The sequence below is a fragment of the Podarcis muralis genome, chromosome 16 (assembly GCF_964188315.1).
Source record: "Podarcis muralis chromosome 16, rPodMur119.hap1.1, whole genome shotgun sequence".
NCBI classification, from domain to species: domain Eukaryota; kingdom Metazoa; phylum Chordata; class Lepidosauria; order Squamata; family Lacertidae; genus Podarcis; species Podarcis muralis.
This window is the reverse complement of record NC_135670.1, coordinates 24,319,127-24,384,266: the sequence shown is the minus strand read 5'-3', so window position 1 is coordinate 24,384,266 and position 65,140 is coordinate 24,319,127. Positions and strand designations below refer to the sequence as shown.

General features: G+C 42.9%; 1 protein-coding gene and 1 long non-coding RNA gene across 5 annotated transcripts; one reads left to right on the top strand and one right to left on the bottom strand.

Annotated features, from left to right (window-relative positions):
• Nucleotides 1–16,807: 16,807 nt before the first annotated feature.
• Nucleotides 16,808–19,557, bottom strand: LOC114586725 (uncharacterized). The gene is made up of 2 exons (XR_003704172.2): nt 19,185–19,557; nt 16,808–19,016 (listed from the first exon to the last, which is right to left on the bottom strand). It is a non-coding gene; the product is annotated as an uncharacterized LOC114586725 (long non-coding RNA).
• A 2-nt stretch (nt 19,558–19,559) lies between these two features.
• Nucleotides 19,560–64,698, top strand: MORC2 (MORC family CW-type zinc finger 2). Of its 4 annotated transcripts, XM_028710468.2 has the most exons (26): nt 19,560–19,850; nt 26,855–26,908; nt 28,558–28,592; nt 30,341–30,409; nt 38,961–39,051; nt 45,810–45,918; nt 46,592–46,751; nt 46,921–47,032; nt 48,130–48,255; nt 49,198–49,277; nt 49,785–49,867; nt 51,921–52,006; nt 52,774–52,914; nt 54,129–54,283; nt 54,443–54,571; nt 55,707–55,812; nt 56,592–56,721; nt 57,317–57,391; nt 57,485–57,874; nt 58,315–58,458; nt 59,801–59,855; nt 60,224–60,365; nt 60,695–60,889; nt 61,342–61,435; nt 62,946–63,134; nt 63,536–64,698. In XM_028710468.2, exons 1-26 carry the CDS (start codon nt 19,783–19,785, stop codon nt 63,602–63,604), a joined length of 3,087 nt encoding a protein of 1,028 aa, XP_028566301.2. In that variant the 5' UTR covers nt 19,560–19,782; the 3' UTR covers nt 63,605–64,698. The 4 variants fall into 4 exon arrangements, with proteins under 4 accessions (XP_028566301.2, XP_028566302.2, XP_077776454.1 ...); XM_028710469.2 differs by lacking the exon at nt 48,130–48,255; XM_077920328.1 differs by lacking the exons at nt 19,560–19,850; nt 26,855–26,908; nt 38,961–39,051 and having other exon boundaries at nt 28,552–28,592.
• The last annotated feature ends 442 nt before the right edge of the window (nt 64,699–65,140 follow it).

Below are 65,140 nucleotides of genomic sequence, written 5' to 3'. Positions count from 1 at the left end.
GGGTGGGATTCCATCACATGATATTGTGTGTTTTTTAAAAATGTATTCTTATTAAAGAATTTATTGATTTACAAAGGTATGTGCAATGTCTCTCTATCGTATTCCCCCCCCCCTGTAACCTTTATTTTTTTAACAAATCGGTTTCATTTGTTGAGACATTAGGAAGAATGTGGGGAGAGGGGTGGAAGGGGGGAAAGGTGAGTGGGGTTGGGTGGTGATGTTTCTATTTTAAAATATGTGGGGTTTTGTGTCAGTGTTGCTTGTGCAGGTTCTCTGCTGTCCAGTTGTGTTCCTTTGGTGGTGAGAGAGGGTGGGGTTGGCCTAGGGTGTGGTTGTTCATTTGTGGTTTGCTGTGGTGATCTTTGTTTTCATGCGTGAGTGGGGTGGGTGGGTGTTTTGGATCAGGTTAGCCGTATGCTGTTGGTGGATTTTTGTCATTGTCTTGTTGGGCTGTGTTTGTGATAAAGGGGAGCCATACCGGGGTGAAGGCGTCTTCTACTATTTGTCTCTGTATCACATGACATTGTTATAGGAATTCTAAGGTCTCAAATATAGAATAAATGTTGATGATTGCACAAGGTAAACACACATACATAAGCCACATGTCTAAAATAGTACAGGAGAGCAATCCAAAAGCCATCTTGGCTCTCCTAAAGACTAAATATTCCCTCTGCCTCCTTAATCCCCCTTGCCTGAGAACAGGTAGGCAGATAGCAATCAGGGGAAGTTCCTGAAGGGATTCCTTTCCTATATCTATGAACCTCCTTTGTATTGTCATTGTTTGCCCAGATGCTCTGCACTGAGGGATGTCTGACAGGCATTCTGATGGTCTTATCAAATGCTAACGTTTTGTGTAAACTGTGTCTGGAACTGTGTCTGGAACCAAAACTTGCTAAATCCTCAGGAATAGCACACCTTGGCCTGCCTGAGCCACAGCAACCCCACCATATGAGCGTAGTAATTTCTAACTGTTTGTAGAGGGGACGTCCTTCTTCTCCATGCCAAAACGCAAACCCTTAAAAGAGCTGTTTCTTCTGGGCTCTGGGTCTCTCTTGCCTCCTTGCTAGGAGGAGAGGGAGCTCTGTTGCAACAGAAAAATAAAGATCTGCCTTGCTTTCACTGCCTCCTGCCTCCATCCATTCATCTCTGACGGATCATGGACTTAGGGGGCTCAGTCCCTTGGGGAGCTGGGCAGCAAAAGCCAACCACCCCTATTTTTTCTATATCACTGGCAATTTCAGTTTGTGCAATTATAGTGAGTTGGGAGGTATTGCACAACAAACCCACTACCCTAAAGGATCAGACTATCACAGAAGGTGACAGGAAATTGCACTGGATAACACAAGAAGATAAGAGTCCAGGTGGATCAGGCAGTTGCCCATCTAGTCTAGCATCCTGTTCTCACAGTGGCCAACCAGATGCCATCGAGTGTGTTCTCCTCTTCCATGTATTTGTCCAAAACTCTGTTAAAGCCATCCAAGTTGGTGGCCATCACTGCCTCCTGTGGCAGCGAGTTCCACAGGTTAACTACGCACTGCATAAAGAAGTACTTCCTTTTATCTGTCCTGAATCTTCCAACATTCATTAAATAGTTTAATATCCAGAGAAGTGCTGTTCGCTGTCCCTCCACATCTCAGAGACCCCAGTGGCTTCAACTAGAAGTAGAGAAACATCATGGGAGGGGTATTTCCAGCTATCTCACCCTTTGCTCTTCGAAGCCTTCCAAGGAGCTGCTGCAGGAAAGGGACTGTGAGCAGCATCCTAGGAGGGGTGTTCCTAGGACTAAGGTGAAACTGTGAAGCTCCCTTGCTATTTTTGCTATTGGAGGCTGCTTGCTGTTTAAGTAATATTGTTACTGTACATCTATATTACTGAAATGTGGGGTGTTTTGTTTTGGTATGTTGCTATATTTTTTGTTCTGCTATGCTATTATGAAATGGTTGCTATGCCATTGTTTTATTGTTATTACGAAATCATTTTTGTAGCGTTTGAAATGTACCCCAGTTTGTTTGTTGTAAGCTGCTTGGAGCAGTATACAGATAAAATGAAAATAAATGGATGAATGAGCATTTAGTGTCAATGGTCCCAACACTGTGGAATACTCTCCCAGCAGAGTTAGCAGAGACCTCCTAGCTGCTAATCGTCAAGCTCATCTCTTGGGTGTGTGTGTGGGTGTGGGTGTGTGTGTGTGTGTGAGAGAGAGAGAGAGAGAGAGAGAGAGAGAGAGAGAGAGAGAGAGAGACAGAATTTTAACATTACATCTCTTGTTGACTTTTTACACTGGGTATTTAATTTCCTTTATAGATTTTGTGATATGGATAGTATATAGATAATTTTATAAGTACGTAATGATGAGGAACCTTAAGTGGCCCAAAAATGGGGCATAACAGAGCAGGGTCGGCTCATGCGCACTCCACCAATATGTTGCGGGGGGGCGGGACCCAGGAGCACAACCCCCGCACTAACAGGGATTTGTCTGTAAATAAACAATAGCCAGCATCATCTATCCTCCCTGCATGCAATTCAGAGTGAATGTTCAATGAACAGGGTGATAAGGAAAATTCTGGGGTGAGAGACTACTCAACAGCCCAGCTCATCAGGGTTCAAGTCCCCCGGGGGTCCATGCAGTCAGTAAAAGAAGGAAATTCCAGCCAAGTACCGGTAATTTGGAGCAAAACAGGGATCAGTAGACCATACTCTTTATTGTTGCACAACAGGTCCCAACAGGAGTAAGGAACCCCGAGCATGGCGTGACATTGGCTTTTAAAATTTCCCACAATATCCCAGAATACAGTTCATAAAGCATCATTGTTGCATCATCTTTACATCACTAACATGTCACAAAAGGGGAGGGGTACACAGGGGTTACACTACAGTGGTGCCCCGCAAGACGAATGCCTCGCAAGACAAAAAACTCGCTAGACGAAAGGGTTTTTTGTTTTTTGAGCTGCTTCGCAAGACGATTTTCCCTATGGGCTTGCTTCGCAAGACGGAAACGTCTTGCAAGTTTGTTTCCTTTTTCTTAACACCATTAATACAGTTGCGACTTGACTTCGAGGAGCAACTCATAGAACGCGGTGTGGTAGCCTTTTTTGAGGTTTTTAAAGACTTTGGTGATTTTTGAAGCTTTTCCAAAACTTTCCCGACACCGTGCTTCGCAAGACAAAAAAAATCGCAAGGCGACAAAACTCGCGGAACGAATTAATTTCGTCTTGCGAGGCACCACTGTACTTCAACCTTGGCAAACATGTCCAGACAAGTCCTTGGTACAAGGTTAGCATAGGCAAAACATGTCCAGGCACCTCTCAAGTAAAAGGTGAAGGTACCCCTGACCATTAGGTCCAGTCGTGGACGACTCTGGGGTTGCGCGCTCATCTCGCTTTATAGGCTGAGGGAATTGGCATTTGTCCGCAGAGAGCTTCTGGGTCATGTGGCCAGCATGACTAAGCCGCTTCTGGTGAACCAGAGCAGCGCACGGAAACGCCATTTACCTTCCCGCCAGAGTGGTACCTATTTATCTACTTGCACTTGACGTGCTTTCAAACTGCTAGGTGGGCAGGAGCTGGGACCAAACAACAGGAGCTCACCCCGTTGCTCTCAAGTACCCACCATCAAAGGACAATAGAGCTCCCTTTGCAAACCCATAACCTGGGGCAAGTCTGGCTTTTGGAAACTAACTGCTCAGCCATTGTCACCCCTGGGCACTTCCCTGGGTGGGGTGTGTATACATGTCCTCACGTGTGAGGGATTATGGTGGGAGGTGGCAGGGTAAAGATTCCTTTCTCCAAGGGCAAAATGGCGTTGGAATGGAGGAAATTGGCAAAGGGGTTGATTTTATATGATTGATTTATAAAGCTACCTATATTTCCTGAGCTGTCAAGTCGAAAGGATACGTTCAGGCACAATATCTGTAACATTTAACAACTTTAAAGATGTGCCCCACCCTGTAATTTCCGTAACAAGGGCGACTGGAAGCACTCTATGAACATAAGAAGAGCCCTGCTGGATCAGGCCAAAGGAGGCTCCTCTAGTCCAGCATCCTGTTCTCATCGTGGCCAATGAGATGCCTCTTCTGGGAAGCCTGAAAGCAGAACACTGTGCATCAGCGGTTCTCTCCCTACTTTCAGTTTCCAGCAACTAGTGTTACTGCCTCTGACCACGGAGGCAGAGCATTGCCTCCATTGTGGCTAGTAGCAAGAAGGCAGAGATTGGGTATTGCATACGTTGTTGGTCTCCAACTCCCATCGTTCCCAGGCAGCAAGGTCAGGGATGATGGGAGCTGGAAGCTGAGCAAGATCTGGAGAGCCACAGACATTCCCCAACCTTAGTCTAAAGGCTTAACTGCTTCTGACTTGGTATGAGACAGCCTCCTTTGATTGGGGACAGGCCATATCTAAGTGGGAGAGTATCTGCCTTGCATGGAGAAGGGCCCAGGTTTAATCCCCAAGACATAGCCAGGTAGGGCTGGAAATGCCCCCTTCCTGAGGGCATCCTGGAGAGCTGTTGCCCGTCACTGACAACACTGTTAGGATATAGTTCCGTTCCACCTTTAGAACAGGTATGTGGAGTTGTTGTATGTCACATGCCTGTTTACTTCCAGCACAGCCTGCTGGGAACTTCCGTTGTATATAGCTTTTGTTTATGCTGTTTGCTTGAACATGAAGGGAAGCAGACATGTTTTTCCTTTGTCCTGACGCTGAATAAAATGCTTGTAAATATGCTTACATATGCCTCTGTCCGCCCTTCCGTTGCAAAGAGTTCTTATATCTGCTGGCGTGCTTAGCCTTTTCTGCCTGTCTTGCAACTGAGCATTGTCCTCCTTTTCAGGTTCCCTGTTCCCTCCGTTGCCTCTTCCCTCATAAATTTGCAGGCTGGAGACGCAGCTGTGCCCAAGAAAGGAAGGGCAGCTTGGTGGTTCAAGAGGGCCAGAGGATGAAAGTGGTCCAAGTTCGGCCCCCCTTCCTGCATCCTGAGACAACACAGGCCCAGCTGTCCAGACATCTTCCTGGCTCTGCTATGAAAGTTTGACAACCCCAAGCCAGCACCCCCTGCCCAGGGCAGACATCACCCCGTGGACAACTGAGTTACGCTGCCAGGGCTGGCTATGAGAACCTGACAAGGAGACAGTAGATAAGCTCCTTTCAGCAGAACGTGAAGTATGCAATAAACATCTATCTATCTGCATCGGGGAAAGGAGGAAATTGCTTTTCTGAGAGGCAGCGGGAAGGTAAACATACAGGAGTCGTTTGCAGTTTATGAGGACAACCAATTATCTGGTCACCGCAACGCGAAAAGGTTATTGCAGAGTTGGAAAATGTTCAGAACAGGGCAATGCAAATGATCAAGGGGAAAGAGAGACTCCCCTACAAGGAAAAGTTGCAATGTTTGGGACTTTTGGTGGAGGGGTGACATGATAGAAGTTTATAAGATGATGCGTGGTGTGGATAAAATGGATAGAGGAAAGTTTTTATCCTTGGACTCAGCTAGATTGGTAAAGAAAAAGCATTTTATGATATCCCAAAGGATCAGAAAAGACTTTTTCATGTACGTGACAACAGCCACACATATGTTACTAGCCCAGAGATGGAAAGAAGAAAGAGTCCCTACCAGAGAAGAATGGCAAACTAAGCTGTTGGCCTATGCCAAAATGGCAAAACTGACCGGAAGGTTCAGGAACCAAGAAGACAAAAACTTTAAGAAAGAATGGGGGAAATTTATACAGTAATTTGTTTAGGCAGCCACTGTAAGCAGATGAAAACATTAGCAGGTTTCTAATAACACTTGCAATGTAACAAACACTATGGACAATATGGACAGATACAAAATATAAATTATGAAATAATATGCAGTTGAAAATGTTGACAATAGGACCCATGGAGGGGATGGTGGGAAGTCCTGATGTTCAGAGAAATCTCTATATGTATTTGGTATTGTTACAACTTTACATTTGTAAAATCAAATAAAAATGATTTCAAAAAAGAAAAAGCATTTTATATGAGTTGTATATGCGATATAGTACTGTGACACCAGATGGTGTTGTGGAGTCCCATCTTTCCCTACTGGAGGTCCCTGTATGAGATTACGACGTGTTTAATTGAATTGCTTCTTTGGCATGTCTCGATCCAGCCCCTCTCTCACGACACCAGAATTCATGGGCACCCAGTGACGCTGAATGTCGGAAAATTCAGGACAAATAAAAGTGACTTGTTCACACAGCACATAGTTAATGGAACTCGTTCCCATATTCTTCCCTCCTGCAGATTCCAGCAGCTAGTATTCAGAAGCATTAGTGCCCTTGACTGTGGATGTAGAACATAGTCATTGATAGCTTTCTTCTCCATAAATTCATCCAGTTCTCTTTAAAAGCCATCCACGTTGATGGCCACCACTGCCTGCTGTTGGAGGGAGTTCTGTCCATCAAGTATGGACTTCTTCTCCTTAGAGAACACATATGACATGTTGACATATCTGCATATTGCAAAGGGTTCTGGGTATTGTGAAGGCACACACTCAGTTGGCATGACCTATAGGCCATAAACTAGAGCACACCCAGTGCTCCTCTACTCTTGTGAATGCAAGCCAACTTTCAGGTGTGTCCTCCCCACCACCACGACGGCTGTCCTCCATGAGAACCCCATCAGCACCTAGTAAAACTGGGACTCCTCCAAGCACAGTTTGAAAGCCCCTGGAATGAATGAACATGCCCCTGAGCATGTGCAGAGTGCACTGTCCTCGCCGCAGAGGAGCCCCAAATATCACAAGTTAAAATGCCTTTCAGATTCTGTTTCTAGACCAACGAGTCCATGTGTCTCTTTCCCCCCACTTAGGAATGAAGCCCTGGTTTCCTGGGATTAAGAACCTTCTTCAAAAAGTGCAGCTGTACACAGCCCTCCTTTCTTTTTGGGTGGTGGTGGAAATATTTAAAAATTTGGAACTCTCTAAAAAGAAATGGACATTCTCCAATAACCCAATGATTATATATATTCCACTGAAGCAAATGTATGCTTATGTTTCGGAGGCTGGAGTAACTCGTTTTGAAGTCATGACATCATCTGCCAAATCCTCCAGGATCTCATCCAAAAAACACCATGAAGTCCCGATCTATGTTTCTCCAGTGTGGTTTGATGTCATCTTTTTTGGGGGGGGGGTGAGATGTGCTCTGCTCCTGAGGTTTCCTTCTAAGGAGAGATAATTTTGAAGTTCCAGTGTTTGTCCAAAAAAGAAAGAGATGTCAGCATGCTTCGTTCTGTTCTTCTGACAGAGTACCATCTTTCATGTCAACCAGTCCAGTGTGCAATATGATAGCTTAAGTGAGCCAATTCAAGTCTGCAGCTTTTTAAGAATCCCCTGTAATTTCCCCTTTAACAGCCGTTCTGGGTCTGCAGCAATCAACAGGGGATTCTGCTAGTCACTTTTCAATTAGCAGCTTCACCTGCTGATTTCTGCGGCTCAGAACTCGGCTCAAGGCAAAGCAGAGCAATCTGGTTTGATTTGGCAGAAGAGGAACATAGGGAGCTGTCTTATGCTGGGTGTTCATCCAGCTAGTGTATTATCTACACTGACTGGCAGCAAGTCTCCAGGTATTCAGGCAGGTGTGGTGTCTCTCCCAGCCCTTCCTGGAGGCGCCAGGGAGTGAACCTGGCCCTGAGATGAATTAAATGGCTCATTTACTTGTGCCATTTGGATTTGTTCAATTTTTGAAGGCATTTTTTGATACAAACTTTGAAAGACTGCGCCAGAAAAAAACCTAATAATAATAATAATAATAATAATAATAATAATAATAATTTATTATTTGTACCCCGCCCATCTGGCTGGGCTTCCCCAGCCACTCTGGGCGGCTTCCAACAAAGATTAAAAATACATCAAAATTATGGTGTTCCAGAGCAAAGAAAAAACCTTGTAATGTAAACCACAGCAAGAGACCACCACTGTTAAATCCCACATTAGAACTTAAAGGAAAGCTGCAATTATACTACTCACGGAATGAGACTTCCTCTTGAGTAAATTGGTAAGCATGGAAGCAGGCCTACACCACTGATGAGCAACCAGCAACGTTTAACCAGCATCTTTATGCGCCCCCTCGCCCAGCTTGTCCGGAGTTTTGGGCTGGGTTGCCATCAGTATGCCGATGACACCCAACTCTATCTGTTGATGGACGGCCATCCTGACTCGGCCCCAGACACACTGACCAGATGTCTGGAAGCTGTGGCTGGATGGTTACGTGGGAGCCAGTTGAAGTTAAACCCTTCGAAGACAGAGGTCCTCTGGCTGGGACGGAGCGATATGGGATTGAGGGGGCAATTCCCATCTCTTGCGGGGGTGCAATTAGTGCCAGCATCGTCCGTTAAGAGTTTGGGTGTAATCTTCGATACCTCCCTCTCTATGGAGGCGCAGAGTACAGCTATAACAAAGGCGGCATTTTTTCATCTCCGCCAAGCTAAGCAGTTGGCTCCTTATCTCTCTCGCTCTGATCTAGCCACTGTGATCCACGCGACGGTCACCTCCAGACTGGATTATTGTAACTCGCTCTACGTGGGGCTGCCCTTGAGACTGACCCAGAAACTCCAGCGGGTGCAGAATGCCGCGGCGAGACTCCTTATGGGGTCTTCGCTGCGAGATCATATCCATCCGGTGCTATACCAGCTGCACTGGCTCCCGGTGGAGTACAGGATCAGGTTTAAGGTGCTGGTTTTAACCTTTAAAGCCCTATACGGCCTAGGACCCTCGTACCTATGGGACCGCCTCTCTTGGTATGTCCCACCGAGAAATTTACGGTCTGCAAATAAAAACATCTTGAAGATCCCAGGCCATAGAGAGGTTAGGCTGGCCTCAACTAGAGCCAGGGCCTTCTCGGCCGCGGCTCCAATCTGGTGGAACGCTTTGTCACAAGAGACTAGGGCCCTGCAAGACCTGACATCCTTCCGCAGGGCCTGCAAGACAGAGCTGTTCCACCAGGCCTTTGGTCAGGGCGCAGCCTGACCCCCTCCTCTGGCAATCGGCATTCTGCACAGAATTTTGCTTGATGGTTGCCATTAATTTGATTTTAATTTGATTTAATTAATTTTATAATGAATGTTTTTAGAATGTCGGACTATTTTGATTGTTGTTAGCCGCCCTGAGCCCAGCTTTGGCTGGGGAGGGCGGGATATAAATAAAATTTATTATTATTATTATTATTATTATTATTATTATTATTATTATTATTAACTCTTCTCCTTTAAACTTTTCCCATTCCAGCTGGTCATTATAAGAAAGTGTGACTAAGAATATCTGCCTCACTTTGATTTAGTTTTCCCCTCCTCCCTTTTCCTTCTGTGTTGTCACTTTCCTTCTTAAATATAGTAAGACTGAAGATAGACACTTTTTATTTTTGATCTCCATTAGGTCGTTATCAGATGCCCTTTTAAGGGATCATGGACAAGGTAGAAACACCTTAATACTGTAGGTATTTAGGAACAGAGCATTAATGTGAAAAATGTGAAATATGCCACTGCTTTTGTTTAGGAAAGTTTAAATATATGAGAAAAATGCCCCACTAGAATTTATCCTGGCTTTTCCCCTTCCCCAGCCCTATTCTCTTGTTTATGCTGCTGCATTCATCATTATATCAAGGATGCTTTAGTAGAGATTGGTAAGTAAATGGACCAGGAGAACTTCCAAACCAAGGGCAAACGGAGCTGTAGAAATCTGGCTTCCCCAATCTATAAAGCACAATTCTATACCTTTCCATTGAACTGACTCTCAGGTATCTGCTCAGGCTTACAAGCCTATGTGCAAATATAATTTTGAAGAAGAAATGAAATATATATAAGATGAATTAGGAATGGCACTTGGGATATGCTTTGGTACCATTGTCTCTTTGTGTTTTCTCTCTGTGTATAGATGAAAAAGAAAGTTTTTATTTTTTTTATGTGGCCTACATTGCCACATAACCTGAATTCCTGGCTGGCCCTAACTGGCTTTTTCACATGTTTCATCTTATTATAAATATAAAAAGGGGTAAATCAAACATTTGAAGTACAGATATAAATCTTGAACTATTTTCTTCTGCAGGCTGCACACTTTTCTTTTTATAACAGAGGACATAAATATATTTTTTCTCAGTTTTTCAATAAACGATTTAACTACGGTATGTCACTTTTCTTCCTAAGAAATGGAAAATGGATCACAAGGAAGTTCCTTAAAATGGAAGCCTTAAAATGGCACTGGAAGCCTTTTTTTACACATTTTTAGAAGGGGACTACGTAAGTTACAAGATATGGTCATAGATCATGGCTACAATTCATGATTTGTCTGAAGCAAGACAACTCATAAGCCTGGGTTCAGACAACATCCTAAGTCAAACCATGTATTAGCTCAAAGAAACATGGCGGCAGCAGGATTGGAGAAGCAAAATTGCCCCCATCAACTCTCTTGGGAATCTGCATGTTCACACTAAGCCATGGTAACAAACCAGAGGTTGTATCCAATGTAGCGTTAAGATAAAGTTTCTTAATAGTAGATTCGTTCCACTGGCAAAATGTTTGCACCAGCAGAACATTGTTGCATGAGAAAATGCAGAAGCAGGTTGCTAGTACTTTCGTTGTGCGATAGATTGTGCTATATGTCGCACAACGAATTTCTGCTAGTGCAGCTGCTGAATTGGATTTCTAAGTGTGCAACATTAGAACTCACCTGTCCGCTAGCGCAACAGCCCTTGCAGACAGAGAATGCTTGAAAGCAGCCCAAAGCCTTCTGAACCACATTATGGTAAAGGGTGAGCCTGTGACCTGGATTCAGGAACTACAGTATTAACCATCACATAAGAATGGCCAAGCTGCCCAGGTAATGCAATCAGTGACCATTATCAAGTATGCTGGCAGAAAATATTTCTGCTGTAAACCACCTCCTACGATGTATGTATGATAATTGGGGGGTGGTCTTTGGCTAAGTGGGTTGGGCAATGTCAAAAGTCTTTAAAGGTCCCTGCACACTTTTGTTCAGGGTCTCTCCCTCCTTGGAAGGAGAGGAGGGAACTCTTGCAACAGAAAAATAAATATCTGCCTTGCTTTCCACTGGATCCAGTCTCCATCCATTTTTCTCTGACCGATCATGGACTTAGGGGACTCACGAGTCCCATGGGGAGTTGGGCAGCAAAAGCCAAACCCCAATTTTTAAATCGCCTTCTCCCTCCTTCTCCTCTCTCTCTCTCTCTCTCTCTCTCTCTCTCTCTCTCTCTCTTGTGCCTACTGTAAGCCATACGATTCAGACCTTTTTCCAAATTGATCTGGATGTTTGTTCTGGAACAGTATGGTAATGATGCTCTTTTAAAAATTACAATGATATTTTATTATTCTTTGAACTACTGTTTATTTTAAAAATTCACTTATCTATTTGATTATGGCATGTGTATGCTGGCCCATAATAAAGTTCTTTCAACAACTTACAATCGATAAGTTAAAATAAATTTAAAATACAGAGAAATGCAAAACCAATAAAAAAGAGGAAAAACAAACAAAACTCGCTGCACCTCAAAAATTAATAAAAGCTAATAAAATCTTATCCCAGGATGGCTTGGAATAATGTAAAAGACAATAATATCAAGTACAAACAAAAGGAAAAAATAACAAAAATGGGAAAATAGAAAATGTTCTAACAGCCAATCATTTAAGATATGAAATATTAAAATGTCAAAGATGAAAACTTCAACCAGGACTCTGAAAGACAGTAAAGTTGGTGTCCAACAAGATTTAGCGAAAATCTCTCAAAAGTAGTGAGTTTAGGGGGCTGGTGAGCTATTGGAGAAATCCTTGCCCATTGGCCATGCAACGTCAGGGCCAAAGGTTTTCCACACCTGGACAAGTGCCTTAATTCTTAATCAGAATGTATAATGTTTCTAACATGCTATAGCCAGATTGACAAGGGCTTCCTCAGGGTTGTGGCTGAAGACATTTTGTAAGATTACTTGGGTAAAACCTCTTTAGTTGCTGGTGGCTTGCTCTGTTCAAAAGACCCCAATAAGCAACAAGATCTCATTAGGCCCAGCTGTGCTACGGAAGTTTAGGGCAGCGTCTCAAACTACAGGCAGTGCCAGTTTTCCACAGCTGGGCTTAAAAACCCCTTGGGCTCTTGAAAATCCTGGCCAACTCTGTTTGCCTTCAAACAAAACATTTACAAGCATATAAAAACTAAATATTTGAGGTTCTGATACCAAAGCTCTGAATCATGGAGGGCAGTTAAGATTTCTCCCAGACCCTAAATGGGGAAATTGTTTGGGGAAAGAAGAGCTGTTTGCTATGAATAACGTCCTGTTTAGTGGTGAGTAATTGCGGCCTCCCAAAGGGTGCACTCAACTTTACAGCCGGTGTGTGGGTCACGCAGAAGTAGCCAAGGGTTTTAGGGCGTTACGTTCAATGCTCAGTTTTAGGTGTCGAATGCTGGAGATTAGATGCCAAAGAGATGAGAAGACTTTGACCAAAAGGAATAGCAATAATCTTTTTTTAGTTTGGGATATCAGGAACAATTTGCAAGCATGCCAAGCTTTTGGAAAGGCAAAAGAGTCCCCCCCCCCCATGCTTACTGGATTTTATTAATCTTAGGAACTCTAGCACACACTGGCTCTTGCAACAGAGGAAAAGATTAAGAAATGGAGCCTCCCCATAGGCTCTTCATAAATCTTTCACTCTCAACTCCCCCTCCTTCTCTAATTCCTATCCTAATAACTTGCATAAGAAAGGAGGCCTGTCAGGGATGGGGTCCTTGTGTAAAGGGCAGGAGGGGAAATGTGCTCCTTCCTACACACCCACAGAGAGAGAGAGAGCGAGAGAGAGAGAGAGCGAGAGCGAGAGAGAGAGAGAGAGAGTGCTTGAGGTTTTTCTCTTGGTAATTCTGGAAATTACCAGTCGCTTTCCACTTCCTTAAAGGTAAAGGGACCCCTGACCATTAGGTCCAGTCGTGACCAACTCTGGGGTTGTGGCGCTCATCTCGCTTTATTGGCCGAGGGAGCCGGCGTACAGCTTCCGGGTCATGTGGCCGGCATGACTAAGCCACTTCTGGCGAACCAGAGCAGCGCACGGAAATGCCATTTACCTTCCCACCAGAATGGTACCTATTCATCTACTTGCACTTTGACGTGCTTTTGAACTGCTAGGTTGGCAGGAGCAGGGACCGAGCAAAGGGAGCTCACCCTGTCACGGGGATTCGAACCGCCAACCTTCTGATCGGCAAGTCCTAGGCTCTGTGGTTTAACCCACAGCGCCACCCGTGTCCCTTTTCCACTTCCTTACTGCCACATTAAAAAATGCAGGGCTGAAGTGTCACAGATGAAAGCAGAGACAGAAACTCTCTTCTCCATCCCTGAAGTTCTTGCTCACCGTTAAGAGAGCGATTTCCAACACAGGTGTGGCCCTTTCCAATTGTTATATTTTCCTGTGCAGCCTGGAGGGCTCTACATTATCCCTGGGCTGTGTACACACCATAAACTTAATGCACATGACCCAAAAAATCCTGGGAACTGTAGTTTGCTGAAGGTAGTGGAGATTGTAGCTCTGTGATGGGTAAACTATAGTTCCCATGATTCTTTGGGGGAAGCCATGTGCCTTAAATGGGTGTTGTGTACGGAACCCTAATCTTGCTGGGGTAGAATGTCACAAAAATAAAGCTTTCGTAGAAGCTGTGGTGCTCTTCTTTCAAACTGCAACAACAGGTGATATCTTGGTTCCGACAGAGTTAACTGTAAATCTATAGTTCAATTGCAAGTGCAGTTTCTTTCCCCATTATTTGTTGTAAAAATCAGCCCTTAGGATTTTATTAATATACCTTAGATGACACTTGTTAAAGGTACTTTTTATTTTTAAGAACTATGTAAGAACATAATTGATAATAAAAATTGGTTGTGTAGAAACCAAAACTAAAAGCTTAACAGTCAGAATCCAAGCAAGCTTGGGTAAACATTTATGCTTTTAAGAGGCATTTAAAGGTCGTTAACATCTCAGCCTCTTGAATCAACCAAGGGAGGGCATTCTAGAGGGTGGCTGTGGAATGACAAGTCTCAGAAAATCTTAAATGTTGCTTGGTCAGTGTCGTTATGCCAAGGCAAGATTTTTTGGGCCTACAGAAAGTGACAGCAGATTGACTAGGAAAGTCAGAAGAGAAGGTAGTCCATCATGGTAACGGCAGTTGGTGAAACAAAACACGCATCTTTAATCGAAAAGATTTTAATTCGCTCAGCTTGATAGTTCACCAGGATGTGGGTGTTTGTCAGCTGTCTGTAGACTTATCAAAAAATGGCAGGAGGGTGAAAAGCCATCAGTATAAACTGAATTTCTCAGTAGATGATGCTGTATCTTGAATTATGACGTCATAATCCTGTCAGCCAATGGAAGCAGCTTTCAATCTCTGCTGTTGCCAGGCTAACTTTAGAGTACTTTTTCTTGGAAACTTTAACAGCTATGTTAACAATTCTTATTCCTCTACCTATTGAATGTATAACTGTATGTCCATTATGAGATGGATGCTGAAATCTAGGCATTGAGACACAAATACCCTAACACCTTTCTGTAGCCAGAAATGAGCTTGGTCTACTTCCAACCATACCCATTCAACTCATTTGGCATAGCTCTGTACAAGTTAGTATATTTCTCTGCAGATCACCCCAAAATACAAACTGGATGATAGTGTAGCTCCTCAAGGTCCTGACGTACTGCATTCCTTCTGGTTGTATTTTGGGGTTCTGTAAACAGCAGTTCTTACACAAAAAACTTGTGTGGTTGTATTTTTTCCGTAAGTCTTAAGCAACACCAGCAGCCAACACATACCCCCTTCAGGAATTGGGGCATAAGCTGTAGAAGATACACACAATTTCTAATAGTTTTAAATGACATGTACACACATGAACTTTTAAACTGTAGAATCTGTTTCACCTTCAGCAGCTGGAAATTTTGACTATCATCCAGGAGTCATCACATCATGCAGTCCCTGGACTGGTCTCTGCAGTGTTCAAAACTCAGAAGGAATTTCATTAGCGCAAGCAGTTTCTGAGCTCTAGTACTGTACGTACTGCCTTGTTTTTTGGTCTTCAGAGGACTAGACCATGTGAAAAATAGAAGATTTTAGCTGCAGTTCATTTTCATCTTTGTATTCTTATAAAAAAGTGTGCTTAAGACATTCAGTTGTTGTGCCCATAACCTAAGCTTAAGGTGCCATTTAGCTCCCAGCTTTCATATCTCTGTTTCCAACACTGGGTGTCTGGAAACAGTGGCGAGATGAATGAGGAAAACAAAGGTGAGTTTCAATTCTGGGCAAAACAGAGGTACTGAGGATGTGTGGTTTCCATGCCTGAGAAAATGGTAACTTGTCTACCGTGGATGGGGTTGCACTCCCCCTAGAGGTTTGCAGGCTGGGTGTACTTCTGGATCCAGCTTTGACACTGGAGGCCCGGGTAGCTTCAGTGGCTAGTTGTACCAGTTATAGCTGGTAAAAGGTACAACAGCTATGGCCTTTCCTGGGTCAGGAAAGCTTGGTCACAGTAGTTCATGTAGGTTACTTCAAGATTGGATTACAGTGGTACCTAGGGTTAAGTACTTAATTCGTTCCAGAGGTCCGTTCTTAACCTGAAACTGTTCTTAAACTGAAGCACCACTTTAGCTAATGGGGCTTCCTGCTGCCGCCGGAGCACGATTTCTGTTCTCATCCTGAAGCAAAGTTCTTAACCCAAGGTACTATTTCTGGGTTAGCAGTCTGTAACCTGAAGCATATGTAACCCGAGGTACTACTGTACTGCAATGGACTTGTAGCAGTTAATCCAGAAGCTGTAGTTAGTGCAGAATTCTGACAAGATTGAGACTGTGCCAGCATATAACAGCTCTGCTCAGAGACCTGTAAATGTAAAAGACCCCTGACAGTTAAGTCCAGTCGCAGATGACTCTGGGGTTGCAGTGCTCATCTCGCTTTACAGGCTGAGGGAGTCAGCGCTTGTCTGCAGACGGTTTTTCTGGATCATGTGGTCAGCATGACTAAGCTGCTTCTGGCGCAATGGAAAACTGAAACCAGAGCAGTGCATGGAAATGCCATTTACCTTCCCACCGAAGCGGTACCTATTTATCTATTTGCACTTTTTGGCGTGCTTTCGAACTGCTAGGTTGCAGGAGCTAGGACCGAGCGATGGGAGCTCACCCCATCGCGGCGATTCGAACCACCAACCTTCCAATTGGCAAGCCCAAGAGGCTCCATGGTTTAGACCACAATGCCACCCACATCCCTTCAGAGACCTGTAAGGTAAAGGGACCCCTGACCATTAGGTCCAGTCGTGGCCGACTCTGGGGTTGCAACGCTCATCTCAACTTTATTGGCCAAGGGAGCTGGCGTACAGCTTCTGGGTCATGTGGCCAGCATGACTAAGCTGCTTCTGGCGAACCAGAGAAGCGCAGAAATGCCGTTTACTTCCCTGCCAGAGCGGTACCTATTCATCTACTTGCACTTTGACGTGCTTTCGAACTGCTAGGTTGGCAGGAGCTGGGACCGAAGAACGGGAGCTCACCCCGTTGCGGGGATTCGAACCGCCCACCTTCTGATCGGCAAGTCCTAGGCTCTGTGGTTTAACCCACAGCACCACCCACGTCCCCTCAGAGACCTGTACCAGCTGCCTATTTGACAAGTTCAAATTGTTACCAGTTGCCAAGTTCAAGTGTTACTATTAGTATATACAGCCAGTAACAACTTGGGACCAGTTTACTGTGAGATTGACTTGCCCCATATATGCCCCCCCAACTAATTCAAAATGCAGAACGGGCACTGTTACAAGCAGTACAATAATACTCATTCCACATTCATAAGAAATCAGTCTTTATAATCCAGTTACAGGACTGGTTTATATGCCCTAAAGATAGAAATAGGTCCTATGCTTTGTATATGTTCTTAAGCTTAGCATTATTTTTTAATTACAGGCAACAACAGATTTACACTTGTTCAGCAGCGGCACAACTTTGCACATCACAATGACCTGGAAGTGGCTGGAAAAGGAGATATAATGCGGGGCAGGAGCGTAGGTTTATGCATGTCCTGCTGTCTCATGCAACCACCAGAATGCAACTCCTGCACAAATCGGGGACTGCCTGTATGGAATATTTTGATTTTCAGTCCCAGAGCTGTTCTCAAAGCAACTCAACATGGGTACTGTCAATAAATGTAGACGGTAATGACATCAATAATGAAAAATAACCAAAGCATTAAAAGTGATTATAATCAAGGATTTCAAGAAGCCTGAGAAAATGAAAAGGTCCTTTGAAAGGTATCAGTGCCAGGCACGTCTCCCTGGAGAGAGTATTCCAAGACTAACACTACAAACTGCAATGCCGAGTTTAACGAATAGACCAGAAACTTAATATGCTACTTGCTGGCAGATTAAAAAAACTTTGAACTTGAAATCTAGTTCTTCACATATAGGTTCTCAGCCCACAAACTTTAAATTTCTTCATGAAGCCACCTGGAGTCTTTGCATATTCTTGGATATAAAATGAAAGGCTTCTTGGATGAAGAGATGTGTCAAATTCTTCTGCTGTCTTTTATGGGTGGTCCAGAAGTTCCACAGTCATGCAGTCCATCAAGTGCGAACCAGTTTTCAGTTCAAATTATTTTATTATATTGTACATCCTTGAATACACGGTTAGCCTTTTATTCTTTCACAAGATGCAGAGCCTCAAGAATAAAACTGGATATAGGTCAATGATCTAATGTAGCTTACACCAACATTCTAAACATGTTTGACAGTGGTACATCTTATGCAGTGGTACAAAAATTTCATCCTAATTCTTCCTGTGATGTCTACACCACTGGGAAAATTTACTTACCTAGTCTTGCTACAAGCATATTTTCCAGCTTTTCCGAATGTATCTTTTTTCCTGGAGTCATTCACACACCGAGTGATTTCCCCCTCCTTCTCTGAACTCTCTTTCAGCATGTATCTTTCCGATATATTTCAGGTGCTCTCAAAGTTTTACAAATTCATTTTTAAAACATTCATTTCTCAATTTATTAAAAAACAAGAGGCAAAAAAACAGACCAGTTTCTCTAACACAATTCAAATATGTAAAAACAGGCAAAGGTATAAAATGTATTTTGAGCTAAAATTCCACACCTATCTACTCAACTTTTTTATTTTTGTCTATTTAGCATTTCTACTATTAAACATGATAACACTTCTGACAGTTCTTAGCATAGAGACTCCAACCCAATACTTACTATTTCAATTAGCAGCAGATTCATCTCTCCCTACTACTTTTCCTATACAGTATGTCTCTTTGTAGCCATTTTGCAGTAAGATACTGAGTGCCGATTGTTCTGAACTATGACTGTTCTCCTGAGAAAGGTTGATGCCATTATCTAGTCAATATTTTGTTCCTTAAGTGTTCTGAAATACCCGGCAAGCAGACGAAAGCAACTCGAGAAAAAGCACACTACGTATTTTAATTCCAAGGACGACACAGAAACAGATGGATATTTTAATACCAAGTGCGACACGAGAACGTTAACCAAATACTATTCTTCTGAACTTTAAGAGCACACAGAGTCCTATAAAAGGTGTTGAAATTCACCTTGAAAAAACCAAGTCATCTTTAATGACATTTAATTAGGCAAGGAAAATATATGAACTCGAGTTTTTTACACAAAACAACAGGAAAAGACTTAAGTACATTCACCCATCTAAAAATAAGGCTCGAGGGGGGGGGTGAACCCCCTGAGAGAAAGGAGGCGATAATTGAGAGAAAGACGCCGCCGACGCCATTTTAAATCGCCGTCTTCTTCATGCAACCGATTAGGAAAATGGCTTCTGGGCGAAGCAGCAAGCAGTGCGGCTTTGGAATGACGAGGACGCGCGCCCTGGTCCGAGGGAGAGCGGGAGGAAAGGGGGAGAAGGAGGGTCCCAGTCGTCAATCGGGAGAAGGGGGAAAGGGGAAAACAGCGCGCGCTCTCGCACCTCGCTCGACTGACGATCCCGTGAACGCCGCATCGAGGCTTCTATGTACACTGCGAACCGTCTGAGGAAAAAACCCACAGAATTTCCCAATGCGCAGACGCAGCAATCTACCGCCCCGCCTCTCCCCCAACGGTTTAAAACGGTCACGCGGGCGGGGGGGGAGGGAAGGAGAGAAGAATGCGTCCGGAAACGGTGGGGGAAGGGAAGGGAAGCCGCTTTATTTCACTACCTCACGCGGTGCAAACAGCGCCGTCGGGACACGCAGCGCTCATCCGCTGTCGTTCTCTCTCTCGACTCCCCTCCCCTCTTTGTGTCGTGGTGCCAAGTCTTAATTGTCACGTGGGGCGCCGCCGCCCAATGGCGGGGAAGCGGCGGCGGCGGCTCCCTTCTCCGCCTTTCCCTCAGCGCAGTGTGTGAGGGAAGGCGAAGCCGTGTAGCGAGGGAAGAGGCGGAGGGCGGGAGACGTGGTGAAGGAACAAAGGACGGCGCCCGTCGGCGGGTTCTCTTCATAGGCATATTGCGATAAAGAGGAGAACGAACGAACGCACGCGGGCGGAGGTTGACGGCCGTTGGCGGCGTCGGGAGCGAAAGGGGAACGAGCACGACAGGGGCGAGCAGAAGGGGGGAAAGAAGAAGATAAATACGGGTGGGCCGGGGGGAGCCACTGAGGGCGCTCGTACGCGCGCCTGTCAGTAGGCAAGCTTTTATAGCTTGGTTAGTGAAGAAAAGTGGTGGTCAGGGCGGTTGGGTAGCCTCAAGCTTGTTTTTCCCTCACGCCTGAAAATTGGCGGGAGGGGTGTGGGCGGGGCGTCGTCTTTATCAGCGTCATGGCGTTCAGCAATTACAGCAGCCTTCAGCGTGCTCAACTGACCTTCGAGTATCTGCACACCAACTCGTGAGTAGGAATGGAGGTTGTGGGGCTCGGTGTAGCTGTAGGCGTTCTCTTTTTCACTGCTTCTTGCACGTTGGCAGCAGCTGCTAATCCAGGAGGGGAAAAAACGAAACGGTAATTGGATTCCCTGGAAAGGAACGAAAGCTGAGCATCGTCGCCGTTGGGAAGAAAGAAAAATACTGGGGAAAATTGAGCAAGGAAGGAACAGTGCGTGATATGACAGTAAAAACGAGGCATTCGGTGAAACTGAAGCACAGATGGAAAATTTTGCTGCTCAGAAGAGCAACAGACGGTTCAACCACGCTTGAAAATGAACGTAGCAAAATTATGAAAAGGAAGAATGTTAGTAGCTGTTAGGAAAGATTGTATATTTGCATATTCTCTGCATTTTAATTTGTTGGAGACTTGTCCCTGGCATTGTTCATGAATTCGAAGAAACCGGGAAGATTAATGCAATGTTGAAAGGTTTGATCTGCCACCTTGATTCAAAGTGGAGTCCATAGATTTAACTATATAATATGCTTGTAGAAACGTTTGTCTAGTTTTGGGGCAATTTTTCTTCATTTTGACAATTGTGCAGAAAGCTTGGCTTTTGATTTTCATGTTACAGTTAGCCTTCTCAGTGATGATGAATACCTTTTAGTTAGAGAAGACTTATTGTGACAGATAATCAGGGAGGGAATGGTACTATAGTACCAGCCAATATTCTTGATCTGTATATATGTCTCTCAGAAAATGGGCATCATTCAGCCTGCAGTATGATTTTGTCCAGTGCCTGTAACCCTGCCGTTCTTAGAAATCCCACCAGGATTGGACTTCATTGAAGGAAGGAATGCAGTAGGAAATTATTTGGTTTTTTCTTCACCACAGGGTTGTCTTTTGTTGGAACTGGAAGGTACAACACTACCTCTCCCCAAGTACAAGCTAGGTTCATCATAGTCTTGAGTCTGCAGCTTTTAAAATTCTTGCTATCTATTCGATAATATAGGAATGGAAGAAGATACAGCTAGCCCTTGAGAGAGATCAGCAGCACATGGGCTGAAGAATGGCTGACATAATCATTCTCCCAGACTTTGCAGTGGCACTGTAGTCTAAACCACGGAGCCTCTTGGGCTTGCCGATTGGAAGATTGGCGGTTCAAATCCCCATGATGGAGTGAGCTCCCGTTGCTCTGTCCCAGCTCCTGCCAATCTAGCAGTTCGAAAGCACATCAGTCCAAGTAGATAAATAGGTACCACTGTGGCAGGAATGTAAATGGCGTTTCTGTGCACTCTGACTTCTGTCCCAGTGTTCTGTTGCACCAGAAGCAGATTATTCATGCTGGTCACATGACCCGGAAAGCTGTCTATGGAGAAATGCTGGCTTTCTTGACCTGAAAGCGAGATGAGTGCTGCAACCCCATAGTCACCTTTGACAGGACTTAAATGTCCAGGGTTCTTTTATTTTACCTACAGTCTTGAATCTTCAGCTTTTAAAATTCTTGCTACCTATTCCATAATATATGAATGGAAGAAGATACAACTAGCCCTTGAGAGAGATCAACAGTCCATCCAGGGCACATGGGCTGAAGAATGGCTGACGTCATCATTCTTCCAGACTTTGCAGCTACCAGAGAGTCACTAGCTGGACTTGTGTGACATCAGCACCAGAGTGAGAGAAAGCGCTGCCCCCTTGGCAGCTGTAGCAACAGATCTCTGGCGGTTCACTGGGTTTACCACTTGGCCCAAAAGAGAGATCAGCAGTACAGCTTGGACACGTGTGCTTGTATAAAGGCTGACATGACATCATAATCACCACAGCCCTTTGTTGGGATCACTGCTACCAAGAGAGAGCCCAGGAGCATATGGCTAACTTTTCCCACCCGCAGCATTTAGTAGCACCATGTTGATGGAATTTCTCTAACTTTATTGATTCTTGTAAGACACTAAATTATTATTATTATTATTGAAAATGATTTTAAGCTGCTCTGCATACTTCATAGCGAGATATGAGATAATAAACAAACAAATATGTACAACAGGTTCCGCTATTTTAAGCACAGTTAAGTGTTTCCCTAGCTAGTTTGGAGACTGAATTTGTCTTGAATTTCCATTTTTTAATGATAAAATTTAGCAAAGTTATTGGTATTGGCTTAGTTTATCAGTTTATATGATGTATATTATAATGGGACTGGGAACCTCTGCATATCAACACTACAGATTTTTAATAATCCAGATTATATTGTATTGTGTACAGACTAGGATTCAACATGTACTTTGATGTGCTGGCAGACAATGAGTAGTTTGGTAAAATAGGTGACTTGAACTAACAAAATAATCCAAAGCACAGATGCTCCATCTATGAAAGCAACACTGTTTTGGAATGAAATTACAGTGGTGCCCCGTAAGACGAATGCCTCGCAAGACGGAAAACCCACTAGACGAAAGGGTTTTCCATTTTTGAGTTGCTTCACAAGACGATTTTCCCTATGGGCTTGCTTCGCAAGACGAAACGTCTTGCTAGTCTTGCGATTCCCCCCCCCGCTCCCCCCCTTTTTCTAAGCCGCTAATAGCCTTTTAGCAGCTAAGCCGCTAAGCCTTTAATAGCTGCTAATAGCGCTAAGCCGCTTAGCCGCTAATAGGGTTGCTTTGCAAGACGAAAAAACCGCTAGACGAAGAGAATCGCGGAACGGATTCTTTTCGTCTTGCGAGGCACCACTGTACAAAATTTTCAATTTATAAGAAATCAGATAATAGCAATATCTATTGTTGTATTGTGACAAAGTGACATATCAAATGGCACCTTAAGCCTAGGTTATGGTTGCCACAACAGAATGTCTAGTCACATTTTTTTACATGCTTTCTTAACAATTTAATCACACATTCTACCAATTGGAAGGCATTACAAAGGATAGAAATTTTGCTTTGTATTCAACAAAGGAATGAATCTGGTAGGCAAAATCACAATATTTATTTTAATTTCACACTGCAACACCAGCCAGCTAGCTCGTGCAGCATGCAGCCAGATGGTGAAGATGTCAGTCACCATACCTGTGACAAGACTTCTCAAATGGTCGCAAGTAGACCATTCCCAGTCAAAATGTACCTGCTGAACGGGGAATTTTGAACACTGCTTAGAATTATAGAATTGTAGAGTTGGAATCTCAAGTAGATCATACAGGACAGATGGTTATCCAACCTCTGATTAAAAACCTCCAGTGAAGGGGAGTTCACAACCTCCCAAGGGATTCTGTTCCACTGTCAAACAGTTCTTACTGTTAAAAAGTTCTTCCTGATGTTTAGTTTGAATCTCCTTTCTTGTAACTTGAATCCACTGGTTTGGGTCCTACCCTCCAGAGTAGGAGAAAACAGGCTTGCTCCATCTTCCATGTGACAGTGCTTTACATATTTGAAGATGACTACTGTATCTCCTCTTAGTCACCTCTTTACCAGGTTAAACATACACAGTTCCCTCATCCATTCCTCATAAGGCTTGGTTTCCAGTCCCTTGATCATCTTGGTTGCCATCCTTTGCAATATCATTAAATGATGGTGGACAGAGCTGGATACAGTACTCCAGGTTTAGTCTGACCAAGACAGAACAGAGCAATACTATTGCATCCCTTGATTGGGACGCTATACTTCTGTTGATGCATCACACTGTTGACTCATGTTAAGCTTGTGGTCTACTAAGATCCCTGAATCCTTTTCATGTGTACTGGCAAGACAGGTAAAAAGGTAAAGGACTCCTGACAGCTAAGACCAGTCGTGAATGACTCTGGGGTTGTGGCGCTCATCTCACTTTACTGGCCGAGGGAGCCGACGTTTGTCCGCAGTTTTTCCAGGTCATGTGGTCAGCATGACTAAGCCGCTTCTGGTGAAACTTTGACGTGCTTTCGAACTGCTAGGTTGGCAGGAGCAGGGACTGAGCAACTCCCTGTTGTTGGGATTCGAACTTCCGACCTTCCAATCAGCAAGCCCTAGGCTCAGTGGTTTAGACCACAGTGCCACCCGTGTCCCAAGACAGGTATCTCCCATCTTATATTGGCTATCCCTCCTAGTCTGCTGTAATCTGCAAGTTTGCTTAGCATCTCCTTAATAGCTTCATCTAAGATGTTAAAAAGATGTTGAACATGAACAGGTCCAGGACAGAACCATGAGGCAGCCTACTTAACACTTTTTTCCAGGATGATGAGGAAGCGTTAGTGAGTACTCTGAATTCAGTCAGTCAACCAGCTGCAAATCCACCCAACAGTTACCTTGTCCAGTCCACATTTTACCAGCTTCTCCGCAAGAATATCATGGGTGACTTCGTCAAAAGCCCTACTTAAATCAAGATTCACTTCATCCACAGCATCCCCTGATGCAACATTATCAAAAGCATGTAACATTATCAAAAAGAGAAATGAGATTTGTCTGGCAAGACTTTGTTTTTGAGAAACCTATGCTGACTTTAGTAATTACAGCATCCTTTTATAAGTTCTCACAGACTAGCTGTTGAACTACCTCTTCTAGGATCTTTCCTGGTATCGAACTCAAGCTTACCCATTGGTCTCCCCTCCCCACCCCCCTTTGAAGATGGGAACTGAGAAATAATCCTCAGGAACACTGATAGGGAGAAATTGCCCAGGGTGTGATCCAGCAGGGAGGAAACCTAGCTGAGAACAAGTAGTAACTATCTGAGATAATGATAATTTAGTTCCATGTGCTTGTTTCTTTATTGCATATTCAGGTTTGCATTATGCAAAACTCTGGGTAGAGGCATCTGCATTTGCGCGTTGCTGAGTTACTGGAGTAGATGACACCTTGATGCAAGTAGGGATGAGAAAGCACAACTTCCCAACAGGCAGATGGAACAGTATGTTCTTGTGGAAAGCTAATCCTGTCTCTTCAGTGGTGTGGGTGGATGCCATTCATAATTGAATTCATCTGTACTGTTTCTCAAAGAGGTTTAATGTGCCTGTTGCTTGCTCATGATCATCTTTGTTTATATCTGCTTTTAATTACTTTGATGTAAGCAAGTATGGCCTATTTGAGTTCTACAAGGACATAGTTTCTCAGAGAAAAGAGATCTTATTAGTTAGACACTAAGTTCTGGATTTTAATCTGGAGACAGTAAAAACAAACCTCACTTCATTGATGTAATATTTAAGGCTTGTTTTCACATATGATTTTGTTATTTTTAAAACAAAATAGTAAAAGTACTGGTCCTTCTGTTGCCAAAATGTTGCAATCTGTGCACAATAACAGTACAGTGCCACAGTTGCTTGTCGAACTTAATCAGTTCTGGCAGTTTGTTCGGCTCCCAAAACTGTTTGAAAACCAAGGCATGGCTTCCAGTTGGCTGCAGGAGCTTCCTGCACTCAATTGGAAGTGGCGTCGGATGTTCGGCTTCTGAAAAATGTTCACAAACTGGAAGACTCCTGGGTTTGTGGCATTTGGGAGCCAATTTGTTCGGGAGCCAAGCCATTTGAGTACCTAGGTACCACTGTATTAGTAGAAGCTAAAGGAGAGGGTGGGGGACTTTAAGGGGCAGAGAACAGCCCAATGAGGACTTCATGTTTCGTGTCAACAGAATGATTGCTGTCTTGAAGAGGAAAATTACAAAATATGGAAGAAGGAATAGAGCCAAGTGTATTGGAAGATGGCATGGCTGAGTTAACACCTTGAATATGAGTATTAAGCACTGCCATCATTTGTTGCAGGTCCAACTGATGTGGATATTAATGCCTGTAGTATGTGTACTGTTGAACCTTCATGTTGTAGTTTGTCTTTCACTTGAAATAGTGTTACTCGACCAAGGCACATCTGGATAATTTTACCTTACATTTGCTGATGGAGAGAAAAGAATTGGAGAATTCCCATGCCAACACCATAATTTTGTGCATAGGCAAACATGTTCAGACCTGCCAAGATACTGAACTTTTCCTAAGAACTAAATTGCTTTCAGGACTCAAGAATTCTTGCTCTATAATACTTCAGAAATAAAAAATATTGTGGCAACTTTGAAGACAATGTATTGGAATTACTGCATGTGTTTGGATGGCCTAGATGAGAAGAAATGTCAAGAAAATAATGTTTTTGCTTGTTTATCATGTGATATGAAACTAATAATTCAGCTGTCGAAAACTTCACAATTGCCTTTGTATTTAAATCCTGTAAGGTGATGCCGAAAAGTCATAGAGTAAACCCACTGAAAAAATTATTTCAGAGGGTTTACTGTGAATTTGACTTTGATATTGCTCTTTATTCTCTACTTATGAAGCATATTTGTGAATAATGATGCAGTATACTGAAAAGTTAATACGGTTTAGTCCCAAACAGGTCAATGGAACCATTGTTTCAATTATTCTGACAAATATCTCAAAGCCAATAAACTAGTCAAACATCTTCAAAACTTTCGTGCAACAATACATGCTCAGATGAACACTTAAAGATGGTACAATCCTGGGAATCAACCTAGTGCACCCAGCATGGAGCATATGTGCCAATGTTGATCGTTTCAATACAGATTCAACATTCTTTTTAAAAACGTTCTGGATTAGCAGCAGCTGCCAGCATGCATCATCGTGGAGAGCATCACTAGATATATGGAGCACCAAAAAGTTCTATTTTGTTGTGAAATTCCCATTTATTGAAAGCTGATCTATGAAATTGGAAGAGCTGCTTTCATGAAATAAGCCTCTATGCCTGATCACAAATTATCCATTACAAGCTGTGAAACTCCAGTTAACAATTCCCTCTTTTTGGGGTGTTGAAACTATTGTTGCCTAACTGATACTCAAGTTTTAATTTGCGATATTGGTAATAGGGTTGCAGTGCTCCAAGCAGACTGTGGCCTTGAATACAGTATATAAAATTTGTTTGGTTCTTATGGGCTGATTATTTTCTGATCTTTGCTTTGGTTAAGAATCTCTTGTTACCAGTAAGAAGACTTTTAATTGTTCAGTTTGAAAAAACAATCTTGCAGAAATGGACAATATGTATAATAGTTCCCAAAGTAACCACTTGCTCTCTTTGACCTTGCAGAACCACACATGAATTCTTATTTGGGGCTCTTGCTGAGCTCGTAGATAATGCCAGGTATGTAGTCATAATCATAACTGCGAGAGGTTCTTGTTACATTGTTTAACCATTTGACCTAATTGAGGCAATGATGTGAATATTGGGCTTGCTAGGAAGATGGATGCAATTGTGATTTTATTCAGCTTTGTGCAATAGGTTTTCTACTTTGTCAGTACTATTTTTACTTTACATTAGTTCTTTTAAACTGGAAAAAATGTGTCTGAAACTAGGAAGATAAGAACATAAGAATCACAATTGTAGAATTGGAAGTGATCCCAAGGGTCATCAAGTCCAACCCCCACAATCACAGCTAAAGAAGCTCTGACAGATGGCCATCCAACCTATGTTTAAAAATCGCCAATGAAGGAGAGTCCACCATCTTCCAAGGTAGTCCATTCCACTGTTGATCAGCTCTCATCGACTGAAAGTTCTTCCTAATGTTTAGTCCGAATCTTTCTTTGAATTCGTTGGTTGAGGTCCTACCCTCTGGAGCAACAGAAAACAAGCTTACTCCATCTTCCATGTGACAGCCCTTCAGATATTTGAAGATGGGTATCAGTCTTCTTTTTGTCATGCTAAATATGCCCAACTCCCTTAACCATTCAAAGTAGTGCCCTGCTAGATCAGACCAAAGGACATCCAGCCCAGCATCGTGTACTCACAGTGTTCCACCAGAGGACTATGGAAAGCTTGCTGCCACAACCACGTCTGGGCAAGGAATCTGTCCTATAAATATACAATAGACTGGAGAAAGGTTTGATAAAATCTAGTTCAGTTTCTCTATTTTACAGGAACAGCTGCTAAACAGAATGTACTCTCATGGAGCTGAAAAGACATAATAATAGAAAGCTACTTTTAAAAGAATCTGGAAAGGATACTACATCCATAGAGGGCACTTTAAACAATTTTTTAGTAAGATATTAACCATTTAAGGTGCAGCCCTATATCCATTAGGGGCGCAGGTGGTGCTGTGGGTTAAACCACAGAGCCTAGGGCTTGCCAATCAGAAGGTTGGCGATTCGAATAGTCCGCGACTGGACCTAACACGGGTCCCTTTACCTTTAGCTATATCCATTGACCTGGGAATATGTCCCATTGACCTCAGCAGGGCTTGCTTTTGCATAATAAATTGTAATAATAATAATAGATATGGGTAGGATTGTGCTGTTACATTGTGAAACTTCATATAAAAAGCATGCTAGCAGAATAACTGACAGAAATAGCTTGATATTTCTCAGTTTGATTCTAGTATATGATGAATACTGTGCTCTATGCACAGAACTCTTAAATGATCTTGCAGTTGTCTGTGCCTGTGTATGAGATCTGCCATTTTCATGGCAGGGTTGTTCATAAGATCCAGTCCTTGTGAAAAAAGATGGGACACCAATTTTATTTTTCCTTTTTGTGCTGTATAGTGATCTAATGGTAATGTGTTTGATGAACTATACACCTGCTTTTAAAACAATACTGCATAGTATAGGTGGTGCTCATAGGGTAGAAATACATGAGAGCCTCCTTGAAGAGTATTGACATTTCAACCATCTAAAGATTTTTATCCATGCTCTCAGTTGTTTCTGGAATTAGCACCCAGGCATGCTTTTCTGCTACGATTGCATCATTTTCACTCCACACGTTGAATGTTGATTTTAATGTCTGCTGTTTTATAGAGATGCTGATGCCACAAGAATAGATATCTTTTCTGGTAAGTTTTCTCTTTTCTACAATTGCCATCTTTGCTTATAAGCCTAGAGTATGACTGTGGGAAGGAGAAATAATAGATTTGTTATGTTGGTAGCTACATGAAGTGTTTATGTGCTGATATAATGCCCTGACCAAAAATGCCCTTGGCCAAAAAAGAAAGGCATAATGGAAGAATTGTTTTATTCTTTAATAGTTCCTGATGTAAGTATGCTGTTATTTGTCATGATAATAGGAAATAATTTGTTAGCAGTTTGACAACAAAATTAAGTAGCTCAGTTCTTTCTTTTAAGCTGAATTACCGTGCAGTTATTTTAGGGTGTTGATACTGGTTCAAAGGGGAATAGCTGCAAGTCTGAAATACACTGCCTGGTAATGTAACAGTTCAGATCTGACTGTTGTCCAGGGTGCAGTATGCATGAGTAAAGTAAGAGAAAAGATAAGCAGATAATATTTTTAAAATGGACCATGTTTTGAAAAGATAATATTCACCCTTTTGTACTATTAAAATTGTCACTATGAAATGGCAGGGTTCCATGTTTGAGATCAAAGAATTTTATGATTTGCAATTTTATTTTAGAGCATTGTTAAAAGGCTTTTCCTGCTCTACAATTTTTGGATGCAGAATTGAGAAAATTTTTTTATCCTGTTCAACTAGTACTTGTTTTGCCATAAAAAAGATCTGTGCCCTGTTCTCATGTTACTCTTCCAGCATGGGAACAGCATCCATGTTATCTCAGGATATGGTCTGAAGACACCTAGCCGAAGTTATGCAGGTCTAGGTGTGGTCAGTGTCTGCATGGGTGACCACCTGGGACCCACATGTACACTTCTCTGCATTGAATTGCTAGCTTTGGGACATAAGTATCACATGGATCAGGCAACTGAGATGTCCACACCAGCATTGCAATACAGTACATACTGCACTGTAATATGCAGTTGGGCTTAAGAGTCCTTATGGCTAGTGACCATCCTATTTAATTTTATTATTGAATATATGGACTTTTTTAATATTAGGATCTTAGATAGGTTATATCCAACTAACTTATTCAGCGTAAACTCACTGAAAGTAATGGGCCTAAGATAGTCATATCCATTAATTTCAGTTACAGATAGGTAGCCGTGTTGGTCTGCCATAGTCAAAACAAAAAAAATTCCTTCCAGTAGCACCTTAAAGACCAACTAAGTTAGTTCTTGGTATGAGCTTTCGTGTGCATGCACACTTCTTCAGATACACACTGTGTATCTGAAGTGTGTATCTGAAGAAGTGTGCATGCACACGAAAGCTCATATCAAGAACTAACTTAGTTGGTCTTTAAGGTGCTACTGGAAGGAATTTTTTTTGTTTCCATTAATTTCAGTGAGCCTACTATAAGTATGATTAACATTGGGTGGAACGCACAACTTCCTGTGTTTCATCACCAATCCAATCCAATTTTATATTTTCTTGGTTCTTCAAGTTTGGCAAATGAACTCCACAGTTCCACTTGCCTTGATAAGTATTCCATCACCAGTTAGGGAAAATTTTGAGAGGAGCTTTTTTCTCCATCTTGGACCTGGGGAAGGAGTAGGAATGGTTCTCCAGTTGTACTCTTGGAGTTGGAAGGTGATTTCGCCCTTGCTTGAAGATGCAGCTTGAGGTCAAGGATAAGCAGACGGGCAGAGCCCCAGGAGCCATAGTTTTTGGCTCGGCTACCAAGGGTAGCCAAAAATGATGTACCTTTGACATTGATAATTTTTCTCTTTTTGTAGTACATCAAGAGAGCTTGAGAGGTGGCTTCATGCTGTGTTTTTTGGATGATGGAGCAGGAATGGATTCAAGTAAGTGAAAAGAGATTGGAGAAAAACTGGAATGTGAACCTTGAAGAAACTATTTTACAACTGGAACTATGATGATTAGGAAAAATTCATTCTACGTTAACATACACTAGTGGCCAAAATTGTGGAAACCTTTTGGAAGAAGTGTATTTCCACTATTTGATGGCTCATAACACCACCTTTTTTGAAGTAATACCATAAAATTATATATCAGCGGAAAGATAATTTAATGAAGAATGTAATAAAACAAGGTTTGTTCAATTATCTGTATTCTATCAAAAGTTATAGTCAAATAACCAGAAAAAGGAAGCACAACTTGTTTAGGTTGAAATGTAGTAGCTGTCCTTCATTTGAATGTAGCCAGTGAGCATGAGTGTTTAGAGAGCCAATCAGGCGTCATCTGGTTTTGCAATGATCCAATCAGGTCGCAGTAGTATTTGGCTATTGATGTTATGTGATTGCTATCAAGTTGGTTGGGTTTTTTGTGTTCTTTCATTTAGAGCTTGTAAAACCTAATAAAATTTAAAAAATGGCGTAAAGAGATGACTGGTCACCCAGAAAGCGATATAAAATAGTACTATTAAGTGAACAAGGCTACCGTTACGAAGAAATTAGAAGAAAAATTGGTGGAAACTTAACCCAAGGTGGCATTTCTGAATTTTTGAAGAGGTATAAGGAGACTCAATCACTACAAAATCAGACTGGTAAAGGCAGGAAAAGGTGCACAACAGCAAGTGACGATAGAAGAATTGAGAGACTGTGCCTACATGACAGAAGAAAATCATCTGGATGTATACAAGATGACATGGCTCAATGTAATGTGAAGTTGAGTGCAAGGACTGTTCGGCGCAGACTGTAGGAATATGTTCTAAATGCTAGAATTCCAAGGAAAAAAGCCATTGTTATCTCTTAAACAAAGGTTGAAAAGATTAAACTGGGCTAAAACCCATGTTAACTGGAAGTCACTTAACAATGTTACTAAGATTGGATCAAGTTTAGTTATGATTTATGTTTGTTTAAAATTTTGGAAAATCAATAAAAAAAATTGGGGGAAAACCAAACCCATGTTAACTGGATAGTAGAACAACGGGGCTGTGTTATTAGGAATGATGACACCAAAATCTCCTTGGTAGTGATGGCATGAAATGCATGAGGAGAAGCATTGGAGATTTACATCCTATTTGCATTACACCTACCATGAAACACCCAGTTAGTGTTATGATCTGGGGTTGTATGACAGCAAAAGGTGTGGGCAAAATTTGCGTCATTAATGAGAATGTAAATGCCCTAAAATACATAGCCCATACCTTAACCCAACTGAAATTCTATGGAGCTGACTAAAGAAACTTGTTAGTCAGAAACAACCCAGCAATGAAACCCAATTAATAAAGGCAACAATTCAGTCTTGGTTTCACGTTATTACAGCTGCAGAACTAAAAAAACTTAGTTCATGAGAAGGCATTGTAAGGTCCTAATTAAAGCTAACGGTTACCCAACTAAGTATTAATTGACATGGTGAGAATTTTTGTGTATCTCATTTTTTCTATGTGTTTCATGTTTAGAACTGCTGTTGTAATATATGATCCTTCATAAAAGTTATTGCATTATGTTCTTCATTAAATTATTTTTCCATTGATACATAATTTTATGGTATTACTCCAAAAAAAGTGGTGTTATGAGCCACCAGACCTTGGAAATACACTTTCCCCAAAAGGTTTCCACAATTTTGGCCACTAGTGTAGTTAGAGGGATGTGGGTGTAAGTTCATGCAAAGTAGCCTTCAAGTGAGAATGTTTTGCTTTTTATTCTGAACAACTATCAACAAAACAGTAAAAGCGGTACAATAAAACATCATTTCCCAGAAGCACGAAAACAGAAGTTCTGAATTCCGCTGTTTAATTAGGCAATCAGATATTGCTTCCAGATGATCTTGAAGATGACGGAGATTCTTCAGAAGAAATTACTCTTGAGTCAGACACAGGAACCGAGCAGCTAGTACAGTGCCTTTCTCCTCTGTTGTTGTTTTTGCAGTTGGATTCAAAACTATGCTTACTTGATCTCTTGAGAGACATTCAAATATTAGAAGATCCCCACAGATCTTGTAGAATTCTGATTACTGAGTACTTGAACTTCCACAGTTCAGAGGACTGAGAACACTAGCTGTTGTGTCCTTCATCGTGGTATTTTTATCAAATCCAGAAGAAAATCCAATTCCGTTGGATTACCTGGCGAATTCTGATCTACTTAAATATATCACCTGTCAAACCAAGAGAAGTATGTTGCAATCAGAGTTTCAAAATTTGCTGCAGCCACAGAGAAAATAATAAAAAAGTAACAGCTATATGCTGTTAGCTGGCAAAGTATACATTTGGTTACCCACACATCAGCTGGGTTTATGTACACTGCATCCATTTTTATTTTTGATCATGAAATAAGTAGAGTACAGCATTATGTCCAGATGTATGAGAATTATTTCACTGCTGATCGCAGGATGGCCTAGCTGCTTATGACCTAGTTATGTAACTTCCAGGCATTTGGCCGGATCCTGCGCATCAAATTGGAGAAAAATTAATACACAATAAAGGTCCTCAGTGGCTTCAGGTTGGTGGAGAAGACAAGGTTACTTGACAACTAATTTTGCTAACTACACCAGTGTGGAATTTGGCCTGGAATCTGTATCAGCAGGAGCAGAGAGGCCTCCCAGCTATCATCTTTGAGAATGGGTACTGTGAGCCTCAAACTATACACTCTGACAGATCATTAAAACGGAGGTTAACATTGAAAATTACATTTGCAGCACTTCAGACTCCTTTTCTGGTTGGCATGCTCCTTTTCTGTTCAGTTGACATATTAAAACCTGCTATTCTCTTGTCCAGCCACTTCATCCGTGATAATGATGTCTTCACTATTGCCAGGTCTATACCATTATATATACTCCTGCAGTCAATGCACTCATGCTATCAGAATACTACCGTGCCAAGTTGGCTCCTGCAAACTCTTCGAATCTAGCATTGCCAATTGAGAGCAAAATACATCTTTAAGAACAGCAAAGTGTTTGTGCAGTAGAAGGACTATAACATCTGAAGAGAGTGACCGAGATCATGAGACTATTTAAACTTCCCATCTTCCTAGTATGTTTTCAAAGTGATCATGGAGAAAATAGTAAAACTACAACAGTATTAAAAATTATCTTTTAAAAATGTTTAAAATATAATAGATTACTAAACAATAAATCAGTCGAAAAAGTTGCTCTATCCCAACACAAACTCCACTTAACAGCAATACGTTTTATATTCTGGGGGGAAAGACTGATAGCAGTCTTCAAACAGTGAAAATGGTGGAATCCATCTGCTACATCAAGTGACCTGATGGTGTCTCTTTCTTCTATGTCACTGCTGAAAGAGCATAATATCAGCCTGCTGTATGATGCTAATAGCTCATTAGTCCTGCATCCTGTTCTCACAGTGGCCAGCCAGGTGCCTGTAGGAAACCCTCAAGCAGGATATATGTGGCTACCTTTGAAAGTGACTCTGAAACTACAATTAATCCAGAATGCAGCTGCCAGACTGGTAACTAGGAGTGGCTACTGGGACCATTTGTTTAAAAGACCTACATTGGCTCACAGTTTGGTTCTGAGCACAATTCAATGCATTTGTGATGAATGAATGAATATTTATTTGCGTCAGCCATCAGCCATAGCAATAAAACAACAATACGATTTACAAAGAATAGAAATAAAAAGTCAATTATATAAAATACATTTTAGGGTTTTGAATCAATAGTCAAATAGTAGATCTTATTCTGATTGCCCCGGCTAAAAACCTTGCTTGCCTTTGCTGTCACCTGCTCATCTTGATCTGCCAAGAGAAAGGACACTGTGGCAGTGGTTGGGCGACCTGGAATGGACAAGAAAAGTGGTGACCTTTAAACCCCTAAATTGCTTTGGCCCTGTATACCTGAAGGAGCATCTCCACCCCAGTCATTCAGCCCAGACACTGATGTCCAGTTCTGAGGGCCTTCTGGCAGTTCCCTCATTGCAAGAAGTGAAGTTACAAGGAACCAGGCAGAGGGCCTTCTTGGTAATGGTACCCACCCTTTGGAATGCCCTCCTGCAACTGATATTCAGAGGTGCAATGTGTGTGGCAGTGGAGTTAGAACATGGCTAGTAGTTGTTGATAGCCTCCTCTGTGAATTTTGATAGCCTCCTCTGTGAACCATCAACCAGGTTGATGGTTATCACTGCCATCTGTAGGAGTGATTTCCATAGTTTATGTACTGCTGTACCTTAGCTAGAAAAAAAATGAGTTGAATGACTTGCAATTTTGTATTTGTATAAAATATCATGTTCATTTTTCACATGGTCTAGTCCTTCCCCTGCCCACCCCCTAATATTGTCTCTTCTCCAGTCTTCAGAGAGTAGCTAGAAGTGGGGAGGCAGCAAAAGGTCCTCCTTTCGTTCCACTCTGCAGTTTTAATCTGAAAACGTAGGCGCAGTACTGCACCCAGAGCTCAGAAACTGCTTATGCTAATGTTGTAAACTATGCCCAGAACCATGGGAGTTTCAAACACTGGATCTTTCCCGGTGGCTTTGTGCAGATACTAAAGTGCAGTGGAGAGAGCTTTGAGCTTTGCAGCATCACATGTCAGCTTCCCTATGGCTGACCATGGCTCTCCAGTGGTCAAACTCTAGAGCAGGGGTAGGCAACCTAAGGCCCAGGGGCCAGATGCGGCCCAATCACCTTCTCAATCTGGCCCACGGATGGTCCGGGAATCAGCGTGTTTTTACATGAGTAGAATGTGTGCTTTTGTTTAAAATACATCTCTGGGTTATTTGTGGGGCATAGGAATTCATTCATTTTTTTCTTCAAAATATAGTCCGGCCCACCACATGGTCTGAGGGACGGTGGACTGGACCGGCCCATGGCTGAAAAAGGTTGCTGACCCCTGCTCCTGAGTATAATAAACTGAAAGAATGAAACTTTCTGACCAAAAGTTTGAAATGGTTGAGGAGCTATAGTGGTGTAATCCACTGTATCGAAAGCTTTTATAAGATGAGAAAGAAGCATTATCCTTTTTCTCCAGTTTGATATGATTAATGAGACTACTATTCCTATCTCTGTTCCAAACATAGACCTACACATCTGTGAAGGAAGTAGTTCTAAAACCTTACAAACTCCATGTAATTACACCTTCAACCACATGGAGAAAACATTGACCCTAATACCCATCAACCGTCAGACTGGAGCAGACCTTCAGTATGGGCACATTTCTGCCTTAGAGTTCAAGGTCTTGTAGGAATATCTCCAGGACAACCTGGAAAGGAGGTTTATGAGCCACGTATCTCCCCATCCAGTCCATCTATATTCCCTAACTTTTTGCAGAGGAGTCCCAATAGTTTACTAAGTTGACCTGGTATGAACCCTGGAGGTGGATAAATGGAAGACCATGTCTCACACCCTCTGCAACCATTTCAAGTAGTTTACCTATGCATTGTTTCTGGAACTTTCTAGCACTTTTCCAGCAATGTGATTAGACTTCCTTGACTAGTTTGTGATGACAAATGTAGACGACATATTGAGTTACTGTGAGTAACCTGAGGATCATAGACAACGTGTCTGCTTAGTCTTGGAGCGACTATGTGAACACAAGCTTTCCCAGGGACCTTCAAATGGTTTAATGGAAAATGATGTTCCTCCATGGATACACAAAGATCCCAGCAGTGCTTGGGGCTTTGCCAACTTCTTCTGCAGACTTGTTTATACCACCTCCCATCTGGTTTCACCTTTCACTGGGCTTCTGAGAAAGGCTGTGTTGCAGGTGTGAAATATTCATTCAAAAAGCTGAAGGCTGTCTTCATCTCTGACCCCATTCTGCTTCACCCTCACCCAAGTCAACCATTATAATAACAGCAGATGCATCCAGTCAGGCTGTGGGGGCCATTTTGTCCCAGTGCCAGAACCTCATATTTACATGCAGCATTTTATTTGCAGCAACAGGCCCCTACTGAAGAAAATGATGACTTCTAGGATTGGGAGCTACTGGCCATCAAGGCGGGATCTGATAACAGAAACGTATCATACATTTGGATCATAAAATGTACAAAACCTCATCAGTTATTTGTTACACTTGGTAGTTGCAAACCAACATTGCGGGAAGAATGGCAAGGTTGATTTTATGGCAAGGTTGATGGGCTCTGTCCATGGAACTATCAATGTGGACTTCCCTCCCAGGCTCAGAGAGCCCTGCCAACTGATGCATATGCCATTTAGCATCTGATTGGTGTAGCAGCCGATGTTGACTGACCTCATGTCCATATAAGGGCTACTACCTGTTCCACCACCAGAGATACTACTTTCCTGAGTGTCCACTTAAGCTTGAGACCTTCCATGGCTACCATCTTGCTCCTGCTGGGGCACTGCATTCCTGAGAAGCTCCTGACTTCTGGTGCCTATCCATATGAAAGGATGTAAAACACTGTCTAGTTCTGTGATGTTTTTACCTGGAACAAGACCCCACACCAGAGACCCCAGGGTTTACCCCTTGGAGACTATGAGTCAACAACTCTTTGGCCTTCATTGTTAAACTCCTATCTGCATGAGGAAATGCTAGTGATCTTAATTGTGATTGATACACAGCTCGAAATGGGGCATTTCACTCCAAATTGGGGCCTACTGTCTTGTCCCCACCGACACACTGTAAACCAGGCATTCCACTTCTGTGAGCTTACGGATAAATGTACTCTCAGACCACTGGTTTCCGTTCATCTCTTTGTTTCTGGAAGGCATTAATGGAGCTGCTGGGAATAATGTGGGTATGTCTGTCCATGGCATATCACCCATAAATCAATCAGCAAACTGGTAAACCAATATCTTTGCTGCTCCCTCAACTGTCATCAGGATGAATGGGTCTTCTTTTGTCATGCACAGAATTCACCTGTAACTACACCACTCATGTATATACCAGATCTCGTTTTATACCAGTTATGGATACCACCCCAGGGACCTTCCAACAATCCCCACTTTATCCTTGGTCCATGCTGCTGGAGTTGAACTCGTACATCTGTACAAGGTTCAGACAGCTGATCCAGCAACTGGACTTAATAATTTCTTGTAATACAGGCAGAACTGTTTTAGGCGTGTCTGATATGTGTGCCACTGCGCACATGTGCATTGTACTGCATCCGTGACACAAAATGTCACAAAAAGAGGTGGGGCACAGTCTTTTCAGGCTTTTTCAATGGTGTTTCAAATAAATGTGATTTCACATAAATGGGTGGTTCCTTGGAACGTAACCTCCCACGTAAATTGGAAGTTGCCTATACTGAATTTCAGAAAGGCTGGATGTTTTTGCACGTTTCCATCACATGTGGAGATACTTACCAGGTACGGGGCAGCCTCTCCAGCAATATGGTATGGCACTGGGATAGATCATTGCCAGATTCCTAGGGGTTAGATACCACCTGTATATGAGTTTTAGGGTTAATTCTCTATCACTTGCTAAAATAGACTTATTTTTATTTTTTTGTCCAAAGTCTATTCCATTGACCTGGGTCAGGTTCATAACCAAAATCACATTCCCTTGGATGTTTAATAGGGTCAAGTAAACCCACTGATGCCCCGACTAGAATTTTACAGATTGTGAATGTTATACCTGGGCCTTGTCCTGTGTATATTGCAATACTTTCAAATGAGGTTAGTGGTCTTGTGACAGTCTTTCTGTTAATAGGGTTAGCCATAAAACTGGATTTGGTGAATTAGCAGCCAAGGGATTTGTAAATTTCCTAGTTTAGTCATTATTTCTTGGTCTGATAGTGGTGTATTTCTGTTATAAACGTGACTTAACTGATGTAGTAAGGCTGCAATACATCCGGAATTTTATTCGGGATTCGTCTTGTGGCAGTCTGAGCGGAATTTTCGCAAAGCGTCTGGAATTCCTTCCTAAAGACGTCTCAGAATTTGCCTCCTTTCATTCTAAATTATACACTTCACAACCCACAAGCAAAAACAGATATCCACAATATCTTTGTAAATTTACCTATACCATCACTAACTCCTGAAGAGGAAACTTTTTAAGATAGCTCTATCTCACTGGAAGAAATTGACAATGTTTTTAAAAAACTGAAACTACATAAAGCTCCAGGACCAGATGGCTGCTCTCATTGGTGAAAGCTTATATCTCACCACTGAAGGCACCTCCTGGAGGGTGACAGGCACCCTCCTTGTTGAACTAAAAGTTGTTGACTTTCTTTTTCCAGAAGGCTTTTTAAGGTAGTGTTTTATTTTTCTGTAAGGCTATGCTTTATATATGCCACTTAAAAATGCTAACAACCAAGCTGTACATAAGTGCCGCTTAAATGAATGAATAAATAATCCCATACAACGTAGACCCATTGAAATTATTGGACCTAAATTGGTCATGTCCATTAATTTCAGTGGGTCTGTTCCGTGTAGGACTAGCATTGGCTGCAACCTGTATGTTATTATGACATGGAAGTAAAGAAAATTAGGGAGACACATATTTTAAGTAACAACCCCCCTGTTTCTGTTGTTTTTAGATGATGCTGCAAGTGTGATTCAGTTTGGTAAATCTGCTAAACGGTCACCAGAATCTACTCAGATCGGACAGTATGGGAATGGCTTGAAATCGTAGGTATTTGAAACCTCCTGAAACCTTTTGGTTTGGCTAAGGAGGTATAAGAAGCAAGAAAGATAGAGTTTTGCTTTTCAAATCATTCAGAATTTTTGCATTGACTTGGCTTGCTTCCCTAGCACTACTTATGTCCTTTGTGTATGTCCTTTAACCTTATTTCAGGAATCAAGTTTAAGTTGTAGGCCAACAGCATTCCATGTTTTTATTCTCTCAAGGCAATTTTGTATAAGACAGGACACCCCACCCCCCCGAATACCCTTAGCACTTTATTGGTAATAATTAAACTAACATCCTATGAAACACAGGGTGATCCCACCCAGCAGTTGCTGCATGTTAAGTGGAGACAATATAGGAATGTGTGGGCATATTTCCTGATTCCCCCAGAGTGGCAGAGTAGCCATTGCACAGCACTACCTTAAAGAGCAACTCATACAAAAAGCAATCTTCTGGTCTGGCTAAGAAGAATTTGGTTGTCTTCTGTATCAGATAGTCCTTGCAGATTTTCATGAACAAGCATGTGTCTACTCCCAGTTGGCTGTCTGTAGCTACAAACATTGGAACAGAAATTACTTGAATATAGCCCGAAATCCTGATTTCATATGAAAACTATTGCTGCATGCTACCCCAATCTCAGAGCGGTGCAAGATTCCAGGGGTTCCAGGCGCTTAACCCAGGGTTCATGTTTTCGTTTGGTAATGAAGCACAGTGGAAACTGAGATGTCTTTATGATATATGGTTTGTTCACACACATATACAACCTCAGCTTAATGGAGGGGCTCACTGTATTGACACCCCAAAAAGTGTCTTCTTTCTCCCATAGCTGCAGCCTTGGATTCAAGCAGAAATCGGCCATGGCACACACTATTTCCTATCTGCAGCTTTCCCCCTCTGGGTTACACCACAGCAAACTCGGACCTCAAACTTTGTCCTTCTAGCTATCTAAGAGCTGGAGGAGGGCCCCCTCCCATTTGGCACAGAGCCCCCTCTCTTTTGCTCGCTTAATGGCCCATCACCCAGGTGATTGCCTCAACACAGGAAGCTGGCTTATATTCTAACATTTGGGGGGGGGGGTTTACAGCTGGCTGGCACCCACAAACCCATAACAATATATTTCAGCCAGGTATGCCAGGAGTTAGTTGGCAGTTACACTCAGGTACGTTGCTCATGAATCAAGCAATAGAGATTGAGCAAAAATCAGCTGACTTGGGACTGAGTAATGGCTCCCTTGAGGCAACTGACGCCTGGCAGTAGAGACATTAATAAAGACAGAAATCACAACAACCAATCTCTGCTGAACAAACATGTTGCAGACAGAATTATTCCAATTATCTTGCTCATGTCTTTGTGTGATATTGGTGATTAATGAGATGAGATCTACTGCTAAATCCTTATGAAACCATTTCATCACCGTCATCATTATTGTTTACTGATAATTTGTATTGCAGATAAGAGTTAAGCAGCAACTGTTGGTGAGGTTTCTGCTGAGTCTTCTATGCCATGCTGTCCGAAAGCAAAAGAAAGTGCACAGTATGAGTTATTGAGACAACAAATAACTTCAGCCAAGGAGGATTTAATGCCTTTGTGACTGAACCCTAAATCCAAATGAACTATGCCCTTTCCCAAACTTAGAATCAGTAGAATCTTAAGAGTTGGAAGGGACCCAAGGGTCATCTAGTCCAACCCTCTGCAATCTCAGCTAAAGCATCCATGACAGCCATTCAATCTTCTGGCAAGCCATCTTCAAATTTTATTTTATCTATTAAATTTGTATACTGTTCTTCATCTAAAGATCTCAGCCTCCATGGGGAGAGCATTCCACAAAGCGGAATTGCTGAAGAAAAGGCATATTCTCGTGTTGCAGATTTCTCATGAAGGACGCACACAAAGAAGGGCCTGAGCTGATAATTGCAGGGTCTGATTCAGGTCATATGGGGAGGAGCAGTCCTTAAGGTATTGCAGCTCTCAGCAGTTTAAGGCTTTATAGTTCAAAGCCAGCTCTTTGAATTGGGCCCAGAAACTAATCGGCAGCCAGGCCAGGATTGGTGTAATATGCTTAAATTATCTTGCCCCGGTGAACAACCTGGCTGCCGAATTCTGCACCAGCTGAAATTTATGTAGCATGTGCAGAGGCAGCCCAATGCATGTTGCATAATCTAACTAAGTGGTTACCAGAGCATAGACAACAGAAGTTAGGCTATCCCTGTCCAGGTAGGAGTGCAGCTGGGCCATCAGCTGAAGTTTATGGAAGGCACTCGGTGCCACTGAAGCCACCTGAGCCTCAAGCAACAGCAAAGGATCCAGAAATACCCACAATGTACGTACCTGCTCCTTCAGAGGGAGTGTGACACCATCAAGAGCAGGCAACCTCTCATCCATCTGATCTAGGGAACCACCTGGATTGAGCTTCAGTTTGCCGGCTCTCATCTAGTTCATTACCAAGGGAAGACAACAGTCCAGCATATCCACTGCCACACTTGCAGATGTAAAGGAGATGTAGAGCTGTGTGTCATCAGCATATTCTGACAACGTATTCCAAAATGCTAGATAACTTCACTCAGCAGTTTCATGTAGAGGGAATAAAATTGAACCCTAAGGAACTCATATGTTGAAGCTTCCACGGAGGTGAAGAGCACTCCCCAAGCATCACCCTCTGGAAATGGCCATCCAAGTAAGACCAGAGCCACTGCAAAGCAGTGCCAGCCATCCCTGACTCGGACAGCTATTCGAGAAGGATAGCATGGTTAGTGGCATCAAGCCACTGAGAGGTTGAGGAGCATTAACAGGGACACATTTCCTCTGTCTCTCTCCCAATAGAGGTCATCATACAGGGTAACCAAAGGAGTTTCTGTGCCAAAACCGGGACTAAACCCGAATTGAAAAGGTTCCCAACCTGTTCCCTCTCCCTAAGCTCTGGAATATACCAGGGAGCCAAGTGGGCTCCACAGAGCAGGAGAGGGCACTGGATTTGCACATTTATCCAAATAAAACCACTTGGCAGGCAGCAGTATTGCTTCCTGCATGTCGTCAGTGGGATTTCATAGTCTGGAGACAGTGAAAAGCTAAACTCGTGGTGAACATGGTGGTTTGTCTAAGAAAAAATTACAAGCTGGTTTGTTGAAGTTACATCGAAAAGCTCACTTGCTGTCATGTGATCTCATGACAGTTGATACCCGAAATCTATAGTGGGTGGAGAGCACCACTAATACCTGTTGGCAGACCTTGTAGCTTTGGTGAATTAGATTGAAGTAATCAAGTGATGGCAAGTTCTTAAAGAAATGGGAGTGCCTGATCATCTCATCGTGTCTCCTGAGAAATCTATGTGGGACAAGAAGCTACAGTTAGAACTGGATATGGAACAACTGATTGGTTCAAAATTGGGAAAAGAGTACGAATAGGCTGTATATTGTCTCCCTGCTTATTTAACATATGCAGAATTCTTCATGTGAAAGGCTGGACTGGATGAATCCCAAGCTGGAGGTAAGATTGATGGAAGAAATATCAACAACCTCAGATATGCAGATGATACAGCTTTGATGGCAGAAAGTGAGGAGGAATTAAAGAATCTTTTAATGAGGGTGAAAGAGGAGAGTGCAAAATATGGTCTGAAGCTCAACATCAAAAAAACTAAGACCATGGCCACTGGTCCTATCACCTCCTGGCAAATGGAAGGGAAGAAATGGAGGCAGTGAGAGATTTTACTTTCTTGGGCTCTATGATCACTGCAGATGGTGACAGCAGTCACGAAATTAAAAGACACCTGCTTCTTGGGAGAAAAACAATGACAAACCTAGACAGCATCTTAAAAAGCAGAGATGTTACCTTGCCGACAAAGGTCCGTATAGTTAAAGCTATGGTTTTCCCAGTAGTGATGTATGGAGGTGAGAGCTGGATCATAAAGAAGGCTGATCGCCGAAGAATTGATGCTTTTGAGTTACGGTGCTGAAGGAGACTCTTGAGAGTCCCATGGACTGCAAGAAGATCAAGCCTATCCATTCTTAAGGAAATTAGCCCTGAGTGCTCATTGGAAGGACAGATCCTGAAGCTGAGGCTCCGATATTTGGCCGCCTCATGAGAAGAGAAGACTCCCTGGAAAAGACTGAGGACACAAGGAGAAGGGGACAACAGAGGACGAGATGGTTGGACAGTGTTCTCGAAGCTACTAACATGAGTTTGACCAAACTTTAGGAGGCAGTGGAAAACAGGAATGCCTGGTGTGCTCTGGTCCATGGGGTCACGAAGAGTCGGACACAACTAAACAACTAAACAACAATGACTTACGGCTTCTGGAGTTCAGATGCTTTATTCATGCAGGAACTATTCATAGGATGAGTGAAATAGAGAGAAAAATAGCAGACATCTTGTTTGGAGAAAACAACAAACAAAATTGCTAAGCTTTAAGGGTAAAGTTAACTTAGATAGGATACAAGTAAGTGCTGGCTAGGTTGTTACACAAACAGTGCCCTCTTGTGGTTTAAAGCTACATGCATCAACTAGAAGCTTAAAAGAAGGTAATGTATTTGCTTTCCTTCAACAATATTAGGTGTTTCCTGTGGTCTATCTTCTTGGATTTTCACAAAATGCATAATAATAGTTGCAGAATATTTATAAAGTTACAGCTCTAAATGGAGATCTTCTCAATTCTTCCAAAGAAAGATGTTCTTATTCATGACCTCGCAGAAAACCCTTATAGCAAATATGGACAAACTGGACAATTCAACAAACTGAAACAATAAAACTATCCATAAAACAATGAACCAATTTATCAGACAGAAAATTGCCTGGGTTGCACCTTAAAGAAAGCCTTCATAAACAAAAAAAAGTCTTCAGTAGGTACCTAAACATCTTCACTCAAGGCATCTTTCTGATTTTGTCTGGTAATTTGTTCCAGAGAGCTAGATTTGCAACACTAAAAGCCCAGTTTCTAACACAGGCTAAGTGTGCCTGTGGGCAACCCTTTCACATGCGTGATTTACAGAATATGTGCTCGATTTGTACTTTTAACTGGCATCAACTCAGCTTGTCATTAGCTCTTCTCTCCTTCAGAATGATCTTGTGATGAAAGACCACCCCAAGTCTTCACAGGATAGCCTATCTATGAACTTGTACAAAATGGAACAAAAGGACAGAGCTGTGACAAATAACTGTCACTAAGATGTGCTGTACTGTACCTCTATTTCCTCAAGTGCATGTTGCAGATACAGTATGTAAGAAGCTCCCTCATACTGAATCAAACCATTGACCATTTAGCAAACACATCATTGTCTATGCTGGCAGTAGCACCTCTCCAGAGTTCCAGATGAGGCCCTTTCCCAGCCCTACCTGGAGATGCTGAGTGTTGAATTTGAGCCTGTCTATAAGCAAACCATGTTTACCATTGAGCCACAGTCCCCTCTTCAAAAGGACTAGGGCAACAAATTGTGTGTGTGTTGAAATCTAAATTTATTGTCAACAAGAAGTTTCTCTTCTGAAACTAAGTAGGAGAGCATTGATCTGTTGTACATTTATATATTTTGCTCCATATGTACATCTAATCAAACTGCCGTGGACGCTCCAAGGCACAGAAGCTACTTGAACTCTGGAATATGGGAAGAATCTGGATTATGGTGTCTATTGTTATTTTACATCTACATATAATTATTGCTGATGAATTTTAATTCCAGAGTAGGATGGGACAATTGGATTATTTGTAGGAAAAGTCTTATCCATTGAAAAATACATAATATAAAAATCAACTACTATTTTGGATAACTGGTTGACAACCCTAATGAAGAATTTTATTTGAGTAATCATACACATTTGATTTACGTATTTACGTATTTCCCAATCTCAACATAGGTGCCATATTTTGAAACATCAGTTGGAAGTATAGCATATTTTTAATGCTGTCATTCATTAGAAATATTATTATTTTAATCTTTTTCATATTGGAAGTAATACACCAAAAGCAAAATAGTCTCAGAAGTAAGCAAATCTGTCTTCCTTAACCTACTTAAATATTGTCCTTATTGATTAAAACTGTTCCACTCCACTTAATCAACAAGGGTTTTATCTTATTAATCTACTAACTAGGGTTGCAAGCTTTATTAATGATGTAACTACATATCAGAAGTCCTATAAACAGGAAATGTGGCAGAAAGTTTGGTGATATGATTCACGCAAGTGTCCAGATAAATGAATGTGTTGCATTACGATTTATACAACAGAGGTGCTGATTGGATGTGAAGTATCACTCAATTTAGTTAGCGGGTTGCTGGTTTTTGTTGTGCCGTTATGAACAAGTCAGTATCTTGGTCACACTGGAGTGTGACTTAAGTGTCGGGTACTTGCTTCAAGTTGGAACAGTAAACAAGTTTACATCTTTGGTTATCAGAAAAAAATGCTGTTTATTAGGACATGGATAGCAGAGTATTTTAATATTGCTCCTAAGCTGTACAGTGGTACCTTGGTTTGCAACCGTTTTGGATTACAACCATGTCAAACCCGAAAGTGTGTCCCTTTTTTATTATTACAACCCCCCTTCTTTTTTGGGGGGGGATTACAACTCCCCCTTTTTTGGGAGGTCCCATTGGTGAAAGCATGCCTTGGGTTACAACCTGTTTTGGTTTACAACTGGACTACCAGAACGGATTATGGTTGTAAACCAAGGTACTACTGTACTCCGCTTCTGCTTCAAATATGTGATTAGCTATAATCAGTGTATTGATCTTGAGTAAGTCTTGTTGGTATGTACCTTAACACTGAAATCTTCCCATAGGGGTTCCATGCGTATTGGCAAGGATTTTATCCTCTTCACGAAGAAGGACAACAGCCTCACTTGCCTCTTCTTGTCTCGCACATTTCATGAGGAAGAAGGAATTGATGAGGTTTGCAAACATTTTGTGACTTGTAGAATCAAACAGTATATACAGCTATATTAACTTAAGCCTGTTCTTATTACGTATTAAATATGAGGTCCTCCCTCCCTCCAATTATTATTATTATTATTATTACTATTTTACAATATCTTAAATTTGTTTCAACTTTTTGCAATACACAAATTATTACTACTACTACTAATAAGATTATGAGCCAGCTGAATCAATAATGGAAAATCTTGGAGTTTCTTGAAAGCTTGTTGGAGATGACCTTCATTAGACACTCATTAGTTTTGGATTGTCTACTACAGGGATGAGGAAGCATTTTCAGCCCAAAGGCCACATACTTTCTGGGAAACCTGAGGCCCCCATGTCAAAAGAAGGCAGCACATTTAATATGACTTTTACTTTTGTGCAGTAGGGTAGTTTTTGCATGGTCTCAACACATCCCTTTCCGCCCTCAGTCCAGGCAAGCCAAAAGCATCACCCAAGTTCAAGGACATATTCCAGCTAGCCAAAACATTCAAGGATCAAAGCAGGGTTGATTAGTCCTTAGCAGGGTGGAGTGCCTTTATAGTGGAGGATAAGTTTTATAAATGGGGACCTTTTAGAAGCTGCAACCTTACTGAATAACTGTTTGAAAGTGTCCATTTCAAGTCTATTTTTTCTTTTTAAATGGTAGGTGATTGTTCCACTGCCCACCTGGAATGCTCGTACTGGGGAACCCTGGACAGACAACATGGAGAAATTCTCCATTGAGACTGAACTAATTTACAAGTATTCTCCCTTTAAATCAGAGCAGGAAATAATGGAACAGTTTAACAAGATCTCTGGGGACAAAGGTGAGAATATAATCTTCATAAGGTCAGAGATTTGTGCCCCAAAAGGCACTATATATGCCAAATTCGATGCTTGTGTGTATGATAAGAGCCCAATGCTTATGGGGTTTTTTTTACCCAAAGAAGGAACGGGTATATGACAGAGTTAATATTGTTGTATCTGATGCCTCAGGGACTCTGGTGATAATCTTCAACCTCAAACTGATGGATAATGGTGAACCTGAGCTGGATGTGACCTCAGATCCCCGAGACATCCAGATGGCTGAAACACCACCTGAGGGAACGTAAGTTTGATGCAGCCTAAGCTTCATATCTAAGTCTGTTTCTATGAAGCAAATTACTTCATGGGGAAGGGCATCCCTTGCTTGTAGCAGCTGAATTATTTTTGTGCTTTGGTGGAAGTAGAGGTTCTCTGTCTTCATTTAACCCTTCACGGAGGAGATTGTGGGTTAAATAACTCAAATATAGGAAGTAGAATTTTATGGGCTTGTGAGCACTCTTGAGACACAGGGGAGTCGCAGCTGGCCCTTGAGGAATGTTTAAATTCAAGGCCTGTTTCTAGCTGACAGGATCTAGAAATGAGACACTGGTCAATCATAGGTATTCACTTGAGAAACAGAAAGTTGGGAATGTGTGGATGTTATCACATGGAATGTAGTCTTAAAGCCATATCCACATTTAATCCTCTTTCAAGGAAAGCTAACTTCAGAGTTCTCTTAACGGGCTTACTGAAGAATCTACCAAGTTTGGCTGCATGTATTAGCTTTCTGTTGTTTGTAGTCGTCCCGTCTCCTCCCTCGAGTTCTCTCTCTCACACAGAAAACTTAGGAGAGTTAGGGACTCATCTCTCAGTTTGCACTAATTGTGGCAAAAGTCAGAAATGGGGGTGGGGGGGGGTGGAACATCATGGTTTCTCCAAAAGCCTGCCCTGAAGTGAGCCAGATTCTCATGGCTTCTGACTTCCCCCAATGGTGCTATAAAGACAGAGGTAGGACCATGTCACTCTCCAAACACCTCTGGGAAAATGAAGACAGACTCACTTAGCTTTGAGTTAGGTGGGGGGAAGAGCATAAGGGTTGTCATGTTCAGCCCAAACCAAGTTGATTGGGTGAAGATGTATGTCCTTACCTGGGCTTAACTGAGTTGCCCTGACTCTTTTTGCACCCTGGGCATATGTGAATAATATTGGTCTCCTTTTCTGCACACGATGATGATCAGCTGTGAATGGGTAGAAGGCTGCTCTTAAGGGCTGGGGTTGGTTTTCTCCCTCCTTTCACTTCTTGTCAGGGATTCTTTAGCTGTGATTGCAGGGGGGTTGGACTACATGACCCTTGGGGTTCCTTCCAACTCTACGATTCTATGATTTCCCCCCCTCTTTCAGGAAGCCAGAGCGTCGTTCCTTCCGTGCTTATGCTGCTGTGCTCTACATTGATCCCAGAATGAGAATATTTATCCATGGACACAAAGTGCAGACTAAGCGTCTTTCCTGCTGCTTATTCAAGCCTAGGTATGAGTCATAGCCAAGGGTTTACTTTACGAGGGGGCTGTTTGTGCCTGCGTGCCACAGTTTCGCAGCAGGGTGAAAAAATTGCCTAGGGCTTGTTCACACTTACCTTTTGCCCCACACTTTCCAGGCCTGTGCTTTAAATCTCTGTGTCAGCACTCCCCCCTCCCCCTCCGCTCTTTCTCTGTGAAGCCTTCTCTTTAACACTGAATTGGAACAAACGAAAGTTTGGATTTTCAGAGGATTGCTGTTCTCTCTGATTAAGCGGTAATGAGTGGGTTTTCATGGGGAAAGTGCAGGGACAAAAAATAGTGCTCGGACACAGAGCTTTAAAGCATGGACCTGTGCCACAAAAGGAAGACTGAATGAGCTCAGGATGAACAGTGCCATTTGGCCCCTGCACAGCACCTCATCTTTTCCAAATGTAGCATCATTGGTCTTGCCCTCTTCCACCTGTGGGAAGATGCTGGCTTTGCCGCTTTGCCCTGTGTGTGGAATGCACAGGCTGGGGGAGGTGATGTGCTTCGTTTTACAGAACCTTCTAGAAGGCTCTGCCTGTGGCCTGGAGAGACTGTTCTTATTTGTAAGGCTGCATAAAATCTCCATTCAAAGGACATTACAAAATCTAGAGCCCACACCACCTTGCTTACAACTAAAATCATATAACTACTTAGTTTATTCAACAAATAAACTTGATCCACAGCTCCCAGTTTTTCAAAGTCTCATAGTTATTTACACCTCCAGCACCCCCCTGTTACCCCCTTGCCTACCATCCACTTTGGGAATCACTAAATTACGGAATCCCGATAAAGGACTTGCTGCCTAAATAAACTATGCAATAAAAGTGATATTTTATCTGACATGGGACTTTGGGTCAATAGCTGTATCTAAAGTTTGCTGTTTAACACAGTGTTTTCTCTCTCCTGCCTCTGCCCCCTCTGGCAGGATGTACAAATATACTTCCAAGCGGTTCAAGACCAGAGCGGAGCAGGAAGTGAAGAAAACAGAGCATCTGGCTCGGATTGGTGAGTTCCAGGGCTGGGTGAGTCCGCCCACCCACCTGCTGCCTCAAAGTTCTGATAGCCTAAGTAATTCCGGTCCAGTTCTGCTCTTTGTGTTCCTTAAGGAATTTTTCAGTTGATCAGCAATCCGATGGGCATCTACAAACACACACACACACATTGGTCTCTACCTTTGTCAGGTCATTCCATTAAACTGAATATACACGTATCCTGTCTATTTTCTGAACCAGGTTCCCTAGGTCGGTTCATGGATATCACTGGAGCTGTGCAAAGGACCATTTGCAAAGTGATAGCCTGGTTCCAAAATGATCAGGTCTTCATATAACTGTAATTGACGTACGTGCCATTGCAAGTAGAGGTAGCTTCTTGCTTCTACTGTGTAGATTCTTGCTATTTTCTGATACGCTACATCTAATACAGCTTCCCCGAGAGCCTGGGTTTTTGTTTTTTGTTTTGGTTTGGTTTTGCAGTTCTGTTTGCATTGATTCTACTGTCTCTTTGCGTTTTCAGCTGAAGAAAAGGCTCGGGAAGCTGAGAGCAAAGCCCGTGCTTTGGAGCTGCGCTTGGGAGGGGACCTCACTAGGGAATCCAGGGTAAGATCTGTAGTGTCTGGTGGTTGATTTGAATTCCTAGTGTTCAAGAAGGACAGGGGCACATTTCCTTGAGCTAAGCAGGACTGCTGCCAGTGAATGCAAGAGGCTGAAAGAATGGTGTCTGGTTAGGCTCTCAAAACAGTTCGAGTGTCTCTTCTAGCAGGTGACAGTCAGTATTTCTGCTGGTTTTACTCCTCCTCTGCAGGAGTTAAGAAGCCCCTACGAGTTGTGCCTATGTTCTAAAGTGATGTGTGGTGAAGGGAGGCTGAACATCCTGTGAATAGGATTTGGCCAATTCATCTCTGCATTTATGGCTCATGTAGGTAATAATTGCATAATTCCCTTTTACTTTCATAGAGTTTCTTCTTTTGGAGAAGATTCATTTCAGAATATTCACAGATCAGAATTGCATAGAATCACAGAATGAGGAGCATAGTTTTACAGCTTGCAAATCTGTGAAAATAGTACAGGCACAATTAACAAACAAACAATCTAGCAATAATAATAATAATTTATTATTTATACCCTGCCCATCTGGCTGGGTTTCCCAAGCCACTCTGGGCAGCTCCCAACAGAATATTAAAAGCACAATAAAACATTAAACAGGACTGCCTTCAGATGTCTTCTAAAAGTCAGATAGTTGTTTATTTCCTTGACATCTGATGGGAGGGAGTTCCACAGGGAGGGCACCACTACCAAGAAAGCCCTCTGCCTGGTTCCCTGTAACCTCGCTTCTTGCAGGGAGGGAACTGCCAGAAGGCCCTTGGAGCTGGACCTCAGTGTCCTGGCTGAACGATGGGGGTGGAGACGCTCCTTCAGGTATACTGGGCCGAGGCTGTTTAGGGCTTTAAAGGTCAGCACCAACACTTTGAATTGTGCTCGGAAATGTACTGGGAGCCAATGTAGATCTTTCAGGACTGGTGTTATATGGTCTTGGCGGCCACTTCCAATCACCAGTCTAGCTGCCACATTTTGGATTAGTTGTAGTTTCTGGGTCACCTTCAAAAGTAGCCCCACATAGAGCGCATTGCAGTAGTCCAAGCAGGAGATGACCAGAGCATGCACCACTCTGGCAAGACAGTCCGCGGGCAGGGAGTGTCTCAGCCTGTGTACCAGATGGAGCTGGTAGACAGCTGCCCTGGACACAGAAATAACCTGTACCTTCATGGACAGCTGTGAGCCCAAAATGACTCCCATGCTGCGCACCTGGTCCTTCAGAGGCACAGTTACCCAATTCAGGACCAAGGAGTCCTCCACACCTGCCCACCCTCTGTCCCTCCAAAACAGTACTTCTGTCTTGTCAGGGTTCAACCTCAATCTGTTCACTGCCATCCATCCTCCAACCGCCTCAAGGCACTCACACAGGTCCTTCACCGCCTTCACTGGTTCTGATTTAAAAGAGAAGTAGGGCTGAGTATCATCCACATTTATTTCTTATCAGAAGGAAGAATAGAAGTTTTTAAAATTATTGTGAAAGGTGGAAATCTGTGGCACAATATTTATGATAATTCACTATGAAATAGACTAAATGTAATGCTTAAGTTTAATAGAAGGGTGCGGTTGTAAATAAATATAAATAATGTGATGAATTAAAAGAATAATACATGATAATTTGAAGAAGATAAAACCCCTGATGAAATAGGAAGACGGAGTATTTATTTATTAAGATATTATATATTGCTTAATTGCATTCCTAAGTGGTATACATAAAAACAATCCACAGAAAATGGGACAATAAAATAATAAGCCTTATTCATTAAACTGAACACTACCATAAAACCTCTTCTGGAACAAGAAAGTTAGTAATTTGTCTAAAGTCCAGCAATTTGTGTGTTTTTAATATATACATAGACTTCATGAGAATCTGATATTGTGTATATTGTGAAAATATAGTTAGTATTAATAAATAAATAAGATAGTCATTCTGTTTCACCGCTACCATTGTAGAATGCTTTTTTAGGGCCACTAAGGAGAAGCTGTGTGTATAAAAACACAAACTTTAGGTAGTGCTTCAAGACTGCGTAACCATTTTAAGTGTGCTTCACATCCGCAGGTCATGTTGCGCCAAGCCCAGGATGTGGCGATAACCATGCGTAGAGAGGCAGATGTTAAGAAGAGGATCAGGGAGGCAAAGCAGCGGTGAGTGGCAGAGCTTCCATGCCTCTTGCTTTGTTCCCCTGCTGATAAGCGACTCTCAAGGATCTTGCAGTTCTGAAGGTGTATCCATTCCATTTATACCTTACCATGGGAGCCAACTCCTAGGGGCCAAGGGTTCTTCTGCCCCCCCCAATAAAATATTTGTGGGGACCGGGGGCCCCCAAAGTTGATGAGCATTGCCATCCAAATGGTGTGCGTGCCCTGTGTCACATGATCAGTTATGCAGGGAGAGGGCCCCCCCCCCCCATATTTCATTCAAGCTGGCACCCCTGCTTTCCAAATTCCTTGTTTAAAAAATGTTTTGATTAGGTGTGGACAGTTCTGGATTTGACCAAAGTTGAAGAATACTGTTTTTGGCAATCCGGAGATCACGCTGGGTGTAACTGCTTTTAGAGCTTTTAATTGTTTTTGGAATTTTTAACTGATCTAGAATGTTTTTGTTTTGTTTTCAAGAGGAAGGGCAGGGTAAAAATTCAATAAATACTAATATCAAGAATTCAGCAAAAAAGCCAGAATTTTTGTCATGTGCGGACCCTCATTTGTTGTACACTCACCCTTTTCTCATCCATACATTTTCATTCCCCTGTTTCCCCCCACTTTCCAATAAGTACCCACAATACACTTGTTATTTGTCGGAAGCATTTGACATGTGCGCCCTCCTGGGCACTGGGAAATACATTGGCTGTTCTGTGCTTCGCCAATGGATTTCCAGCCTTATTTGCTGTCTTTTCTCTACATCTTTGTCGCAGAGCCCTCAAGGAACCAAAGGAGCTGAACTTCATCTTTGGCGTGAACATTGAGCAGCGGCATTTGGATGGGATGTTTATCTATAACTGCAGCCGACTGATTAAGATGTATGAGAAGGTGGGCCCGCAGCTGGAGGGTGGCATGTGAGTTTCTTGCAGAGACCTCTAGTTAGTTCTTGCCTTAATGACAGGTAAAGTGAATCGGCCTGTTTCCTCCTGTGTTATGTGAGTCTTGATCAGCCCCACCCCCACCCTCCTCTTCCACTTGGTGTATTCTGTACTTTAAAAGAAAACGGAGCTGCAGCAAATCAAGTTCATTGCGCAGTTATTTTGCATGCTTTATTCAGTTCTTACTATCTTAAGAACATAAGAATAGCCTGTTGGATCAGGCCACCTAGTCCAGCCTCCTGTTCTCACTGTGGCCAGCCTCTTCTGGAAAACCCAAAAGCAGAAATATATGTTCCAGGGATATGGAGAAAACACTTTCTCTAATTCCCTCTGATTTCATATGAATGGTTAAATATATTGTGAGGAGTAATCCATTGTTGGTTTTGCATGTATAAATTGTTAAAGGTCCCCTCAACCACGAATTGAAACTTCAAGGAAACAGAGACTTCAGGTATCAAACTGCATTGTTCATAAGAGCAGGAGGCAAACTGAGTTGATCATGGTGCCAAACTGATCCTAATTACAATTTGACAGAGAGCCTTTGCTCTGCACAGTACACAGATGATCTTGTCAGGGTGATACTCTCTTAGATTAGATAACCTGTTTCCAGCAGAACATTATCATAGGGAACCATCTGTCCATGTTGCGCAGAGATGCATGTGCAACTCATGATTACTAGAAACAAGTGCATGTTGTTCGTGGCACAGCATTAACTGAAAGCTTCATCTGTGGACGAATTTCACAGCTGCTGTAGCAGCCAGTTTTGTTCATTCATTGGGTCCCTGTTTGCTGGAGCCTTTAATTACATCAAGCCTTTTCATTTCAAACATAAGACGGGGCTGCTGGATAAGGCCAAGGTCCCATCTAGTTCAGCATCCAGTTCCCACCCAGATGTCCCAACCACAAGAGCACTCTCCCCTCCTGCGGTTTCCAACAACTGGTATTCAGAAGCATGTTTGCCTCTGACTCTGGAGGCACAGCATAGCCATTGTGGCTGGTAGCCATCAGTAGCCTTCACCTCCATGAGTTATTCCATCCTTGATATTTAATTAACCCTGCTCCGTCTGCCCTACACTGAACCAGGTTCATGTTTGCTGTAGTGGGAAGGAAGGAGCCTGTCTTCCGACTCTGTCCTTCTCAGGCCGGTTGCTGCCTGCAAGCTTATCACTGTTGTGTTTCCTCCCACTCAGGGCATGCGGTGGTGTTGTCGGAGTGGTTGACGTCCCCTACCTGGTTTTGGAGCCAACACATAACAAGCAGGACTTTGCCGATGCCAAGGAGTATCGGCACTTACTAAGGGCAATGGGAGAACATTTGGCTCAGTACTGGAAGGATGTTGAGATTGGTAAGCCGCTCTTGCAATCTGGTGGGAAGTTGGGCATGGAAGGGGGATGCTAGACACAGGGAAGGGACAATGGATAGTTATTGTGTGTTTGCTTGCTTACTCATCTTGACGCTTTGTTTCGTTTTTCAAAAAAACCCAACAACAACAACAACCCTCCAGCACAGAAAGGTATAAGCAAGTTCTGGGATGACTTTGGCTATTTATCTGCTAACTGGAACCAGCCTCCATCAAATGAATTGCGTTACAAGCGGCGGAGAGCCATGGAGATCCCCACCACCATTCAGTGCGGTACGTCTGGTAGTGCTGAGTTTCCGGCATTCCAGGATTGGAAAGGTGTTTGCAGGGAGTTGAAGCCCCAGCAGTGCCTTAGGCAGCAAAACAACCAAACTATAGTGATAAAAGGCTAGATTGACACCATGCATATTCAAAGCATGTGGCTTCCTCCAAAGAATCTTGGGAACTGATTTCTTAATTGTGCTGGGAACTAGGAGGTGGGGGGGGGGACAGCCCTCTCTTGGTGTTCTTTTTTCCTCGGGGGGGGGGGGGGACACAAAGAAACAATAGGCATATTGGCATATTGTCATTATTACTTCACCCCTGCAGTCATCAGCCAAGTCCCTTCTTTGAGTGCTCTATCCGCAGGAGGTCTGGAAGCTGGCAACATTAGAGCAGTGGCTTCCCGCTTGTGGAACACGCTCCCCAGGGAGACTAGCCTGGAGCCATCATTGCATATCTTTAGGCACCAGACAAAAGCATTTGTTTTCCCCTAGACCTTTGGCTTTTAATTATCTGTGGCTTCCTACAGTGGGTGGGATGTTTTAATGTACAGTAATACCTCCACGAACGTCCGCCTTGTCTAGCGTCCATTCTGGCGAACGTCCGCAGCAAAGAAGTACCAAAACAGGTTACTTCCGGGTTTTCCACTCACGCCTGCGCAGAAGCGCTAAATCACTCTATACGCAGAAGCGCAAACCGCTCCGCGCACGTGCGCAGACACGGCACTTTGCCCTGTGTCCTTTTCGGTTAGCGGCCTGGGCTCAGGAACGGATCCCGGCTGCAAAAGGAGGTACGACTGTAGTTCTTTTTTTAAAAAATATATATCTCTTAGATTTTTAAAATGCTGGCTTAAATGTATGTATGTGTTTGTTTCTTATTTAAAATATTGTAAGTCACTTTGAGTTGCTGTGGCAAAAAAGCAACTAATAAATTTAATAAATAATCCAAAATTTATGAATCATCCCAAGGTGGTTTACAATATTATCACATGGAATAAAACAGTTGCCTAAAAAACAGTTAAAACAATTACATATTTAGTGTTCATTCACATTACCAAGTCCTTGCTTGCAGGCCCTGGGTGCAGAGTGGGTTTCTTTCATCTGGCTTTGCAATTTGCTAACGGCATGATTTGTCTTTGTGTCAATAGACTTGTGTCTGAAATGGCGGACCCTCCCCTTCCAGCTCAGCTCCGTGGAGCAGGAAAACCCAGACACCTGGGTTTGTGCCATGAACCCCAGCCCTGATCAGGACAGGTGAGGATGTGTTATGAAGCTCTCTGAGCCCTCTTAATTTAGTAATCTGCACAGCAGTCTGTAAGCGCTAGCTTGTAACTGTGCAGTAGTTGGGGTCCATATTTGACAGAGCCATATGTTTTCCCATCTTTGCCATAGGAGGTTTTTTTAATAAACCCAGGCCATTTAAAATAACTGATCTTCTCGATCTGTTATCTCGTTTATCTGCATTTATTTCTCGTTTTTCTGCATTTATTAGTTGTTACATTTCTTCTGCTCCCAGAAAGAGCTATTTTATGCTGCTTACCATTGTTTTGAAATTTGTATTTTTTATTATAAAGTAACCATTTTGTATTTTCTGTAAGCCATCCAAAGAGCCTATGTTCTTATGCTGCCATGTAAATAAAGTCATGGGAGAAAGACATGGGAGCCCATAGAAATCATTCAGGTGAGAGGTGCAGTGGAGCCCATAAGCAGGACCTGGGCTCAACAGAAACTTCCCTCCAGTGGTTTCCTGCAGCTGGATTTCAGAAGCATTTACTGCTTCTGTGGAGGCAGAGCATAGCCCATCAGGGTTACAAGATGTTTTATAGGCTTGACAACTTAAGCCTACACTTTTTCTTCTTGTCCTTTCATTCATCACAGAGGGGAGCCTGTATGGTGTGGAAGTTTAGCCTCTGGACAGAGCAGGCGTTTCCCAAACTTGCTCTGGGGTTGTTGTTTTTTAACTTGCGCTCATGTTTACATTCTTCCTTCACCTTGCTAAAGTCTTCCTGCTGTCTTTTTCTTCTCCCTGGCAGGTGTGAAACTCCTGAGCAGAAGCAGAAGGTTCCCCTGTGTGTGCTGCGGAAAGAGAAGTCTCAGGAGGAAAAGCAGAAAGAGCTGTCAGAGAAAATTCGCCGGGAGCAGGAGAAGCTGGAGGCGCTGCAGGCAAGTCTGGACACTGGGCCCCCCGATCTGCAGTCTCTCTCATTCTTCGCCAGTGACGCTGTATATTCAGTTGTCTCTTTCAAGTGAGCTTCTTGTTGGAATGCATTCAGGTGGTGGCAGGGTCAAAGAATTACAGCCACTAACCACTAGGGTATTATATGGACAGCCAATGTTCCCCTCCCCCCAGGATCTTGATCTGCTTTTGTGACCCCACCCCCAAATTTGAACTGGGAATTCTCCATTCATGGATAATTTTTGTTTCAGCCCTACACAGCAGCAAGTGTTGTGATTTGCATATGTAAACTGAGCCAGGAACAGATGGAACTTGTGTTGTCTTGAAGGTAGCACGATTTCCCATATTAATTCTCACTTTCGGCTACTGGTGTTGCATGTGTGTGCAAACCAGCCCCTTAGTTTGTAGCAATCTCAGTCTGAAAAGCATTGCCCCACCTCACATAGTGGGGCTTCACTGAGTCATCAGGTACTTAATACAGTTTCTCGGGGATGAAGAGGGTCTGTGAGGTTTGCTAAGGAAGTAGGTTTGAAGCCAGCAGTGGCTGTTCTTAATGTCTTTGTTCCATCTGCTCTGCTCCAGAAAACGACTCCAATACGTTCCCAAGCTGACCTGCGGAAGCTGCCCTTGGAAGTCACCACCCGTCCAGCACTAGAGGTGAGTGCCACCCTTTCCATTGCTGCCTGTACACCTGCTCTCCGCACTTAGCCTGAGCTGACTTTGCCTTTTCTCTCCTCCTCCTCCTTACAGAATTCAGACCCGCTGAGTAGGCCACAGCGGCCACGCTCTCCCCCTCTGCCAGATGTGATTCGAAATGCTCCCAGCAAGCCTCCTGCCCCACTGACCACTTCCAGGTCCACTGGCCAGCAGAATAAGGGGCCCCCACCTCGGCCAGCCACCAGCAGCTCTAAGCCACAGAGTTCAGTCTCCAGGGAAGAAGCCAGGCTTTCCAATCACGCGGCGGTGACACCTGGGAGGTCCACATCCACCTCTGTCAGGCCTGCCTCCAAGCCTGCAGCAAGTGGCAGGGCGCCCCCTGCTCCTCTTCAGAACTCCAAGAACCACCACAGATCCCCCAGCCCAAGACCTGCAAAGGGACAGCTGTCGCTGAAGAAATCCTCTGTCGTGAAGCACCCCCAGGTGAGACACACACCTCTGTAAAAACCAATCAGATTCATTTATTATTACAGTCAATGGCCAGCATTAAGAAACCAGGATAAGAAACACATAGGATGTCCCTTCAGGGCATCTGGCTACTTTGAGAAAAGGATGCTGGACTAGATAGGCCCCCTCTAGCCTGATCCAGCAGGGTTGTTCTTATGTTCACCAACTTTGCTTTGTGGAAGGTCTCACATTTAATCTCCAGCATCTCTGGGTAATTGCCTCTGCCTGAAACCCTGGAGAGCTGCTTGCAGTCACTGTCAGCAAGTCTGAGCTTGATGGGTTCAGAATCAACATAAGGCCCCTTCCTGCCTTCACGTAGCTGCGTTGTGCCTCTGCCTTTTGGAAATGCAACCGCATGGCCCATGGAGCAGTGCGTCTTCCTTGTGGTGGTTGAGTGCGTGTCTTAATCTCTGCAGGCTTCAGGTTCCCAGAAGAGAAGCATTAGCTCAATAGAGGATGAATTGGAAGAGGAAATTGGGCCAAGGAAAGAGAAGAGGAAACATGGGCGACACGTGACAGTGAAAGAAGAAAAGAAAGACGCCAACGAGGTGGAGGTGGAAGTGAGTGAGACATTTGCAAGTCTGATTTTGCCATTCAGAATCCCATAAAGTTGCTGTTCTTCGTCCCTATTCCATCCCCTCTGGAACTTTTGCCAAAATATGGACATCTATATTTTGGTGAAGTCAGTGAGTGAAAACTGTCTGGACAGACAGTTCTGGCAGTCAGATCCAAGACGAGCAGCTAAACAAGCTGAATTTGTCCTCCCCTTAAACTCCTCAAGTGAAGGCTGCCAATTGATGGAGTGTATTATCGTGTCTTTCCTCTGATTGAGCTCAGATATAGGACATGGAGATAAAATCCCCAATTGCCTCAATGTTCTGTATTTCATCTTAAGCACAGGTAGGACATGATAATGTGTTCCATCAAATGGCAGCCTTCACTCAGTTTCACAGCAAAAGCTATCAGATGTGTGTCTTTTGCAATTAGCAGAAGTGCCAAACCTGTTTTAAGATCACCTTTGTTTTTCTCATGACTTTAACGCCATTAAAATATCTGTCCATTGTTTGTCAAGTTTTGACTTACAGTTTCACCTGGAGTTGGGCATTTGATTTATCAAAAGAAATCCGTTTCATTAAGTGGTTAAAACTTGTCATATAATGGGCAGGGATTTTAAGTGGAGTTCAGGTTATGAGAACAAGAAGGAAAGTAATTTTTAAAAGGTTTGATGCTTGTTTTAATGACAAAAGCAAATTTGATTGCTCTTGTTATGAAACAATTACATGGCTAATTACATGGTCTCCTTAGTTCCAGTGCACTACCCAATCTAACCACTAGGCAATGACTTTCAGCAGTGATGACTCTTTGTGTTCCTGCCTGGAAATTCCTGCTTTGCTGTGCTGCTATAGCTTAACTGACTGCTTCAGGGCTAGTGAGCAATCTGCCCTGCATAACATCATAATTTAACTTGTAAAATCATCAGTACTTTTTCACACAGCGCAGAGTTAACTATAGAATTTGCTCTCACAAGAAGCAGTGATGGCCACCAACTTGGATTGCTTTAAAAGAGGAGAAATTCACAAAGAATAATAGTTTTAAATTTAGTATTTTATTTATTATTATTTCTTGATAAGGCCATCAGTGGCTACTAGCTTCTGTCCACAGTTAGAGGATGACTGCTCTAGTCTTTTGCTCTAGGTGGCAAATGGCTGCAAGGCTATTGTGTTTAAGCAATATATTAACATTTTATTCCATAAGTACTGCTTATCCCCAGCCCAGAAAGTTGAGTGCAAATGAAAATGCCCACAGATAGTTTTTTGCTGAATTCTAAAGCTAGCTTTTTGTTGGGTCTTCTTTTAGTTAGTAAAGTACTCTATGCTGAGTCTCTATTAACTCTGCTTTCAGCTCACAGACAGCGGAGGGGACGAAGATTTGGCAGAACTGAAGAGGGCACAGAAAGGTAAGAAATAAGTCGCTTGGTCTCTGCACCTACTTGATTCTTCCAGGGGAACAAAATGGTGCATGCATTGAACACCATGATGACTGCAGGTTTGGGGCAGATCTGTCCTACATCCATTAATATTATAGTCCAGGTTAAAGCAAAACCACCTAGCTTCAAATACAGCCGCTGTGACTAACCCTTAAACCTGCATAATAATGAATGGGACCAAGCTGTATCTCTTTCTGGCACATTAAGCGATGTAATTTCCATGGGATGCAGTTTCTGGATTAAACAAACGATTTGAACCTCAATCCTGTTTGAAAGCAGTTGCTTGCTTTGAAAACAGATGCTTAATGCAAGACTTTCTGCCCTTCTGTGCCCCTCAGATAAAGGACTCCACGTGGAAGTCCGAGTGAACAAGGAGTGGTTCACTGGCCGAGTTACATGTGTGGAGGCGGGCAAGAAAGGTATCCGCTGGAAAGTGAAGTTTGACTATGTCCCGACAGATACCACCCCAAGAGATCGCTGGTAATTTGTGTGTGTGTGTGTGTGTGTAGAATCATAGAATTGTAGTGGTGGAAGGGACAAGGGCCATCTTGACCAGCCCCCTGCAATGTAGGAATCACAGCTATATTGGGATGCAGGGGCTGTGGTAGCTGCTGCCTCTAGCACAGTGTATAGACAGGGAAAGGGAAATGAATGCCAGCCAGTATTGGTCATCACTATGTAAAGCAAATCTTCGGTACCCAGGGAATGGCTGTCAGCACATCAGTTTGCCGTGGGGAGGCAGCAAAGGCTGTTACTCAGGTCTTTAGAATGGCAAGGATTCCTTGTGACATGTCTGTTGCTCCCTTCAGGGTCGAGAAAAACAGCAAGGATGTTCGACTCATGAAGCCTCCCTCACCAGAACTGCGAACTCCAGACACTCAAGAGCAAGAGAAGGAAGACCTTGCTCCTCAGCCCTCTACCTCGGAGTGCGTCCGGACTGAGCCGGACACCACCGCTTCCAGCAACAGCCATGAGACTGCAGACTTACTAGCTCAATCTCTCCGGTGAGCCTCTTTGCTAAGCAGCTTTGTAGATGCCAGCTTAATTTTGGACTCCTCCTTTTGCTTTTAACACCCTGTTGTCAGTGTGATGTTCTTACTGTATCTGACCTGTTGCCTGCTGTGGAGTTTCTTCTGTTGGGACAGAGAAAATGCCCAAAGTGTTAATATTCTGTGCCTGAGCAATCTAAACGCCGCAGCCTGTGCCAATGCAAATTGAGCAACTTTGCATAATTTATTCTGCCTTCGTTGTGGTTCCACCAGGCATTTCCCCCCCACCATCTTTGGAAGCATATCTTCAGATTCACAAGGAGTAGAAACTCGCTGTATTAATGAAAAGGGAGGCGGGGAGAATAAGCTGTTCAAGAAGATGAACTCTGTAAAATATTCTGTGTTCTCCAAATTGTAATGCACACACAGCCTTGCTCTTCTTAGCATGCTTGTTTTTGTTTGGGCAGGAATTGTTTGCGGTACTTCTTGCCCCCAAATTTCCCCATCTCCAAGAATGACCTGAGTGCCATGAATTTGGAAGAGTTGGCAGCTTTCCCTCTGGTAAGTCCTGTGCTTACAAGTGGAGGCAAGACCTGAGCTGGTGGCTGCTCTTGCTACATTCCTAGCTTCTGCACCAGTTGTTCCCTGGTTTTTTTTGGGGGGGGGGGCACAGCCCACTTGGTTCCATGAACTCATCTCCAGTGCCCACTACCCAACCCTATAAAAAAGCATTATTCAGAATAGCAGTTTGCACGACCCACTGAGGAAGACAATCACAAAATAAAATCCAGCAAAGAATAGTTACACATTCCTGCTGTTGAAAACATAACGTTGAAGGAAATTTATAACATAAAATATCCATACATAACTCAGTTTACCAGACATGCACAAACCCTCACCTACCACAGATGCACAGTAACTAATTTATATGAAAACCAATAGCTGTCTTCTGACAATACAGAATTGTAAATATAAACGTAACCAAAGGAAATAGCTTTGAAAGTGATGAGCAATAAAACTTTAAATATGAAGCAAGGAAGGTGTTTGCTCTAGCCTCTAGCCTGCTCAATTGCAAATAAGCATTCAATGCACTTAGGGGGAGCACCTCCAGCACCCCCATGCCTCCCCGTTGTCTCACCTAGGTAAACGTCTCCAGGGGGTGATACCACAAACTTTGAGAACCACTCCTCTATACTTTGCCAGCTGCCAGTTATTAGAGGGGCAGATTGCTACCCTTTTAACTCAGTGCGCTGGCTTTAGTGAGACGTTTTCTGGAGCCAGTGGTTATGATACCACCATCTACAATTGTAAGCTTTTATAATGTATATAAAGTGCCTAAATTAGGAACCAAACCCTCAGATTATAATTTGAATGTGCCACAAAGGGGAGAGAAAAGGATTGCCTGACACCTTTTGTGCAAGCGTTTAAGATAAATGAGACCCTTTTGGGATGTGAACAGCTCTTGTCTTTTTCCAGACACCTTTTAGCCAGCAGAGGGCAGCAGACTGCAGGGGTGGGAGGCAGCTCTTACTTAATAGCAAATGCAGAGGCTTCCACTGTCAAATTGACAGTTTAACTCCAATTAATTTTTTTTTTGCCTTCTGGCAAACATGGATATTATTTAAGAGAAAGTAAGAAAGACAGACAGACACAATTTCGCAGCAAAAGATTGCAGTGTATCTACATCCCCAGACAAGAGCCTTGTGGCACTCTGCCACAAGTGAGGGTGAGGGAAGGAAATAGACACTTTGGCTACATCCACACTGTTACTCCTCTTCACAGACCTACATTTCCCAGAGTTCTCTGGGAAGAGATAGTGATTGTTAAATCTCTCTAGGAATTGTACCTCTCTGAGGGGAACAGGGATCTCACAACTCTCGGCACCCTTTAACAAACTACAGTTCCCAGGATGCTTTGGGGGGAAGCCATGACACTTTAAAGTGGTATGATACTGCTTTAAATGTATGGTGTGAGTGTGGCCTCCCACTGCATAAGGACATACTGCAACAATACATGTGGCTTTTCTTGAGTGCTCCTAGAACCGACTCTCTTGTGTCTTGCCTCCCTGCAGAAAGAATATTTCAAGCAGTACGAGAAGGGGCTGAAAAATTTATGCAACTCCTACCAGACTCAAGCTAATGCCCAGGCCAAAGCCTCTGAGGAGAAGCTTCACGTCCAAGAACAGAAGCTCATAGAGACAAAAGAGAAACTCCAGAAGCTAAGGACTAACATAGTATCACTGCTCAAAAAAGTCCAAGAGGTGAGTGAGGCCCCAGCCAGAATTGCAAAAAACTGGAAATGTTTTTTCATTATGACTTTTTTATTTAAATGTAAATTATCCAAGAAGTTTTGTTGCATCTACTCTGCTGTACAGAACACATACTTATATTGCTATTCTACATATGTTCTTGTTATTTCCCCCTTCCTTCTGGCTACAAGGAAATGTATGAGTATAGAAACAAATTTCTTAATCACAAAAATAGAACAGACAGAATCTTGCAGATTCTGCAGAATCTCAAAAATCTGAGCATGTTTTTAACCTGGTGTCCCCCAGATGTTTTCAGCTACAACTCACATCAGCCCCAGCTAGCAAGTAGTCACCCTACTGTATCAAATGCTTTCTCATAGGCATTGAACTATATTTCCCTTTGCTGGTTTCAGGACATTGATTTCAGTACAGATGACGAACTGGATGCATACATCGAGGACCTGATCACGAGGGGAGACTGACCAGCCAATTGGATTCCAACACCCGTGTGAAGTCGCTTCCCTGGGAAATCCCAGAGTGATGTGTAGAGAAGTGTGGCTGAGGACATTAGACACTGTATTGTATTAGTGTGCATTGGAGTACAACTTGTTCTTAAGCCCTTTTTTTTACATATGTAACAGAAGTGCTGTTGAAGGTTATTAGCCTTTTGTTTATAAATATTTTGGAAAAAAACAACAACCTGTAATAGTAGTAATAATAATAATAATAGCACAAAACCCAATGCATTGCTTGGTGCAAAGGATTGATCTGTGGCCTCTGTTAAGCTTAAGATATGTGGTGGGTTGTGCTTGTTACGAAGAAGTACAGTGGAGCTTCTAAAACGTGCTGCTGGCACAAGGGCAACCCTGCCACTTTGTCACCTGTGGGTGTCTCTTTACAGAAAGAAGCCACAAACTACAAGCCTCACAGCCAGAAAGCGTTCCTTGTGCAGTAGTGGGAGAGCAACCCTCTGCTGACAGTGGTGTGTAGCTCAACCCAAAAAAGGGCTTGGGGCTGAGCGTCAGTAGGTCTTTAAACTTGTGCTGATACCATGGAGACGTTGATCAGCGTTAAACCTTAGGTATCGTGTCATACCATCTTCAGCATGGCAGCAATAAGCTTGAATGAGCAGATTCTCTCTTTTAGGATGCCTTGGGGGGGGGTCAGGGAGCCTTTAACACTCTTCTGTGTATTACAGGGAGAAAGAGCTCCTGCCACTTTAGTTCTGTGATCATAAAGAGGGGCCACAGCTCAGCAGTAGAGTTCGTGCATATGGTCCTGGTATCTTCAGTTAAAGGTGAGATGTCTGGGAGTAACCCAGGGTTTAAGTCCTTGGGGAAACTGCTGCGCCTGCATCAGGTGGCATCTTTCTGGCCAAGCTTGGCTAACCCTTGCTTGCAAATCGGCTGCTTCCACATTGTTGAGTCTGAGACCCAAGCGCTTTGCTAGATTACCAGTTCTCTGAGGTACTGCTCTGTCCTTTTAAAGAATGTAACCAGTTCTGTCCTTTATAAGAAGAGATAAGACCAAAAGCATTAGCTAGAGCACAGTTGCATTAATAAAGCTGGCGTTTACAGCCTCGCTTCAAGACAGGTTTTATGGGGTTGCTGAGCGATCACACAGGTCAGTGTGTTATTCTCCCAGTGAAATGGGTCTCTCAGAAAGGGTTGCAGGAATGATGTCTTCCAGCACTTGGCAATTTCCAATAGTTTGGGTTGGTGGTGTATTTTAAGAAGCTACTGTTCCAACCCATTAAAAAAAACAAAAAACTCTGGACAAGGAGGCCTTTTGCAGTCTAAACACAGCTGACTGTGCAGTCTCTCAATAACAGCAGAGCTCAATAGAATTTAGGGGAAATTTGGGACTCAAAATATACTCTCCCCTTTTTGCTGCCATTTCTCTTTCTTGAAAAATAAATAATAAACTTCAACATCAAGCCAAAATAACAGGAAAAGAGGCTTTGTCTCTGAGGACTCCCCAGCAAGTGTTCTAGCGTGGCAAACTGAGTTGACCCTTGC

Bases quoted from the DNA above. Each gene is read 5' to 3' on its own strand.
- MORC2 (XM_028710468.2), top strand. From the start codon at position 19,783: ATGGCGTTCAGCAATTACAGCAGCCTTCAGCGTGCTCAACTGACCTTC. The intron at 28,593-30,340 runs GTAAGTTTTCTC...CTCTTTTTGTAG, and splicing joins AAGAATAGATATCTTTTCTG to TACATCAAGAGAGCTTGAGA. The intron at 47,033-48,129 runs GTAAGTTTGATG...CCCCTCTTTCAG, and splicing joins GAAACACCACCTGAGGGAAC to GAAGCCAGAGCGTCGTTCCT.